This window comes from Mya arenaria, chromosome 3, assembly GCF_026914265.1.
Source record: "Mya arenaria isolate MELC-2E11 chromosome 3, ASM2691426v1".
NCBI lineage: Eukaryota > Metazoa > Mollusca > Bivalvia > Myida > Myidae > Mya > Mya arenaria.
This window is the reverse complement of record NC_069124.1, coordinates 89,147,077-89,219,165: the sequence shown is the minus strand read 5'-3', so window position 1 is coordinate 89,219,165 and position 72,089 is coordinate 89,147,077. Positions and strand designations below refer to the sequence as shown.

General features: G+C 37.9%; 2 protein-coding genes across 6 annotated transcripts; both read right to left on the bottom strand.

Annotated features, from left to right (window-relative positions):
* Positions 1 to 9,544: 9,544 nt before the first annotated feature.
* Positions 9,545 to 10,574, bottom strand: LOC128226398 (uncharacterized). Its single transcript, XM_052936276.1, has 2 exons — positions 10,547 to 10,574; positions 9,545 to 9,936 (listed from the first exon to the last, which is right to left on the bottom strand). The coding sequence occupies exons 1-2, from the start codon at positions 10,572 to 10,574 to the stop codon at positions 9,545 to 9,547; spliced, it is 420 nt and encodes a 139-aa protein (XP_052792236.1).
* Positions 10,575 to 21,474: 10,900 nt separating this feature from the next.
* LOC128227516 (uncharacterized) lies at positions 21,475 to 62,789 on the bottom strand. Of its 5 annotated transcripts, none has more exons than XM_052938145.1 (5): positions 62,715 to 62,789; positions 46,632 to 47,217; positions 26,453 to 26,611; positions 22,150 to 22,207; positions 21,475 to 21,698 (listed from the first exon to the last, which is right to left on the bottom strand). In XM_052938145.1, exons 2-5 carry the CDS (start codon positions 47,187 to 47,189, stop codon positions 21,475 to 21,477), a joined length of 999 nt encoding a protein of 332 aa, XP_052794105.1. In that variant the 5' UTR covers positions 47,190 to 47,217; positions 62,715 to 62,789. The 5 variants fall into 5 exon arrangements, with proteins under 5 accessions (XP_052794105.1, XP_052794103.1, XP_052794104.1 ...); XM_052938143.1 differs by having other exon boundaries at positions 62,614 to 62,724; XM_052938144.1 differs by lacking the exon at positions 62,715 to 62,789 and adding an exon at positions 60,040 to 60,067.
* Between the last annotated feature and the right edge of the window lie 9,300 nt (positions 62,790 to 72,089).

The following is a 72,089-nucleotide window of genomic DNA, read 5'->3' as shown; positions in this document are numbered from 1 at the left end:
ATTAAAAGTAAGTTTATTCAAAGGGGCACATTATGGTTTACTCTTGATAGATATCATCTTTTTTATTTTAATGTATTATAATGTATAAATCATTTGACTTTAATAATCAAAACTAAAACAAATCTAAATTGAGTACAGTTAAAAAATATTAGCCTTTGTAATTATGTTGTTTTTTTCCTCCAAATTATGGCTACGTGGCCACAAAGTTACCAGTTAAAAAGCGCCAAAATATAGCTAAAATGTTTTAAATTTGTTTAACATCTACCAAGTGTTACCTATATAACACCCCTTTAAGAGTAAACTGAAGGCTTAATTCGGGTAAAACAATTCATTAACTTACCCTTATAATCCTCATAAGATTGTATAGGCATAAATATAAGCTTTATCAGTAAAATTCTCCCTGAGTACAAACGACTTCCTTTATTGTATATGTGTTTATCGCAAATTTTAAGTATTAAGAATGATATAAGTATGACTTCGTCTACAAAATTTGTATTCAAATGTATTAGTAGTAAAATTTAAACATATTAACAGATGCTCATAATCATCTTCCTCAGATGCAGGTCACAAACGTTATCAGATTAATGGTGATATCAATTTTCAACATGAATATGCAAGTCTCAGTTTGCTGGTAATCTTTAGTACAATTGTTCAAACTTTGGAACCTTGGAAACTTTATTAAAAAAATTCAAAACCCTGTATGCAATACAGGATAGATAAACAGATAAAATAAACATCAACTGAACAATGGAGAACGGCTTACTTAAATTTAATCTTCAATGATGTTGTACGGAGCTCGTAAGGCGAACGTTACACCATGCGGGCCCCGTGCGGACATCGTAAGTCCCCTGGCCAGTGTGCGTATTATCGTCGGGACTGCGCGACTCCTCTGCAATAGTTCTGCGAACACCGGCTAGCTGTTACGACCCTCTCAGTGTTCCAAATCTGCACGGACATCTTGCGATTCCCATACTGGTGCCCTTGTGAGCTGCTCCCCACTTTTTCTACGAACCCCCCTTGCCCATAATACGTGTTACAATGCAATTTAAATATTACAAAAAAATACAGATATGTAACTAAATAAGAGTTGTGTCGCTTGGTCAACAAAGTTTAGTATTTTCGATAGCTAACATGAGTTTATGAACATAAAAAGCAGCGGATTTTATATTATAGAAATGAACCATGGCACTATATTCAAGATACCAAGAAAATAATGTTCGCGGATGTCATTAAATCTTGAACCCTTATGGTTTAAACGGCTTGTTGCAGACGACATCATAGAATTCGCCAAAGAATCTGATCAAACCGGTGCACCCATTATTCGACCTCTGTTGGATTGACCCAGATAACGAAACGGCCTTGACCTGTGAAGACGAGTTTTTGGTCGGCGACAAAAGGCTTGTTGCTCCCATAGTGACCCAAGGTGCCTGGAAAAGGGATATTTTCTTTTCTAGTGGGGAGTGGATTGAAGTTGGCGCTGGGAATGGAACGATCTATAATGGACCTTCAGTTTGGTACAATTATACCGTGGAAATTGACCATGATATTCATCTTTGATAATAAGTATGTCTTTGTCCAATAATCAATTAATACAAAAGTGATTACTCGGGACCTCGGCTGAATATTTTCACTCAGCCCAGACTCCTCTTTGAGTAAAAAAAATCCGTACCATGCTCGCAAGCGTCAAGATGTCCGTTCGGTCGATTTTCCATTTTTTAAAATGAAAAACCTGCTCGAATGGAGCTCGTAGCGTGTATGTGACCAGGGTTTAAGTTAATGAAAAGATCTCGCATGCGCGTTTGCTATATATAAAGGAATTTTAGAGGCATTTCCCGCTGACCACTAAGAAATTTAGCAATTATTGTCGGTCTTTTAAACGATAAGTCGGCGCCAGGCATGAAAATGACTTAATGTTGAATAGGGTTGTTATTTTGGGCGTGGTCTGTGGCCATCCATGCTTCAGAACATTTCGGCTGTAAATACTTTCAAAGAAGGAAGTAAAATTTGTCTCTTAAGAGACATAATTATACTAGAATACTTTAAATTAAAATATACTGCATATAAGGCAATATATAAGTGCACAGTTCAAAATCGGTTGCCAATAAGTAAAAAATGCATCCAAAATACCACAAGAGATATCTATTACATATAAACAACTTATAGTTTTGCATCATCGAACCATTGGTCAACATTTTATCAGTTAATTTATGTAAAATTTTAAATGATGTAAGTTAAGTTTTAACAATCCTATTTATAAATCTGTCAAATTGTCATTTGAAACGCGCAATTTCCTTCACGATAATTACAACGTCATGATTGGTGAAAATTATACTCACTTGTTATTTAAAGCTGCACTACACAGATTTACCATTTTTACAACTTTTAAATTTTTATGTCTTGGAAAGAGAACATTTTTGCGTAGATATCTGCAAACCAGTGATATAAGACAGCTGACCAAAGATCAGATCGCAGATGTTCAAATTTTCGTTAGAAAATTGATGTTTTATGGCTAAAGGCGTTACTAGCGGTTTAAGAAAAATGCATTAAAAACATCATTTTTTTAAACTTACATATGAAAATCTGCGATCTGCTTTTTTTGTCTTATTTCACTGCGAAGGGTGAATGCGAAAAGGTTCTAAGTGACATTAAATAAAGAAGAAGATATAACATTTTCGCTTTCACCCCTCGACTGGTTTCCATGTATTTTTCGCATAAATTGGCTCGTTCCAGGGCAATACAATAAATGAAATGTTGTCAAAACGTTCAATCTGTGAGAATGCAGCTTTAATGGAACGAGGTTAAATTAGTGACTATCGTAGGAGGGGTTATTAGTAAAATACTTAAAATACTATTGATGGTTTACCGTAATATTTTAAAGCATCGAACTTATAATGCTTCCAATCAAAGAAAGGCAGACTTGAAGTGTTGTTCGTTAAGGTTTAACGTACCTTATTGCAAAAAATTGCAAAAATACTAAATAGCTAACAACTTATCCCTCAATATTTAGTTTTCGGTTAAGCCCATTCCGAACTCCTGTTCGATGAAGTGTCCGATGGAAAATGGCCGAGGAGTTCCGTATGATATAAGCTATTCAATGTCCTGCTAACATGGACCGCAAATGACAGCATATTGTACAGCTAAGCGTTGTTATAATAATAATAATAATAATAATAATTATTATTATTATTATTATTATTATTATTATTATTATTATTATTATTATTATAATTATTATTATTATTATTATTATTATTATTATTATTATTATAAAAATACTATTATTATTATTATAGTAGTAGTAGTAGTAGTAGTAGCAGCAGCAGCAGCAGCAGCAGTAGCAGTAGTAGTAGTAGTAGTAGTAGTAGTAGTAGTAGTAGTAGTAGTAGTAGTAGTAGTAGTTTTATTCTAAAAACAGATTTTAATTAATTAATTATTTTATTTTTGTTATTTTATTACAACTAAATGTCGCTTTAGACATTCAATTTATTCTTTTACCAAATTACACTCGATTTGCCGGATTGCCAGACTGATAATTTACGCTGCCAACTTTACGGACATATGAATTTTTACGTCAGCACTTTAACTATTGATATGAAAACTGTTGCGAGGGACGGTTGCTGTATTGTCTGCATTTTGAATACCATCCAAGTGCACTATTTCATTTGAAGATGTCGAAAATTAATTGATATACGAACGTGCGTTATTTACTTACCAGATTCATATATTATACTTGGCCTATTTAATCCTTTCATTAAATTACGAAACACTGGCGATGCATATAAATAGATATACCAGTAAATATGGAACCTATTAAGTTGGGTAAATACACTAAACAATATTTACACAAGTGTATCCTATACCTACCTATTGTTAGTTCTGCGATATATATTACACTGTGCTTCTATGTACAAGTATATGGTTTTCGCTTGCTTTCCCTCCGCACCACGATTATTTCTTGCGCTGTCCCTCCGCATTACGCCTTTACAATATGGCCATTCATCCGTGTCAGAGCTTATTCCTTGCGATGTCCCTCCGCATTTCGCCTTTACAATATGGCCATTCATCCGCACCACCCTTATTCCTTGCGCTGTCCCTCCGCATTACGCCTTTACAATATGGCCATTCATCCGTGTCAGAGCTTATTCCTTACGCTGTCCCTCCGCATTAAGCCTTTAAAATATGGCCATTCATCCGTGTCAGAGCTTATTCTTGCGCTGTCCCTCCGCATTACGCATTTACAATATGGCCATTCATCCGTGTCAGAGCTTATTCCTTACGCTGTCCCTCCGCATTACGCCTTTACAATATGGCCATTCATCCGTGTCAGAGCTTATTCCTTGCGCTGTCCCTCCGCATTTCGCCTTTACAATATGGCCATTCATCCGCACCACGCTTATTTCTTGCGCTGTCCCTCCGCATTTCGCCATTACAATAAAGCCATTCATCCGTGTCAGAGCTTATTCCTTACGCTGTCCCTCCGCATTACGCCTTTACAATATGGCCATTCATCAGTGTCAGAGCTTATTCCTTGCGCTGTCCCTCCGCATTTCGCCTTTACAATATGGCCATTCATCCGCACCACCCTTATTCCTTGCGCTGTCCCTCCGCATTTCGCCTTTACAATATGGCCATTCATCCGCACCACGCTTATTCCTTGCGCTGTCCCTCCGCATTACGCCTTTACAATATGGTCATTCATCCGCACCACGCTTATTTCTTGCGCTGTCCCTCCGCATTTTGCCTTTACAATATGGCCATTCATCCGCACCACGCTTATTTCTTGCGCTGTCCCTCCGCATTTTGCCTTTACAATATGGCCATTCATCCGCACCACGCTTATTTCTTGCGCTGTCCCTCCGCATTTTGCCTTTACAATATGGCCATTCATCCGCACCACGATTATTTCTTGCGCTGTCCCTCCGCATTACGCCTTTACAATATGGCCATTCTCCGCACCACGATTATTTCTTGCGCTGTCCCTCCGCATTACGCCTTTACAATTTGGCCATTCTCCGCACCACGATTATTTCTTGCGCTGTCCCTCTGTATTACGCCTTTACAATATGGCCATTCATCCGCACCACGCTTATTTCTTGCGCTGTCCCTCCGCATTTTGCCTTTACAATATGGCCATTCATCCGCACCACGATTATTTCTTGCGCTGTCCCTCCGCATTACGCCTTTACAATATGGCCATTCATCCACACCACGCTTATTTCTTGCGCTGTCCCTCCGCATTTTGCCTTTACAATATGGCCATTCATCCGCACCACGCTTATTTCTTGCGCTGTCCCTCCGCATTTTGCCTTTACAATATGGCCATTCATCCGCACCACCATTATTTCTTGCGCTGTCCCTCCGCATTACGCCTTTACAATATGGCCATTCTCCGCACCACGATTATTTCTTGCGCTGTCCCTCCGCATTACGCCTTTACGATATGGCCATTCTCCGCACCACGATTATTTCTTGCGCTGTCCCTCTGTATTACGCCTTTACAATATGGCCATTCATCCGCACCACGCTTATTTCTTGCGCTGTCCCTCCGCATTTTGCCTTTACAATATGGCCATACATCCGCACCACGATTATTTCTTGCGCTGTCCCTCCGCATTACGCCTTTACAATATGGCCATTCATCCGTGTCAGAGCTTATTCCTTGCGCTGTCCCTCCGCATTAAGCCTTTAAAATATGGCCATTCATCCGTGTCAGAGCTTATTCCTTACGCTGTCCCTCCGCATTACGCCTTTACAATATGGCCATTCATCCGTGTCAGGGCTTATTCTTGCGCTGTCCCTCCGCATTACGCCTTAACAATATGGCCATTCATCCGTGTCAGAGGTTATTAATACGTTGTCCCTCCGCATTACGCATTTACAATATGGCCATTCATCCGAGTCAGAGCTTATTAATACGTTGTCCCTCCTTATTTCGCCTTTTCATTGCGCTGTCCATCCGTAGCAATTGTTTTTTTTATTGCGCAGTCCAACTGCATCACCCTTTTTTCATCGCTTTGTCTAGAAGAACCTCGCTTTTCATTACGATATCAATACGCAGCACGCTGCCCATACGCAGCAAGATATTTCATTTCGCTGTCCATCCACAGCACGCTTTTTCATAAAGCTATCTATTCGCAGCACGCTTTTTCATTACGATGTCCATCCGCAGCTCTCTTTTTAATTACGCTGAGCATACGCAGCACGCCCTTCATAATGATGTCCATACGCAGCACGCCTTTATTTACACTGTCCATACGCAGCACGCTTTTATTTACACTGTCCAAACGCAGCACGCTTTTATTTACACTGTCCATACGCAGCACGCTTTTATTTACACTGTCCATACGCAGTTCGCTTTTTCATTACGCTGAGCATACGCAGCACGCTTTTTCATTACGCTGAGCATACGCAGCACGCTTTTTCATTACGCTGAGCATACGCAACTCGCTTTTTCATTATGCTGAGCATACGCAGCACACTTTTTCATTACGCTGTCCATACACAGCAAGTTTTTTCATTACGCTGTCCATACGCAGCACGCTTTTTCATTACGATGTCCATAAGCAGCATGCTTTTTCATTATGCTGTCCATACGCAGCACGCTTATTCATTATGCTGTCCCTCCTCATTTTGCCTTTACAATATGGCCATTCATCCGCACCACGATTATTTCTTGCGCTGTCCCTCCGCATTACGCCTTTACAATATGGCCATTCATCCGTGTCAGAGCTTATTCCTTGCGCTGTCCCTCAGCATACGCAGCACGCTTTTTCATTACGCTGAGCATACGCAGCACGCTTTTTCATTACGCTGAGCATACGCAACTCGCTTTTTCATTACGCTGAACATACGCAGCACACTTTTTCATTACGCTGTCCATACACAGCAAGTTTTTTCATTACGCTGTCCATACGCAGCACGCTTTTTCATAACGCTGTCCATACGCAGCACGCTTTTTTCATTACGCTGTCCTTAAACAGCACGCTTTTTCATTATGCTGTCCATACGCAGTACGCTTTTTCATTATGCTGTCCATACGCAGCACGCTTATTCATTATGCTGTCCATACCCAGCACGCTTTTTCATTATGCTGTCCATACCCAGCACGCTTTTTCATTATGCTGTCCATACCCAGCACGCTTTTTCATTATGCTGTCCATACCCAGCACGCTTTTTCATTATGCTGTCCATACCCAGTACGCTTTTTCATTATGCTGTACATACCCAGCACGCTTTTTTCATTATGCTGTCCATACCCAGTACGCTTTTTCATTATGCTGTCCATACCCAGCACGCTTTTTCATTATGCTGTCCATACACAGAAAGTTTTTTTATTACGCTGTCCATACGCATCACGCTTTTTCATTATGCTGTCCATACGCAGCACGCTTTTTCATTACACTGTCCATCAGCAGCATTTTTTCATTTTGAAAAGGATTTATGTTTTTCATTTAAAATATATACTAAGTAAAAAATGAAGCTTTTAAACATTTTTATTTTTAGCCTCCCCGAACCACTTTCCAATGCGTTAGGCCATCAAGACACAACTACTGCTGCTACTGTTGCTGCATATCAAAGACACTTGCTCAAATAGTTTGACATTCTCGAAATCCACTAAGTCACCCGGACAAAATTTGCCAATTTTCGAGACTTGCAGAAAATTATGTTATAGGGTATAGGCAAACAAAAGTGTTTAGTTTCTGAGGCACTGCCGTCGCTAAATAATCAACCCCAAAGTGCTCAGAAGAAAATAGCTACAAATTGTTGTATGTAAATGAATCGCATATTTGTAATTAAGCAAAATATTTAATCGACTGAGAACCAAAAGTTGTATATTGAAAGAATTACTGTCGCTCTTCATTAAGTATTATTTATTAAACGAACCATTGTTTTTTATTACATGCCTAAAAGATGTGACTCTTATTGTAGTGTTGTAGAAATACATGCCAAATCGTTTGCAAAATGGTGCCCAATTCCTGTGCGCGATTAAGTCCCACGGGGTAAAATTTCATAACTGTAAAAAATAACACAACACAAATTTTATTGTTGGAATCAGTGAAATACGGAAATTTTCACTTTACTGGTAAATCGCTTTTAACTTGTTTATAGTAATACTTTCAAAATCAAAAGGCCGAAAATAGAAGAAAATAATACACCTTATTTGCAGAAAATTATTAGTTACAACAAAATTAATACAGTAACTTAGATCAATTTCGTCTGAAGTTATTAACCAAACTTAAAAAAACAACAACGTTGTACATGTATTTCTCAAAGTATCCTGGCTTCTCCAAACATCAGAACAATACGTCTTAATGGATTCCACTTAGTAAATATTTAAATTATAGGATAAATAAGTATACAGTAGATTTATTTCATTAACAATATCAATCAGTGCAGGATCTAGCGGGGGGCACAACGGCCAATGCCCCCCCCATCCCACTTGGCGGGCGAATAAACCCTAAAAACATATAATTTTAACCTAATATTGATGCTTTAACTGCTTTACCAATTTAAACGCTGACATACACCTTCTGAAGTTGACTAGATGTCCGCCTCTCACCCAAGAGGTTGTGGGTGCGATTCTACTAGGGGCACTTTCTCACCGCCTCTCAAAATAGACATCAGTACTGGTTTCGGCCCAGGAAACGGACAAGAGAGTGATTCTATAAGCTCAGCTAGCGCCACAATCGAGCTAAATAAATAGGTATATTCTAAAGTTAACATGCTTACATGTATGAACAAAAACATATACAGTTTTTATTCATTAATATGTCCACTGGAAATGCATTTAATCTTTGATAGATTCATTTTATTGGCAATATCAGAAAATACATGCTTTTGGCTAAAATTGGCATCAAATTTCTCAAAGGCCACAAAAGGAAAAGAAAAAAAGAACAGAAAAAGAGAGAATAAAATCGACATACAAACATATATGTATTCGATAACTATAAGTTTAAAGCTGCATTCTCACAGATTTACCGTTTTTCCAACTTTTTTATTTTTGTCTTGGAATGATCAAAGTTTTGCGTAAATATCTGCAAACCAGTGATGAAAGACTGTTGACAAAAGATCAGATCACAGATTTTCATGTTCCCATTTCAAGTTTGATGTTTTATGGCTTAAACCGTTACTAACGGTTAAAGAAAAATGCATAAAACATCAATTTTGGAGAGGAAATATGAAACTCTGTGCTGATCTTTTGTCAGCAGTCTTTTATCACTGGTTTTCAGATATTTACGCAAGAAACTGCTCGTTCCAAGACAAAAAATAAAAAAGTTGTCAAAACGTTCAATCTGCGAGAGTGCAGCTTTAAGCTAAATTTACACCTTTTATTTCAATTCATGAGCTCAGTAAGATAAAAGTTGTAAAGGGTTGGGGAGAGGGGGTAGAGGGGGTGGGGTGAAGGTTATAAATTCCTGGTTGAGGTTGAGGGGGTGGGGTGAAGGTTATAAATTCCGGGTTGGGAGAGAGGGGGGAGAGGGGGTGGGGTGAAGGTTATAAATTCCTGGTTGGGGGAGAGGGGGTAGAGGGGGTGGGGTGAAGGTTATAAATTCCTGGTTGGGGGAGAGGGGGTGGGTTGAAGGTTATAAATTCCTGCTTGGGGAGAGAGGGGGAGAGGGGGTGGGGTGAAGGTTATAAATTCTGGTGGGGGGAGAGGGGGGTTGGTGGCTGTGAATTCCTGGTTGGGAGGAGAGGGGGTGGGGTGAAGGTTATGAATTCCTGGTTGGGAGGAGAGGAGGGTATGACGGTTGTGAATTCCTGGTTGGGGGAGAGGGGGAGCGGGGGTGGGGTGAAGGTTATAAATTCCTGGTTGGGGAGAGAGAGGGGGTGGGGTGAAGGTTATACATGCCTGGCTGGGGGAGAGGGGGGTGATGGTAGTGAATTCCTGGTTGGGTGGTGAGGGGGGAGAGTGGGTGGGGTGAAGGTTATAAATTCCTGGTTGGGAGGAGAGGGGGGGGGTGACGGTTGTGAATTCCTCGTTGGGGGGAGAGGGGGAGATGGGGTGGGGTGAAGGTTATAAATTCCTGGTTTGGGGGAGAGGGGGGGTTGACGGTTGTGAATTCCTGGATCCGTCACCGCCATCTTTTACTGCTTGTAGGAACACGCAAGGAGTTTGGCAAATATTGAGGTACTTTCCAAAATTTGCAGCACGCTTTTTCATTACGCTGAGCATACGCAACTCGCTTTTTCATTATGCTGAGCATACGCAGCACACTTTTTCATTACGCTGTCCATACACAGCAAGTTTTTTCATTACGCTGTCCATACGCAGCACGCTTTTTCATAACGCTGTCCATACGCAGCACGCTTTTTCATTACGATGTCCATAAGCAGCATGCTTTTTCATTATGCTGTCCATACGCAGCACGCTTATTCATTATGCTGTCCCTCCTCATTTTGCCTTTACAATATGGCCATTCATCCGCACCACGATTATTTCTTGCGCTGTCCCTCCGCATTACGCCTTTACAATATGGCCATTCATCCGTGTCAGAGCTTATTCCTTGCGCTGTCCCTCAGCATACGCAGCACGCTTTTTCATTACGCTGAGCATACGCAGCACGCTTTTTCATTACGCTGAGCATACGCAACTCGCTTTTTCATTACGCTGAACATACGCAGCACACTTTTTCATTACGCTGTCCATACACAGCAAGTTTTTTCATTACGCTGTCCATACGCAGCACGCTTTTTCATAACGCTGTCCATACGCAGCACGCTTTTTCATTACGCTGTCCTTAAGCAGCACGCTTTTTCATTATGCTGTCCATACGCAGTACGCTTTTTCATTATGCTGTCCATACGCAGCACGCTTATTCATTATGCTGTCCATACCCAGCACGCTTTTTCATTATGCTGTCCATACCCAGCACGCTTTTTCATTATGCTGTCCATACCCAGCACGCTTTTTCATTATGCTGTCCATACCCAGCACGCTTTTTCATTATGCTGTCCATACCCAGTACGCTTTTTCATTATGCTGTACATACCCAGCACGCTTTTTCATTATGCTGTCCATACCCAGTACGCTTTTTCATTATGCTGTCCATACCCAGCACGCTTTTTCATTATGCTGTCCATACACAGAAAGTTTTTTTATTACGCTGTCCATACGCATCACGCTTTTTCATTATGCTGTCCATACGCAGCACGCTTTTTCATTACGCTGTCCATCAGCAGCATTTTTTCATTTTGAAAAGGATTTATGTTTTTCATTTAAAATATATACTAAGTAAAAAATGAAGCTTTTAAACATTTTTATTTTTAGCCTCCCCGAACCACTTTCCAATGCGTTAGGCCATCAAGACACAACTACTGCTGCTACTGTTGTTGCATATCAAAGACACTTGCTCAAATAGTTTGACATTCTCGAAATCCACTAAGTCACCCGGACAAAATTTGCCAATTTTCGAGACTTGCAGAAAATTATGTTATAGGGTATAGGCAAACAAAAGTGTTTAGTTTCTGAGGCACTGCCGTCGCTAAATAATCAACCCCAAAGTGCTCAGAAGAAAATAGCTACAAATTGTTGTATGTAAATGAATCGCATATTTGTAATTAAGCAAAATATTTAATCGACTGAGAACCAAAAGTTGTATATTGAAAGAATTACTGTCGCTCTTCATTAAGTATTATTTATTAAACGAACCATTGTTTTTTATTACATGCCTAAAAGATGTGACTCTTATTGTAGTGTTGTAGAAATACATGCCAAATCGTTTGCAAAATGGTGCCCAATTCCTGTGCGCGATTAAGTCCCACGGGGTAAAATTTCATAACTGTAAAAAATAACACAACACAAATTTTATTGTTGGAATCAGTGAAATACGGAAATTTTCACTTTACTGGTAAATCGCTTTTAACTTGTTTATAGTAATACTTTCAAAATCAAAAGGCCGAAAATAGAAGAAAATAATACACCTTATTTGCAGAAAATTATTAGTTACAACAAAATTAATACAGTAACTTAGATCAATTTCGTCTGAAGTTATTAACCAAACTTAAAAAAACAACAACGTTGTACATGTATTTCTCAAAGTATCCTGGCTTCTCCAAACATCAGAACAATACGTCTTAATGGATTCCACTTAGTAAATATTTAAATTATAGGATAAATAAGTATACAGTAGATTTATTTCATTAACAATATCAATCAGTGCAGGATCTAGCGGGGGGCACAACGGCCAATGCCCCCCCCCCATCCCACTTGGCGGGCGAATAAACCCTAAAAACATATAATTTTAACCTAATATTGATGCTTTAACTGCTTTACCAATTTAAACGCTGACATACACCTTCTGAAGTTGACTAGATGTCCGCCTCTCACCCAAGAGGTTGTGGGTGCGATTCTACTAGGGGCACTTTCTCACCGCCTCTCACCCAAGAGGTTGTGGGTGCGATTCTACTAGGGGCACTTTCTCACCGCCTCTCACCCAAGAGGTTGTGGGTGCGATTCTACTAGGGGCACTTTCTCACCGCCTCTCACCCAAGAGGTTGTGGGTGCGATTCTACTAGGGGCACTTTCTCACCGCCTCTCACCCAAGAGGTTGTGGGTGCGATTCTACTAGGGGCACTTTCTCACCGCCTCTCACCCAAGAGGTTGTGGGTGCGATTCTACTAGGGGCACTTTCTCACCGCCTCTCAAAATGGACATCAGTGCTGGTTTCTGCCCAGGAAACGGACAGGAGAGTGATTCTATAAGCTCAGCTAGCGCCACAATCGAGCTAAATAAATAGGTATATTCTAAAGTTAACATGCTTACATGTATGAACAAAAACATATACAGTTTTTATTCATTAATATGTCCACTGGAAATGCATTTAATCTTTGATAGATTCATTTTATTGGCAATATCAGAAAATACATGCTTTTGGCTAAAATTGGCATCAAATTTCTCAAAGGCCACAAAAGGAAAAGAAAAAAAGAACAGAAAAAGAGAGAATAAAATCGACATACAAACATATATGTATTCGATAACTATAAGTTTAAAGCTGCATTCTCACAGATTTACCGTTTTTCAACTTTTTTATTTTTTGTCTTGGAATGATCAAAGTTTTGCGTAAATATCTGCAAACCAGTGATGAAAGACTGTTGACAAAAGATCAGATCACAGATTTTCATGTTCCCATTTCAAGTTTGATGTTTTATGGCTTAAACCGTTACTAACGGTTAAAGAAAAATGCATAAAACATCAATTTTGGAGAGGAAATATGAAACTCTGTGCTGATCTTTTGTCAGCAGTCTTTTATCACTGGTTTTCAGATATTTACGCAAGAAACTGCTCGTTCCAAGACAAAAAATAAAAAAGTTGTCAAAACGTTCAATCTGCGAGAGTGCAGCTTTAAGCTAAATTTACACCTTTTATTTCAATTCATGAGCTCAGTAAGATAAAAGTTGTAAAGGGTTGGGGAGAGGGGGTAGAGGGGGTGGGGTGAAGGTTATAAATTCCTGGTTGAGGTTGAGGGGGTGGGGTGAAGGTTATAAATTCCGGGTTGGGAGAGAGGGGGAGAGGGGGTGGGGTGAAGGTTATAAATTCCTGGTTGGGGGAGAGGGGGTAGAGGGGGTGGGGTGAAGGTTATAAATTCCTGGTTGGGGGAGAGGGGGTGGGTTGAAGGTTATAAATTCCTGCTTGGGGAGAGAGGGGGGAGAGGGGGTGGGGTGAAGGTTATAAATTCTGGTGGGGGGGAGAGGGGGGTTGGTGGCTGTGAATTCCTGGTTGGGAGGAGAGGGGGTGGGGTGAAGGTTATGAATTCCTGGTTGGGAGGAGAGGGGGGTATGACGGTTGTGAATTCCTGGTTGGGGGAGAGGGGGAGCGGGGGTGGGGTGAAGGTTATAAATTCCTGGTTGGGGAGAGAGAGGGGGTGGGGTGAAGGTTATACATGCCTGGCTGGGGGAGAGGGGGTTGACGGTAGTGAATTCCTGGTTGGGTGGTGAGGGGGGAGATGGGGTGGGGTGAAGGTTATAAATTCCTGGTTTGGGGGAGAGGGGGGGGGTTGACGGTTGTGAATTCCTGGATCCGTCACCGCCATCTATTACTGCTTGTAGGAACACGCAAGGAGTTTGGCAAATATTGAGGTACTTTCCAAAATTTGCATTGGACGCAAACAAACATCTAAAGGTTAAACCCGAGACGCGTCATTCAATTCTCCGCAGCATGTTTGGAGAAATTGTTTAACAAAAGTATTTCACAGGTAAACTGACATTTATTGTAGGTTTGGTGAAGCCGAACGTAAGAATGTCCCGTTGAATCAAGTATTGACTTAATATATTAAGCTGAACATTAAGGCCAACAAAATACGAGTGGTATCAAGATTTGACTTTTAATGGTCAGCCCAAACAAAGTTTAAGTTCTGTTAAATGTGTTTGTATATCCTAGGACTTATTATGTTCGCGTCAGCAAACGCACATTAGTAGCATCGACAAGATCAAAGGGACACGCTCATGTTTTGTAAAATGCACCCTTTTATGACGAAATAACGTGTGGCAAAACATTAGGAGTGTTAAACTAAGAACAAGACAACAAAAGTTGATATTCGCTCAAAAACTTTCTTTGAACGCCAATATTTTAAATAGCGTTAATAGCTTTAAGGTTAAATTAACTCTCAGTTGCTGTACTTGTGGGAAAGCGGTTTTGTTGTCATTCCTCTACTTTTTCCCTGACTGTACCGGCGTTGTTTGTACCCCACTAGAACCAGGTTAGGCAAGCCATCCATCATAAGGATGCAAAGATGTGTTAGTGCATTACGGTACGCCATTCACCATAAGGATGCAAAGATGTGTTAGTGCATTACGGTAAGCCATCCATCATAAGGATGCAAAGATGTGTTAGTGCATTACGGTATGCCATCCATAAGGATGCAAAGATGTGTTAGTGCATTAAGGTATGCCATCCATCATAAGGATGCAAAGATGTGTAAGTGCATTACGGTAAGCCATCCATCATAAGGATGCAAAGATGTGTTAGTGCATTACGGTATGCCATCCATAAGGATGCAAAGATGTGTTAGTGCATTAAGGTAAGCCATCCATCATAAGGATGCAAAGATGTGTTAGTGCATTAAGGTAAGCCATCCACCATAAGGATGCAAAGATGTGTGAGTGCATTACGGTAAGCCATCCATCATAAGGATGCAAAGATGTGTGAGTGCATTAAGGTATGCCATCCATCATAAGGATGCAAAGATGTGTTAGTGCATTAAGGTATGCCATCCATCATAAGGATGCAAAGATGTGTTAGTGCATTAAGGTATGCCATCCATCATAAGGATGCAAAGATGTGTTAGTGCATTAAGGTATGCCATCCATCATAAGGATGCAAAGATGTGTTAGTGCATTAAGGTAAGCCATTCATCATAAGGATGCAAAGATGTGTTAGTGCATTAAGGTAAGCCATCCGTCATAAGGATGCAAAGATGTGTTAGTGCATAAAGGTAAGCCATCCATCATAAGGATGCAAAGATGTGTGAGTGCATTACGGTAAGCCATCCATCATAAGGATGCAAAGATGTGTTAGTGCATTAAGGTATGCCATCCATCATAAGGATGCAAAGATGTGTGAGTGCATTAAGGTATGCCATCCATCATAAGGATGCAAAGATGTGTGAGTGCATTACGGTAAGCCATCCATCATAAGGATGCAAAGATGTGTGAGTGCATTAAGGTATGCCATCCATCATAAGGATGCAAAGATGTGTGAGTGCATTAAGGTACGCCATCCATCATAAGGATGCAAAGATGTGTTAGTGCATTAAGGTTTGCCATCCATCATAAGGATGCAAAGATGTGTTAGTACATTACGGTAAGCCATCCATCATAAGGATGCAAAGATGTGTGAGTGCATTAAGGTACGCCATCCATCATAAGGATGTAAAGATGTGTTAGTGCATTACGGTAAGCCATCCATCATAAGGATGCAAAGATGTGTGAGTCATTAAGGTAAGCCATCCATCATAAGGATGCAAAGATGTGTTAGTGCATTAAGGTATGCCATCCATCATAAGGATGCAAAGATGTGTTAGTGCATTAAGGTTTGCCATCCATCATAAGGATGCAAAGATGTGTTAGTGCATTACGGTAAGCCATCCATCATAAGGATGCAAAGATGTGTGAGTCATTAAGGTAAGCCATCCATCATTAGGATGCAAAGATGTGTTAGTGCATTAAGGTACGCCATCCATCATAAGGATGCAAAGACGTGTTAGTGCATTAAGGTACGCCATCCATCATAAGGATGCAAAGATGTGTTAGTGCATTAAGGTAAGCCATCCATCATAAGGATGCAAATATGTGTGAGTGCATTACGGTACGCCATCCATAAGGATGCAAAGATGTGTTAGTGCATTAAGGTAAGCCATCCATCATAAGGATGCAAAGATGTGTAAGTGCATTACGGTACGCCATCCATAAGGATGCAAAGATGTGTTAGTGCATTAAGGTATGCCATCCATCATCAGGATGCAAAGATGTGTAAGTGCATTACGGTACGCCATCCATAAGGATGCAAAGATGTGTGAGTGCATTAAGGTAAGCCATCCATCATAAGGATGCAAAGATGTGTTAGTGCATTACGGTACGCCATCCATAAGGATGCAAAGATGTGTTAGTGCATTACGGTATGCCATCCATCATAAGGATGCAAAGATGTGTTAGTGCATTACGGTACGCCATCCATCATAAGGATGCAAAGATGTGTTAGTGCATTACGGTAAGCCATTCACCATAAGGATGCAAAGATGTGTAAGTGCATTACGGTACGCCATCCATAAGGATGCAAAGATGTGTTAGTGCATTACGGTATGCCATCCATCATAAGGATGCAAAGATGTGTTAGTGCATTACGGTACGCCATCCATCATAAGGATGCAAAGATGTGTTAGTGCATTAAGGTAAGCCATTCATGACGCAATGGGCGACGCCTCAATGATGACGACACCCCGACGATGACGCAATGGGCGACGCCTCTCTGATGACGACACCTCGATGATGACGCTATGGGCGACGCCTCACTGATGACGACACCTTGACGATGACGCTATGGGCGACGCCCCACCGATGGCGACACCTCGACGATGACGCTATGGGCGATGCCTCACTGATGACGACACCTCGACGATAACGCTATGGGCAAAGCCTCACTGATGACGACCCCTCGACGACTACGCTATGGGCAACGCCTCACTGATGACAACACCTCGACGATGACGCTTTGGGCGACGCCTCACCGATGACGACCCCTCGACGATGTCGCTATGGGCGACGCCTCACCGATGACGTCACCTCACCGAAGATGCAATGGGCGACGCCTCATTGATGACGACACCTCGACAATGACGCAATGGGTGAAGCCTCACCGATGACGACACCTCGACGATGACACAATGGGCGACGCCTCACTGATGACGACACCTCACTGAAGACGCAATGGGCTACGCTTCACTGATAACGACACCTCGACGATGACGACACCTCAACAATGACGCTTTGGACGACGCTTTACTGATGACGACACCTCGACGATGGCGCTTTTGGGCGACGCCTCACCGATGACGACACCTCGACGATGACGCTATGGGCGACGCCTCACCGATGACGACACCTCGACGATGACGCTATTGACCACGCCTCTCTGATAACGACACCTCACGATGACGCAATCTTGTTACCAGTAATTAATTTTATCCATATATGCATTATCTAAGAAGTCGTTAAAGGTGTATCACTCAAGATTAATGTTTTTTTGTTATACATGTGTAAGTATAAATATTAAATACGAGTGTCACTTTAAATTTGTTTTCAATAAAAAAAATCGGTGAATTGCTATAAGTATAGTTTAATAGTGTTATGTTGATGTTTCTTATTTATAAAATGGTCAAATTTAAAGAATAAAATGATATGACTAAACTAGTTTATATTAAATGATAATAATTGACATGGAATATTGTATAAGGTTCTTGAATACCGTTCGCTGTGTCTGCAATTTGTTTGGTTTGACGCCAGGTCAATCGTAACAACTCGGCCATCTTCGGCAAGCTACGAGATAGACCTCGTAAATAGTAATAATGTGATACCTGTGTCCGCCTTCTGGTAGTAAAATGGTCTGGTAGATGACGTGTCCGTCAGTCCCCAAAGGATTCATTCATATAAACGCTATCAGGTGCATTTCTGAGCCTGCTAGAATCGACTCCCGCAATGTGTGTATTTGTATACAAAACCATTTTTTTTCTGAGTTTTGCTTAAATTAGAAATACTTCGCCTTGCATGATTATTTTGATAACGTACTTCTAATGCCAACATCATGAGTGTGTTGTATGTTTTCTACGTACCTTGCTTCAAGAGCAAGTTAACATTTATTGTCCAGCCTTAAATTTGATTTCTAAGGCATAATTATTAGCTAATCATCATCATCATCATCATCATCATCATCATCATCATCACCACCACCACCACCACCACCACCACCACCATCATCATCATCATCATCGACGTCGTCGTCGTTGTTGTAATAGTCGTCGCCATCATCAACGTCGTGGTGGTTGTAGTCGACATCGCCACCACCACCACCATCACCACCACCACAATCATCATTATTATCATCACCATCATCATCATTATTATCACCAACAACACCACCATCATCATCATCATTACCAACAACACCACCATCATCATCATCATTATAACACATTTTCATCCTTATCGTATTAAATACAAATCAAACAATATTTTCAACGTTTAATGATATCTTCTTCAATTATAATCAAATTGTGTGACATGTTAAATAATAGGCCATTGTATATTCAATTATTTAGGTAACTAAATGTGTTTACTGTTTGGGTATTTCTTTTGTAGCAATTGTCCATATATGATATTACTATTTTGGAGATATTATTATATTTACGTGAAATTTATGTAATAGATAATTCAAATTAAAAAGGTCAACGTGTTATTGGTATATTTGTCTATTAAATACGGATTATCATCCCCATCAATCAATTATCCCTAAGCGAAGTATATCAAATGATATCTAATTAAACTAGGAAATGAGTTCATTTGTAAAGGGATTCTTTTTTAAAAAGTCGATCAAGTTTAACCGATTATTGCACGTGTTGATTGCGAACTGTTGTGTTATAATTGAAAAAAAGACAGTTTTCATCCAAGTTCGATAATTATGTTTAATAACACCAGCCTCAACGACATTGCTGTGTACAGTTAAATCTATTTTAGGATGCATGCAAATACACAACATAAATCAAATTAACTGAATACACATAGAAAGTGGTTGATGATAATTAGTTCCGGGAAAAGTAACATATATTTCTATAAATAGAATGACACTTCCCCATTGATTGTTTCACTGTTTTTCATCAAACATGAATTCCCATAATCGATGCTAACCCTAAACTTATTGTTCACATTTTGGTGAATTCGAAATAAAGCTCTTCACTCGTATCGTTAAACTCGAGAACCTTGAATGACGGCGAACTGTTCATATGTTCTCGGATGTCTTTCATCTCACTGGCAGGTTCCACCGTGCAGCCCTGCATGTCGCATGTAATGGTGTGTGGTATGTTCTTCATCGTCTCTATCAGACTCCGCACCGCCTCCGCTGTCATTGTCACAATCCATAGTGTAATATCGGTGATGGAGGCTGGAGGGAGGAGGTGGAGCTCACCTAGATCTGTATCCCATATGTCAAGGCTTTGTAACTGAGGGAGACTTGGTAGTGTATCCACAAGTAACTGGACATTCTTAACGCTCTGTAACTCAACATGTTGTAGTTTACTCCACCTTTGATCGTGTTTAAATAATCTAAATATGTACATTTCAACATTCGATGATACTCTCCATAAGCCACATGTTGTAATATGTGTTGGATCAACCTGCACACGTGTTGTATTGTCTCCCAGTATACACAGATATTCCAGCCTGTGACACTGGGACAGGTCATACTGCCCATCACGGAACATCAGTGTCACTGCTTTGAGGGAGTCGGAGGAGGATGTGATCACCTCCTGCAGCTCTTCCCCATTAATTTGATCATTGCAATCACTGATGTATAGTGACTGAATACGTTCCTTGTTTATCATCATCAGCTTTTTTAACACTACGACATCCTTGTCACTATCCTGGTATCTATCAATATAGAAGTGTGCGAGATAGAGCGGTATGTCACCATAGTTGTTCGCCCTGGCTTCACGGTGTCCGGAGAGAATCGGGGCCTGAAGTAGTCTAGCCTCTCTACTGTAGAATGATGGTCGGTATGGTGGTATAGAACTATTGATCCATGAAGACATTTGTACACCGAGCTCGGGCTTCATTCCACATATGAAAATAAATGTCTGAGAAACATCTCCCAAGATATTTTCCTTATTATCTTGTTCGTACTTGTTTGATAGCTGACTGTAGTCGTTTTCATTTAAACATAAATGAAGAGCCGCTAAAAACTCTTGAAGTGTTTTATGAAAGAATGAAAAGTGAGATGATCTCTTGTTCAATGAGTTGGATTTCTTCTCTGTGAGTAAGCCTGACTTCAATGCAAATTCAACCTGCTTCCTGCTTAACGAAGCGTTGACTGTTTTGTTGCTGAAAACAACAGACGAATCTCTGCACTCTGAATACAAAGTTGTGTATGCTAACTTTGCCAGCGCAAGGTAAACCATGGGATTTTGCACGAAGCATTCGTGTTCCTTTAATACAGATGGCAGTTCAATTTTCGGAATTTTATGCTTCCGTTGCACATAACTAAGTCTACATGATAGCATGTTTATCACGCCAGCATAAATGTCACACTTTGAATCGGTTAACGATTTGCCCTCGAACCACAGGCACACGAGCTGGGTGATGCTGATAGGTGCTGACAATAATCCTTCAAGACGCTTCGCTGACACCATTTCCATGAAAGCCTCTGTTGTCCGTTCATCCATATTTCCCCCATTAAGAATGTTGATGATATTTTCCACGAGTTGCTTTGTGTCTGCTGCTCCTTCTATTTCAAGATATTTGTCGATCTTTGAATCCTGCACTCTAAACTGTGACATTCGCCAGGGGCGCGTTGTCGTGAGGAGTGTGGCCTTGTTGGCCGAATTTCGGAAAGGGGTGACTTTTTCCTCAGTTTTGCAGGTACAGTTTACGTTTTCCGGATGGGTCCATTCGTCGAGGCCGTCAGCTATGATTAAACATGTTTCACTTTCCAGCACCGTCTGTAAGAGCCGGTAGCCATCATCGGCATCCTTCTCGTGGTACATTTTACGTATAAGTTGATCCTTGATCATTTGTGCTAGATCACACGTTTTACCTGAATCTCGTAGGGTGACATGGAACAAAAATGCAAACTCTTTGAAGAATTCTGGGTCGGCATAGCTTGTTTTAATACCGACGTTTTCCTCCGCTGGTAAATACTGGTGAGTCCATTCCAGGGCACACATTACGGAGAATGTGGATTTGCCTTTGCCCGGTTCGCCAACGAGGAAAGCATTACTGAGCAACTGACCGTTTTTTTAAGAAAACATCTGAAAACTTTGCAACTTCTTGACCACTTTCTCCCTTGTCAATTTCGCCGATTTTTCTATGATCTTTCTCCACAATTTTCGGTGCCACGTAGAATTTCCTGAGTTTTGCGTTCTTTTCTCCAAGAATGGGAGATATCGGCATGTCGGCCAACGTGGTTCGGTAATGGTTTGCCAAACGTAGTCGTAATCCTGAAGTAAATGTAAAAAAATATCACATTAAAAAACAAAAGTTAAGATCAGATACGTATGCATTATCACAAGACGCAGTACAGGAGGTAAGTGGCAGCATTATCACAAGAGGCTTTTTGCGGAAGATAAGTAGCAGCATTGTCACAAGACGCTTGTTTCAGACGACAATGAGCAGCAATATCACAAGACGCTTGTTGTAGAAGATAAGTAGCAGCAATGTCAAAAGACGCTTAGTATAGAAAGTAAGGAGCAGGAATATCACAAGACGCTTGTTGCAGAAGATAAGTATTATCACAAGACTCTTGTGATAGAAGATAGGCAGCAGCATTATCACAAGCCTCTTGTGATAGAAGATAGGCAGCAGTATTATCACAAGACTCTTGGCCATAAAAATTAGGGACGGCAACGAGTTTTAGTGCTCGATACGTCATTGATGAAAAGCGTTTCTTACCTTCCTTCAACATCTCTCCTTCGTTCTCAGCGCTTATCTTGAAATCGTCTGTTTGCAGCTGTCAACAAAACAGATCAAGACATTAAGCATCCCATAAATCAAAGGCTATTTTACAAAAATAATATAAACTAATAAAGACAATATTGTAACGAAAAACAATATAACTACATTAGTGTTTTTTATGTACGCTGTCATTGAGGTGACAGGCGTAAATATCTGTTTTTATCTCGTGCTCACGACTTACTGACTTCCAACGACTCACATGTTGTGGCCACGACTTAAAGTAACTCGTTCATGGTTTGTAACATGCATTTTTTTTTAATTATGAAATAAAGTGTGGCAAATCATAAGGAGTGTTAAAAAAAAAAAAGCTGGAACCCTTAAAGATGCACTCTTACTCCAATATAAGATTTACCGCAAGTAATATTATTGTTTAAATATAATGAAAAGAATGGATAAATGTTGAAAACAGTTGTTCTTATGTATATAACAGAGTTTAATTTGAAAGAAAGGTGTAGAAACACGGTATTTCTACCTTATGCGACTATAGTAGATCACCGTAAATATTTTAGCACTTGCCAATCATTAAATATTTTTGCTATTAAATCGACGGTTACAATCCTATTATCAGTTATAAATGGTTTCCATAAATGCACTATTTAGTAAGTAGTTAAAGGTTTATCGCTCAAAATTGATGTTTGTTATACATGTGTATGTATTGATTTTGAATGAGAATGTCACTTTTAGCAGATGATGTTGCTCAACTAGTTTCTTTGAAGACCACATTTTTGTAACGCAATTGAAAATTAATTACGGCTGTGGTGTTGCGTGATTCATTGATTGACATTATCACGTGATGTTATCAATGTATCCAAAACAGGGCAACATATCCACCACTGTTTTTTAAGTCCCGGTGGCCGTGAGGATTAGTCGGCTGTTTCCAACTTTTTTTCTTGACTTTACCAGCGTGGGTTCACACCTCACTAAAACCAAAATACTTTGTTATGCTATAATTTCTGCAATTTCGACATCATAGAGTAAACTAATGATAAAATAAGTGTTTTAGATGCATTACCGGGAAAACTAATGTTTGGTTCAAAACATGAGCGAGTCACTTTAATAAACTCGAGGCCACCACTTCGTATGCAATAGACGCGGGAGAGCTCAGATCGGTTCAGTTTGTGTCATGGGTGGAGTCCCAATGGTACGCAACCTTGGTTTGGCCTTACATCGAATAGATCACCACGCAGAAATATGCACCCCAAACCCCTGCATATACCCATATAGGGACCCCCACCTACACCAAAATCCGGTGATTTTATATGACGAGATGTTTAACCAAGGTTGGGTACCATGTTGTGCCTTGTGTCGGTAAGCTGGTTCAGTTGTGTTCACTATCATGTAAAGTCATACCTGTCTAATATGTTCCACGGAATGTGGTGCTATGGGCCGGTATTCTAGTTCAGTTGTGTTCACTTTCATGTAAAGTCATACCTGTAATATGTTCCACGGAATGTGGTGCTATGGTCCGGTATTCTAGCTCTGTTGTGTCCGCTATCATGTAAAGTCATACCTGTCTAGTATGTTCCACGGCGGGCTGTGCCTGTTGTCGGTACGCTAGTTCAGTTGTGTCCGCTATTAAGTTAAGAAATACCTATTTAATGTGTTCAACGGCTTGTTATGCCTCGGGTCGGTATGCCAGTTCAGTTGTGTCATCAATCATGTAATGTCACACATGTTTAATCTGTTCCAAGGAGTGTGGTGCCTCAGGTCGGTGTATGCTAATTCAGCTGTGCCATCTATCATGTGATGTCACACCTGTTTAATCTGTTCCACGGAGTGTGGTGCCTCAGGTCAGTGTATGCTAGTTCAGTTGTGACGGCCATCATGTAATGTCACACCTGTTTAATCTGTTCCACGGAGTGTGGTGCCTCAGGTCGGTGTATGCTAATTCAGCTGTGCCATCTATCATATGATGTCACACCTGTTTAATCTGTTCCACGGAGTGTGGTGCCTCAAGTCGGTGTATGCTAGTTCAGTTGTGACGGCAATCATGTAATGTCACACCTGTTTAATCTGTTCCACGGAGTGTGGTGCCTCAGGTCGGTGTATGCTAGTTCAGTTGTGACGGCCATCATGTAATGTCACACCTGTTTAATCTGTTCCACGGAGTGTGGTGCCTCAGGTCGGTGTATGCTAGTTGAGTTGTGACGGCAATCATGCAATGTCACACCTGTTTAATTTGTTCCACGGAGTGTGGTGCCTCAGGTCGGTGTATGCTAGTTCAGTTGTGACGGCAATCATGCAATGTCACACCTGTTTAATCTGTTCCACGGAGTGTGGTGCCTCAGGTCGGTGTATGCTAGTTCAGTTGTGACGGCCATCATTTAATGTCACACCTGTTTAATCTGTTCCACGGAGTGTGGTGCCTCAGGTCGGTGTATGCTAGTTGAGTTGTGACGGCCATCATGTAATGTCACACCTGTTTAATCTGTTCCACGGAGTGTGGTGCCTCAGGTCGGTGTATGCTAGTTGAGTTGTGACGGCCATCATGTAATGTAACACCTGTTTAATCTGTTACACGGAGTGTGGTGCCTCAGGTCGGTGTATGCTAGCTGAGTTGTGACGACCATCATGTAATGTCACACCTGTTTAATCTGTTCCACGGCGTGTTGTGCCTGTTGTCGGTGTATGCTAATTCAGTAATGCCCACTACTATGTAAAATCATACCTGTTCAATCTGCTCCATGGCGTGTTGTGCCTCGGGTTGGTTTGCTACCTCAGTTTAGTATTAAAACATGTAAGATTGTACCTTCTTAAGCTGTTTCACGGCGTGTTGTGCCTCGGGTCGGTGTGCTACCTCAGTTTAGTCTTAAAGCATGTAAGTTCGTACCTTCTTAAGTTTTTCCACGGCGTGTTGTGCCTTGTGTCGGTTTGCTCCCTCAATTTGGTCATACAGCATATAAGTTCTTACCTTCTTAGGTTGTTCTACGGCGTGTTGTGCGTACCTTCTTAAGCTGTTCCACGTCGTGTGATGCCTCGGGTCGGTTTGCTACCTCAGTTTAGTAATAAAGCATGTAAGTTTGTACCTTCTTAAGCTGTTCCACGGCGTGTTGTGCCTCGTGTCGGTTTGCTTGTTCAGTTTAGTAATAAAGCATGTAAGTGCGTACCTTCTTAAGCTGTTCCACGGCGTGTTGTGCCTCGTGTCGGTTTGCTAGTTCAGTTTAGTAATAAAGCATGTAAGTGCGTACGTTCTTAAGCTGTTCCACGGCGTGTTGTGCCTCGGGTCGGTGTGCTTCCCCAGTTTAGTAATAAAGCATGTAAGTGCGTACCTTCTTAAGCTGTTCCACGGCGTGTTGTGCCTCGTGTCGGTTTGCTAGTTCAGTTTAGTCATAAAGCATGTAAGTTCACACCTTCTTAAGCTGTTCCACGGCGTGTTGTGCCTCGTGTCGGTTTGCTAGTTCAGTTTAGTCATAAAGCATGTAAGTGCGTACCTTCTTAAGCTGTTCCACGGCGTGTTGTGCCTCGTGTCGGTTTGCTAGTTCAGTTTAGTCATAAAGCATGTAAGTGCGTACCTTCTTAAGCTGTTCCACGGCGTGTTGTGCCTCGTGTCGGTTTGCTAGTTCAGTTTAGTCATACAGCATGTAAGTGCGTACCTTCTTAAGCTGTTCCACGGCGTGTTGTGCCTCGTGTCGGTTTGCTAGTTCAGTTTAGTCATACAGCATGTAAGTGCGTACCTTCTTAAGCTGTTCCACGGCGTGTTGTGCCTCGTGTCGGTTTGCTAGTTCAGTTTAGTCATACAGCATGTAAGTGCGTACCTTCTTAAGCTGTTCCACGGCGTGTTGTGCCTCGTGTCGGTTTGCTAGTTCAGTTTAGTCATACAGCATGTAAGTGCGTACCTTCTTAAGCTGTTCCACGGCGTGTTGTGCCTCGGGTCGGTGTGCTTCCCAAGTTTAGTAATAAAGCATGTTAGTGCGTACCTTCTTAAGCTGTTCCACGGCGTGTTGTGCCTCGGTCGGTTTGCAAGTTCAGTTGAGTCATAAAGCATGTAAGTTCGCACCTTCTTAAGCTGTTCCACGGCGTGATGTGCCTCAGGTGGGTTTGCTAGTTCAGTTGAGTCATAAAGCATGCAAGTTCGTACCTTCTTAAGCTGTTCCACGGCGTGTTGTGCCTCAGGTGGGTTTGCTAGTTCAGTTGAGTCATAAAGCATGTTAGTTCGTACCTTCTTAAGCTGTTCCACGGCGTGTTGTGCCTCAGGTGGGTTTGCTAGTTCAGTTGAGTCATAAAGCATGTAAGTTCGTACCTTCTTAAGCTGTTCCACGGCATGTTGTGCTTCTGGTCGGTTTGCTAGTTCAGTCTTGTCCTCCAGCAGGGTGCGGAGCTTGAACAGGAAGTCCACTAGTTCCGTGTCCTTGACCTTCTGGTCATTGGAGTGGCGTACTCGTCGACCAATGTCCCGAACCTTAAATGTAATGTTTCAAATATGTATTGACAAACAAAGGTACAAAACATATAATATGTAGTAACGTATCTATATATATATATATATATAGAGAGAGAGAGGGATAGATAGATAGATACGTTACTACATATGATATTGTATGATAGTATGCATGATAGAATATATATACATATATGCCCTGTAAGACTTCTTGGTTGTTTGGATAAGAGTAACGAATGTACAAAATAATCAATAAGATAAGAGTATTTGCAATGGTAATGTCAGGCCTAAACAAAATATGTCTGTTTCCTGTAACCCGACCGACCGTAATTGTTTACCGCCGACCGCAACTTTTTTATGCCCCATAATTCAAAAATTCAGATTTTTAGCGATCTCTGGCCTGTGATGACAACGATAATTTAAATAATTTAGTCCTGTCCGAACTCGTCGCATTGTTACAAACGTTTCCGGTTTGATAAGTTGAAACAATGGCAAAACGCTTATTGGCTCTGGCATTAAACTGCAGGGCTTTAAATTGACCCGAGCTCCCGAGTCCCGGGCTTTGACGCACAGAAATCGTAAATGACCCGAAATTGATGCATCATACATTTGTAGTATGCGTCAGTTTTGACCCGGGATATTTCGGTGTGAGAGTAGATATCTTCTGAAAGGAGCCTCAATTCATGATCTGAATGTTTGTTTAACCCGCAAGAGCAATTAACACCCGAAGTGACAAGTGATTATCGATCTGAAATTTGATCGGTAACTGTGTCAATTAGCAGCACTCAAACTCAATGACGTAATATTAACTCCACCTAATATGCAAATTACCGGATACCTTCCGCGTTTTCGCAATGGTTTTGAAAAACAACAATGCAAAGATATATTTTGTTCATTTATTTAAAGTTTTTTTTTAATATCTTGAAAAAATATTCATTATAAGTTTTTAATGAGTTATTAGAAAGATAAACATTTTTCGTAGCACATGGTCTAAAAAGCGCGGGAAACAGGACTCGAAGGGTGAAAGCGAAAAGGTTCTAAGTGACATTAAGTAAAGAAGCAGATAGAACCTTTTCGCTTTCACCCCTCGAGGTGCAGGCTAACTTCATTTTAATGAAAGTGAAAGGAGAACTGCGTAGATCGTTGTCAGTGTTACAGTTAAGTTCTATAACAAAACAGTATTGTATAATGCACCAGTCAATTGTAACCACGCCCCCCCCCCTCCCAGGTCCGGGGGTATACCGGGGATAGCCGGGGGAAAGGGCCGTGTTTTACTTTCCAGGTGCCCCCGCAGGGCCGGGTGACCGCGGTGGTTTTGTCATAGCGCCAAATTTAGCGGAGTTTGGGTCTTATATAGAGTCTCTGGGTGCGGGGGCATTTGGCCGGGGTTTAACCATTAGTTCGTCCCCACAGGGCGGGGATTTTACCCGTGGTTGGCTGGACCAAAAGTCCAAGTCCCGGCTATTCCCCGGACCTGGGGGCCGTGGTTACAATTGACTGGTGCATAATAGTTATGGTTATGCCATTTATGAAAAATACAATGCTGCAATAAGAACGTTGAATGTTTTTGTTTACTTCCGGAAAAAAGATAAACGTGAAAGTGAAACTGAAAGTTAAAGTAAGAATGATGTCGTTGCAAATAAACAATCGCTGGTGCATATTGGAATTTGACAAGGATGCATTGGGTTACATAACAAACATGCATTAACTAAATAATACGTTCGTCAGAGTCAGAACATATTTTTCTAAATTTTGACTCTGGGAATTTTTTAACCACCAGTCCAGAAAAGGAAATAAGACAAGATATTCTATTAAAAGTTAAATTGATTTTTTTTCATTGTGCTTGAGATTTTTACAGAATGAACAGTGGATCTAATATGGAAATTGTTTGTTTTTGAACAGGGTTGTTTCAACCCTGTTCAGTGTAGCCACAAACTCGACACTCACAACAGAAAATTCCTATTAATAGTTACAAATGTCGCCAGCCGATTTACCACCAAAAATATAGTTTGAGAAGGTGCAGACTATATTAATTGCAAGCTATGTTTTAAATAACCGAGGTAGATTTGACAAAGCAAGAAGCAATCATAACGCAATATCTATTTAAATAATTAAATCTGTTGAACTTAGATAAAGATAATATTAAAAAAGTATCCCTGCACCAAAAGATGAATGAACATCGAAACGTAAACGAAGAATTACTATCCACTCTAAGCGCATCATTCAATCACGTGACACAATGATGAAGCCAAGTGAATTTACAGTCGAAGAGAGATAATCCTGTAATGAGATAATGCAGTAAGTTAATCAGATTTCTCTGCCTTGTCTTTGTAAAGAAGAAGCGGGAAATCCAAGCTTGATTGATTGTCGTGCACATTTGAAGTCTACAGAGATATTTGTTTTACTTTGTTTTAGAAAACTTGATTGTAGTATTAATTTGCATTTGTAGTCTTTTGTGTTTGTCTTGGGTTAGCAATGGATTGGAATGATCATTATTTCATTCAGCTGCATTTATTTAGTTTTGTCATGTATTTTTACGACATCAGCAGATTTTGTATTTAAACCGAGAATGGCAGTTCCGTGAGATTCTTTTAGCCTCTTTCCATATATTAATTTATGTGGGTTTGGTTAATGATGATAACATGCATAGATAACAGAAGTCACCATGGGAGTACGAGGGAGTAGGAGTGTTTGATTCCATAAATCAGTAAGTTCCATGTCAATGATTTGTTTTATGATGAACTGTGTTGTTGTTGTTGTTGTTGTTGTTGTTGTAATCGCTTGTATTATATGTGTGTTTTATATGCTTTAGCCATTTAATTTAATCTGCCACTGCACACGATTAAATCGTACCTGGTATAAGATATAAGATGTTAACTTATAAACATGTTATTATTCATTATCTTATGGTTGTTTATATTTATATTTTCATGACGCTCCGATATTATATCTACCTTCGATAATGTTGAATATAGAGATATTGAAGAACACTGACAAACACAGTCTGTGTTTGTTGTTTGAATTTTAACTGCTACATATGGTAACCTGGACATATAGACCCACCCTCGCTTAGGAATTACAAATGTATTCTCATCTTAAAACCTGGAATGACCTAGAAAGCAACAATGGTCTCATTGATCTCAATTATCACACAGTTTCCCTGGTTAAAACATCACGTGATAGCCCACGTGGGAATAACAAACGTGCTAAAGTGCTGACGAGTAACCTGACGATATAGAAATAGAAGAGAGTTGCTGACCATATAGACAATGAAGAAGAAAAAGTTTTGAAATTAAAGATTTTATGCTAACTTTATATGATGTATATATATCTACAATTGTTTGAAATTATTTAATTTTTCATCATTTTAATTAAGAAACCATTTCTCTTTAATCTGTTTCATTTTCGAAGTTGTTTTGTGAATAACAAGGCAAAACATAGGCAAACTCTTTCTAATGAGTAAAGTTTGATTAGTATATATATATATATATATATATATATATATATATATATATATATATATATATATATATATACTCATATGTAACACCATATGATGGAGTTCTGCTCGGATTGGTTACGTTCTCCATCATTGTTTGCCTTCTTACACAGCGACATTAATTTTATTGTCAATAAAATATTAATTTTTCATTTACCATCATGCTTCAATAAACCTGGGGCGGTCCCTATGGTTGTTTTACACGCCGACTCTTAGAGTCACTGTGCAACATATCAGCACCTTATTAATACAAACATGATCGTAAATCATAATGGTGAAAACCCGTTTAAAACCCTGTTCATACAGCGCTATCAGCGCTTTGATTAACTTGTGGAAACTATTTAATGAAGGTACTGTATGTGTACTAGTTTTGCTGTTTCACTGTTTAAAAAAGAAAATGGTATTAATTTTTGATCAGTCAGTCTAAGCTTTTTTGACACTGATTCTAGTCTATTTAAACCTATTCCAGTCCAATCATTTTATAAAGTATTGATTTTTAATATTACCCTTAACGCGTTAAGCACAACTATGTCAGGTATTTTGACCAGTGTAGACCATTCAGGGTCTACACTGTTCGCTGCCGAGTCAGTAGGTAAGGTTTAAGGAATGACGTCACAATTACGTCATATGTACTTCCGTTGTGTATGACGTACTTCCGTTGTGTGGAAAATTCTCAATAAAAAAAAAATGTTCTTATGATTGATAGACATGTTTTCACATGCTCAATACACTGTAAATCAAACATATCATTATTCCTGAAACTTTTATACCTTAAGTATCTATTCTTGCTTGATTTATCATTTAAAGTAGAGATTAAAGCATAAACCGCTGCCCTATAGTTGAAAGGTCATTTTGGAAGAACTGTCATGGCGGACGGTGCAAATTTTAGAGTTTGTTTTTCAAGTGGTGATTTTTCTTAGGAATAACTTGACCCCCCTTTTGTATTGGCTTAAAAGTTAATTTAAAGCTTGTACTTTAAGAATATGTGGTTATCATAGCCTGCATTCGCTCGAAATGCCTTTAAATGTTGTCTAAAAATATAATTTTACATTGAATTATATAGGGAATAACAATGGTGGTGTGTAACCTTAAGTGCCCAAGCAGTGAACAGCGTATACGATGGGTCTACACTGGTCCTGTACAATTCTTACAGCGCTCTAAGAGTTAAATGGTTTAGTTATTGATTCTAGTCATTTATCAATCGAAGTATAGATTTATATATATATATGTTTTGTGGAGATTCTCGCCAGTTCATGTTGTAACAGCGGTTTGATGCTAGTCAGATTTTATAGTCTAGTTATGATTCTTACCATGTCTAGCCAACTGTTTATATTATAATAGTAATTGCCATGTACATTTAATTGTAATACAACTTGATATTATTACACAGTCTACTTTAAAAAAGTTTGTGCAATAATATCATGTTTTATTACTACAAAATGTATGCATTTTTAAAGTTTTGTTTAAAACATTTGCCAAAAATAAATTGTCTAAATGTTATTTGATTCACTTTTTCACTGGGTTATATTTGCAAAGTGTAAATATGAACTGCTTCCCTGGTGAACATACTGAGAATGCTCAAACCCAGGTCTTGCCCTTCAAAAGGATGCATTCTACAACTGAAATACATGTACAATGGCTGTTAAGCTAGCAGTTTAAACTTATTTAAGGCAGAAAGCTTGAATCTATATATCACACTGAATTCGTTTTAAAATAATTCACCTGAAATAAACATGAATATTGGATAATTCTGACATTTAAAAACAAGAGGGCCAAATTGCCCTGAATCGCTCACCTGTCATATATTGCACATTGGTTTGATAAGAAATCTGGATGGTTCAAAGTAGTTAAGGTTTTTTAGAAGTCTGGAATAAGCTAGGACTTATGGAGTATATCAAGTAAGAGGATGATATGTTGAACAGTGATGATAACATGGAGTCTGGTGAATGAACAACAAGAATTAGTTTAATTGCTTTTATTAATGAACTCAGTATTATAACAAGTGTTGGCAGTAACATATCTTTTAAAAATGTGTTAATTATTGTAGCGTAACAAAAAGCAAAAAAAAAACGGTAGAGTAAGTTGCACACATTTTGATATTTTTATGCAGTTATAGAAATATGATGTTTTACATCAGAAATATGATACATGTAACACATATGTTTAATTCTAATGAAGCAATGAGTAGCTATCTGCAACAAAATAATAACAAGAGATGTTTGTCAAACATTATGCCCCCTGAGCGCCAAGTTGCCAGAAATATTTGGACAATTGAATGAAATATGCATGGACTGAAATGACAGCTGATTTGTCATTGGATGCATATGAGGCAGGTCATCTACTGGTCATACCTAATCTTCATGTCAAGTTTGATGACCATAGGTCCGGGAATTGTTGAGTTATCACTCGGACAAGCTTTGGTCTTCCAACAGACCGACCGACATGTGCAAAGCAATTATATAACCCCTCTGCTTCGAAGGGGGGCATAATTAAACTAGATGTTCACTGAAAACTGATACTTCAACTCATGCATTTAGTGACATATAAATTTCTACTGTCTACTATATAAGAAAATAAAATATGGACAATCAGAAAACCTTTTTTCAGCTTACAGTCACACTGACCTTGACCTTTGACCCACTGACCTCAAAATCAATAGGGTTCATCTGCTGGTCATGACCAATAAGCCTACCTAGTATGAGGTCCCTGGGTCAAAGCGTTCTCAAGTTATTGATCGGAAACCGTTTTTCATGTTAAGGTCACACTGACCTTGACCTTTGACCTCAAAATCAATAGGGTTCATCTGCTGGTCATGACCAATACACCTACCAAGTATGAGGTTCCTGGGTCAAAGCGTTCTCAAGTTATTGATCGGAAACCGTTTTTCATGTAAAGGTCACACTGACCTTGACCTTTGACCCACTGACCTCAAAATCAATAGGGTTCATCTGCTGGTCATGACCAATAAGCCTACCTAGTATGAGGTCCCTGGGTCAAAGCGTTCTCAAGTTATTGATCGGAAACCGTTTTTCATGTTAAGGTCACACTGACCTTGACCTTTGACCCACTGACCTCAAAATCAATAGGGTTCATCTGCTGGTCATGACCAATACACCTACCAAGTATGAGGTTCCTGGGTCAAAGCGTTCTCAAGTTATTGATCGGAAACCGTTTTTCATGTAAAGGTCACACTGACCTTGACCTTTGACCCACTGACCTCAAAATCAATAGGGTTCATCTGCTGGTGATGACCAATACACATACCAAGTATGAGGTCCCTCGGTCAAAGCGTTCTCAAGTTATTGATCGGAAACCATTTGGTATTCCGACCGACCGACCGACAGACAGACAGACCGACCGACCGACCGACCGACCGACATGTGCAAAACAATATACCCTACTTTTTTCAAAAGGGGGCATAAAAATGACATTATTTCTTCAAATGCCCTATTTGTATGAAATATTGAATGTTGTAAGTATTAAAAAAGCATAATGAGGAGTTTAAAACAGTCATTACATATCTGATAGATTTACTGGACCACTTATTGCAAAGTTTTATATATGGTTTTACCTATGCCTGTTACCAAAAAGAACATAATGTAAATATTGCATTGCTGAATGAAAGTAGCCACCATTGTTTTAATTTTATGACGCAAAGAAGTTTGGATTTTACATAAGCCTTACTGAACGGTTTGTTGGCATTGAAAGTAAATTTATTTGAATGAAATGACAATGTTGACATTGAAGCAAGGGCAAGTATGATAGTTTTGCTTAGTTTTGTATTGTCAAGCTGAATGGATTTAGACATAAAATAGCATGATTAAAATTGTAATAAGAACTAGATGGATGTCGGCGGAACGCCAACAATGTCGAGCCCGTTGTTTCTTCTAACAGTAAGGTTAAGTAGGGAAGTTTTATTGACCTTGAAGTATGACCTTGACCTGTTTTTGATAGACATTTTGGCATTTGACCTTGAAGCATGGCCTTGACCTACTGATGGTCATGGTTCTTGCACCCGAAACACCACATTCTCATGTTGATCATTTGTGCAAAATTATTTCAAAATATGTTGGTAAATAAGGAAGATATAGCCAGGACACCAGACATTTTGGCATTTGACCTTGAAGAATGACCTTGAGCTTTAACTAATAAACAGGGTTCTTGCACCCAACACACCGTCTTCTCATGTTGATCAGTTGTGCAAATTTATTTTAAAATCTGTAAATGAGGAAATTTTAGCCTGGACATGAGAAATTTTGGCATTTGACCTTGAACTGAGGGACATGGTTCTTGCACGTGACACATCGCCTTCTCGTGTTGATCATTTGTGCAAAGTTATTTCAAAATATATTGGTAAATGAGGGAGATATAGCTGGGACATGAGAAATTTTGGCATTTGACCATGAAGCAGAACCTTGATTTTTAACTAACAGACATGGTTCTTGCTTCCGACATACCGCCTTTTCATGTTGATCATTTGTGCAAAGTTATTTCAAAATATGTTGATAAATGAGGAAGATATAGCCTGGACATGAGAAATTTTGGCATTTGACCTTGAAGTTTGACCTTGACCTTGAACTGACGGACATGTTTCTTTCAGGTGATACATTGTCTTCTCATGTTGATCATTTGTGCAAAGGTATTTAAAAAAAATGTTGGTAAATGAGGAAGAAATAGCCGGGACACAAGAAATTTTGGCATTTTACCTTGAAGTATGTCCTTGACCTTGAAGTGACGGACATGGTTCTTGCACGCGACACATCGCTTTCACGTTGATCATTTGTGCAAAGTTATTTTAAAATTGGTTGGTCAATGAGAGTGATATAGCACAGACACAAAATTGACGGATTTACTGACTTACTTACTTACTAACGAACGGACACCGGACCGCCTTTGTGACAACTATATCGAGCTTCCGCAAGCGGGCTCGACAACAATGAATCAAAGTATACAAGCATTTGGCATTTTGTAACTAAAAATCAAAAGGTACAAGTATTTTGTTCAATGAAAATATGATTTAAAATATACAAACTTTTGCCAGTATTATAAGAGATAAATTTTTAATTAGTATGACATCAAAACTTATATATAGAAATCATTTATATGAATCAAGAATTAAACACTAGAGTTTTAAAAGTTGAAATGACAAAGTTGGCACAGAAGACAGGGCGTGTACACTTGTTCTGTTAAGTCTTTGAATGTGGCCGAGCTAAATAGGGTTTAGAAATACAAACATTTGACATCGCTAAAATTGTACCGGTAACTAGAACAATAATTTAAAATATACAAGCATTTGGCACTATGTAACTATAAATCAAAATATACAAGCATTTGACACTATGTAACTATAAATCAAAATGTACAAGCATTTGACACTATGTAACTATAAATCAAAATATACAAGCATTTGACACTATGTAACTATAAATCAAAATGTGCAAGCGTTTGACACTATGTAACTATAAATCAAAATGTACAAGCATTTGACACTATGTAACTATAAATCAAAATGTGCAAGCGTTTGGCACTATGTATGTAACTATACAGGGCTATTTATCTTGTATATTATAATCTTTTTATCTTGTATATTATAATCTTAAGTTTTGAAGTCGCAGGCCATCAAAACTTTTTTAGAAACCATGTTAAATGTATGAAAGATGATACCTAAGGGATTTTGAAGTCAGATGGTTATACTTGCTAATCTTTCAAAAGGTCATCATTTATTTAGCCCTGGTAATACATGTAAACATAAATGGCTATAAACTATGTATTAAGAAATGTTAAACTCTCCAAAGTTTAGAAGAGTTGTGTATCGAATGTACAGAAACTATAAAAATCACAATAACTATTTCAACAGCATACTTTGGTTTATGTATGTGTAACTGGTGAGAAGTTGACAGTGGTGAATATATTAAGGTATGGTAGTTCGTGGACACCCCTGATTGTTTTAAACTTGTTTAGTGTGAAACATTAGTTATGCAATATGTTTAAAATTTTAATATTTAAAGTTTTCCTGTACCGAATTGAAATTGTTAATAAATATATAAATTCATTTATGCCAAAGTCAATTAACTGATACAGTTAAAAAAATTAATGGTATTTTTTGTACTTGCCATAAAAGTGTAACCCTTTTTGACCCACCAGTGATATTGACCTTATTTTTCATGGGCGAGAAAATTTGTCAATGTATGTTTTAATTTTCAAGAAGAAACTATGAAGAAATGGCAGAGTAATGTTACATTTTCTTAAATAATTTTGAATATTTAACTCTTTAAGTAATCTTTTGTATGACTTGAACAGAATTTATTTGCAGGATTATAAAGCTGTTGCCATGATCATTGTATGTTGATATTTAGAAGGGAAAGTATGAAGAAGTAGCAACTATTATGGCCATCAAAAAGGCCCAATGTTTGACCTTCTATCCCCCTATTGACCTTGACCATAATAATTTTCCATGAACAACAGCTGTGTTCAGACGGGTTTCTGTTAACTGATTGAAGGAGAAGTATAAAGAAATGTCAATGTTATGGGTAATGTTAAGTTTTCGTGCTGATGTTGACCTTTTGACTATTGTGATGACCGATATGGAATTCAAAAGTTGTGATTGGAATTTCCATTTAGCTCTAAGTTAATCTTTAACAGGATGCAGAGGCCGGGTTAAGTGGTAAAGCCCCTTAACACTTTATAGAATAGTCAAGCTAAAAATGCAAAGAAGGTTTTTTATATCATTGACCCATCTTTACACTTAATCTTTCATTCAATGATGAATCATTTTTTTATTAGTTTAACAATGAACTTTCCCGAGACAATTGCGTCTGTGTTTAGTAGGATTTCATCTTCCAGTTGGTGAATTGATAATTGTTCAAGATCACTGAAAGTGTCCTGAAGGACTTGCTTGTTTACAACATATTCCCTGTTGTCACAGGTGATGATGGCCTTCAGTTGATTTTTGACACTTGAAGTTCTGAACTTCCTTTTGCAGTGGGAACATGTGAATGTTGGCAAGTCTTCATTGTACGTCACCTCTTGATGGCATCCAAAACATGTGGATGTACTGGAGGCTTGTACACTTTCAATTTCTTTCTTTCCCTCCAGTATTTCCTCCCCGGCATTTTGTGTTACATTTTCAAGATCATCATGGAGGGTAATGTGAGAGTCTGTGCTAGTCAGGGGTGTAGAAATGGGCCGGGAGCCGGTAAAATAACCCGGTTACTTTAGCATCTCTACCCGGCTAATTTCCCCACATCAACAAAAATAAAATCTGTTATTTTTTGTCATGTCTGTTCTGTTTACATCCGTTTAAAACCTTGATTGTTGATATTGTTTATTTTGCTTTCCGCGCGTTCCGACTACAATACAGCATTAGCTCGATACATGACGTCATTAGTCGCATCCCCCTCTGGGATGTTTTTCAAGTATTAGGTTTGGGTTTCCCAGTGTTCCGAATACAATAACATTAGCTCGATACATGACCTTATTAGTCGCATCCCCTCTGCGGATGTTTTGAAATTAATGATTTGCGAAGCAATGGAGGGTGAAATAAAAAAATAATTCCAGACACAAAAAAGCGTAGTAAGTATGCAACATGAGCGTGTCTGGCCTTCTGTTAGTCCTATTACCATTTACGCAACAGTAAATTTTATATACGCGTGTTAAACTTAACCAGGTGTAAACAAAATGAACAAGCTTGCGGTGATGTCACTGCTAAAAATAATCCATTATTTTGATGAATTTTACATGTACGTTGGCTGAAATTTAGTACGCTAATGTCACAAAGTGTCCAGATATTTCTTTGGTTATTAAAATGGAATAAGTTAGCTGCAGGTGAAATATCTAAAACCACAGAAAATGAAGTTAGATGTTTAATTTTCAGAGATTAATAGTGATTCAGTGGCTGAAAGTATATAATTGGTAGAGAAGAAATTACATATATTATTAGGAGGAAATAGCTAGCAAATGTCAAGGCATGTGGTCTGGAATGTTATAATATTATAATATTATCCTGAATCTGAATTTGACAGTAGTTTGGTTCATTAGTTAGCCCTCACTGGTGGGTGGGGGGATAGTACTCAGTTTCAGTATCATATTATAGTACATTTATGTTAAGGTTCCCTGTTACAAAATAAACATGCACCAGAAGACTAGAATGTTTGGTTAAAAAGGCTTAAATTCATCCCACAAGGGGCGTTGCCCCCTTGACCCTAACAGGGGGAGGACACCCAGACCCCCCGCCTACTTTTAGGATATTCCCTGCTACTTGAATTAATTTCTACACCCCTGCTAGTGGACAGTGTTTTCTCTCCCATGAATTCTCTTACTGTGACGTCTTCCCACCTATTCGTTCGGCCTATTGCTACTTTTTCAATGTCCTCATTCCAGATTGCTAGATGTATTGAATCGGTCTCATCCGCGATTCTGATTGTCATTTTTGTCAACTTTTCGGACACTTTCACTGGAGTTGATACCTGTACAACCTTGGCAACAACATGGACCTGAAATGGAAGTATTGCTTGATGTATTAAATTTCTATTTTTGTAGTTGTATACATGCATAGAGTGGTGTTGGGTTGGATATATGTCTGACTGTTTGGGTAATTTTTTATAACATTTATATGTATGGTATAAGAAGAGATTTTCTTACAGCAAAGAAGGTAGTGTGTTTTCTGTGTTATTAGCATGTTTTACAGTGTTACATCATATCATAAGCAGTCTATTTTCCAGAAGTATAGTCAATACCATGTAGTTTTAATAATTTAATTCATGAATGCAACTGGTAGTTATGCAATGATTTGTTTGAGATGAAATTCAACTGAAATAGTAATTAAACAAGAAATGTCACAGTAAGTGACGAATGCCCCAGAATGTGACATTGACCTATTAATAAGGTCAGTATATGAAAAGGTTACAGTCCGGACACAACCACATACACTTATTTTTTTATATGCAGCATTACATAGCAATCATATGATAAGTGTGACATTGACCTTGGAAATAGGGACATGGGTCTAGTGCGTGACACATCGTCTTTATTATATATGTCAAACACATGTGGCAAGTTATTTTAAAATCGGACCATTGATTTTCAATTCGGGGGCATAAAAATGACAAGAACAATGAAAAATTGAATTGGTGAATCACTGATCACTTTCGATAACAGTTTTGAGCCATTTTGAAGTAATATGATTCGAAAATGCTTTTAAATGACAAAGGGATTAAGAGAAATGGAACAGACATGGTTAGGCAATAAGTCAGGGTTCCCGTTGTCTGTTACACATGGGGGATTCATAAACCCTACTTGGGGAATTTTGTACCTCATATATGGAAATAAAGGAAACACTGTGATAAATGGTGAAATCTTAAGAGTAATTTTCCCCCATATGAGGCGTTCTGGGAACCCTGTATGTCGGGTTACAGTGCTGAACTTGAAATGTTTATAACATAAAATTTACCTTTTCCCACACTGGTGCTTCTTTGACAACATTCAGTGTCATCTTTTTTCCAACATCTTCAGGTGGTTGTGAAGTGAAGTTCAGCTTTCGACTTGGTTTTGTAATTTTGGACTGATAAGTGTATTTCAAGTCAAAGTTTCCAGGTTTCTTGTATGATGGCATTGTAGCCATTTGCTGGAGGCACACTTGTGTTCTACAAAAAAAGGAAAAGGATTAGAGCATGTGTTTGGATGTAAATTTTTGACAGAATGCAGTTTCTGACAATGTGCATTTTTCGTTTTTTCTTTTGATATTCACAAAGAAGTTACTGCAGGTTAAATCGGTAGTTACTGAGCAACTAACCAACAATATACTTTAATACCAAAACATTAGTTTACCTAAATACATGTCTACAAGTTTTTGACAATTTCTGTTTTGTTCCTCTCACGTGCGATATCTGCATGTGCGATAACCATATTGACAAATTTATTAGTAGCAACAGGTGTTTTTGCCCAAAATGTATTGACTCCTAAACTGGTTGTTGGTGAATGTTTGTGTTCGGGTAATTATGTCATGCTGTTTTATTTCAAAATATTTTTTTATTCTTTATACCATAACATCCAAGTGTTTCATCGGTGGGGAATTTTAAAGTTAATTAAAATATAATTTGTCAAATCCACTGAAAAACGATTTGTTGGAAACTGCTTCTACTTCAGTATTCATTTAAACGCTGAGGAAATATAAAGACACCTGTTATTTTGTATGTTGACTGACATTTCATATTTACACTTAACAACTTTTCTAACGCTACCAGTAGCATTTTTGCAATAACTTTAAAACTACTTGTGATAATTGTGTGAAATTTTCAGAACAGTTAAAGAAATATATTAGACAGTGGTTGGTAGAAGACAAACTACAAACATTTCCATATTTTGAAGATTTGTATTTTATTCGATGTAACCCCCACTTTACAAAGTGACAAAATTTATTGATTGATAAAATTACTAATAAAAATAAAGTCCTTTGAATGCTAACAATACAATTAGCAGTAGATTAAATAAACATACATGTAAATTGTTATAACCATCTTTGAATAACATCAATGTAAAGACACGTGTCATTCTGATACATTGAATGAAGCGTAACAACACACAGTCCACCGTGTTTGGCACACTGAACTAAATTGTGAAAGTGTACTTAAATCACCACCTTTAAAGCTTTTTTCAAGCTCGATTACATTAAAGATGAAGTGTTTATGTCATGTACTCTTGGGGTAACGATTATTTAGTACTTTGTATGATTTCCATTACCACATATGCTTGGATGACGCCAGCATCGACTGTGCATGGACAAAATGTAATTTCGACAAGTGGCCTGAGAAACAAGGTTCCCACTCCTCAATTCAAAAGCGAGAGTAAATGCCCTGTGCTGCTGCAACATTATAGTATACCCTGATAATGCTTGTTCTAAATGAAAAATAGCTTTACTATATGCTGACATATAATAATAGTGTTACTTAAGTTGAATGATCATTTTTATTCTTCAAAATCATATATTTTTAAGTTTCAAAAGAGTGTCTGGCTTAGCCAAATGGTGTCGGGGTTGGACGAAATAACTCGCAAATTTTGTTCTTTTTTCCCTACTTATTACTGATTAATACAGAGTGCAGATATCTCAGACTGTTTCGGCGATATATTGATGCGGCTAATGCCGACACCCATTAATATATTGTATTGATGAAGTGAAGTTTGGTGTAAAACGATTTTTTGCGTTAAAAGTGTTTACCCGAATTTACTCTTTCCACTAAGGCCACACCAAATTAATTTCTAGTTCATCGGATTTCCCGCATGAGTTTTTTTCAAAGTAAAAAAAATAATTTTTATTTGAAATTTGCCTCCGCCCGCATCATTAAGAAGATGTCACAATATATTTTTTGGAGCTGGCATTTTTTTCGCCATTTCGAACAACTATCGCCTATATTTGTTACAATTTTAGTGCTTTGCAACCTTAATTCGATTAGTTGTACATCGGTCAACCAAATGTATCCAGAAGCAAGATGGCTGCCCCCATGTGAATCGTTTTTCGTGATCATAAATAGTCTCTTTACATGCATTTTATCGTATTCAACCTACCGAAATGTAAAATAATTGACTAGTTTGACAAGCATACCATAGGTTTACTGTGTAAACGGCTGGGTTTCTTAGCCAATGCATTTGATCGACATTAAAAATACTTAAACTGAGCTTATTAATACAGTTATCATTATAAGAATAAACTGATGTCATTTAAGTTTTCATAGCAATGCATATTTGTGAATAATTTACAAGTTTGCCCACAAGTTGTTTAAGGAAGAAATTGAGTCATCTTTGGCACTGGTGTTTTCATCGCCACTCGCGGAATAATCCAAGAGAACATTTTAGTTATAATGCAAAAACAATTCAAAATACTTCCAATGGAACTGCAAATGCCTCTTGCAAAATACAATATGCACATTTGTAGCAAGTTGCATTATTCCAGAGAACATGTAAAATTTTGCAAAACTTGATATTTTAAGCCACTAAAATTCAGTGCAAATATTCATGAAAACAACTGGCACCAAACAGGTTTACCTAGTATTTATAACTGATGTATGCCCTTTATTAGAATTAGGAGGGAAAAAACATAATGATATGTTAGAAAAAAAACCTTGGTGTTTACTCTCAACACAATGCCAGTCAACTCAGTGTACCTAAATCATCAACAGGAACTTGTCTAATTGGATTTTGATGAATATGGTTGTATGTAATCTAAATACCCTTATGAGGGCCTCTACTGAATATACATGTGGGTCAATGCTTGGTCACGTGATGAGACTAGTAGTGGGTCAAAATTTGCACGAACTTATAGGATACATTGATAAAGAACGTAATGCTATAAAATTAAGAACATTTAAGACTTACTTCGCATTTTCCATGTCTCTGAACGCATGGTGACTTTCTGCTCTCCAAGAAACAAGGGTTTTGTAACCTGTTTCTGTTTGTACTGTCGCTCCAAAGAACTGACTTCCATTTCTGCTCGTTTTAAGAGGCGACACTTTGTGAATATAACCAACAACGTCAGGACAACTCTCTGGTTTCTTGTTTGTTTGCGCCATTGTTTTGATAGCAAAACGTTTGCGGGAAACCGATTTACTCAGTAACTACAGACAACGCGAAAACTTTTTCTTCTTCACAGGACATTGCGACAGGTAAACACTGAAAGTTTACCTGTCGCACCAAATTTTTACCTGTCGCAATGTTACAAACAGTATTCAGTTACATCAGCCTAAACCTTGATTTTAAGCCTCTTTGTTAAATAAGTTTTGTAATTTCCCATTATAACAGGTTTAGATCATTTTGGTTAGATTTGTCTTACAGTACAATAATAAATTACAAAAAAAAAGCCAAACATAATGTAAAAAAATCAATATTCGGATCTTATAAATGTCATAATTTTTTTCTTCCAAAAAAAACTCATCTGGTTCGTCTACCCATGGAACAGCTAGATCTTACTCTTTTTATTCATCTTTAAATTAAAGATACAATACGGTTAAAAAATGTAACGAATTGTACTACTAGTCAAACTCAGGCACAACATTTATGCAAAAACGAAAGTAGAGTTCTTGTTATTGGCAATGTTAAACAGAGCGGAAAGAAAGTCAGCTCGGTATATTAATCATCATATTTAAATTAACATGATTGCCGGGAACCACTACATACGGAATTTTGTAATTTCCGAACATTTCCGTAAAATAAAAGTATAAGAGTACGAGCTGAAATCGGAACCTTACGCCTTTTATCGGCTTTTACGGAAACATGTCGAAACGGGGTTTACAAATAGTGAAACACGGATTAACACGCTGAATAATCATGATATAAAAATAACTCTGAACATTTATTTAGAAACTGAAAGTAAATTTTCCGAAAATTAAACGGTGCTGACTTTAATTTTTCACCGGACATTGTGACCGACCAAAACAAAAGTTTCGTCGGTCAAAATTGAAATATACCGGACATGTCCGACTGTCCGACGGACATTCGCATTGTCTGTAACTATTTTCTATAGTACTACGCTTAAAAAAGTAGGTCCAATGTTGGTCATGAGCAGTGGTCGAAACTAGTATTAGCCCGACAGCAAAAAACTAGTATTTTTTCTCTCGGATTAGTGTAAATTCTCTATATACAAGCCCGACTTAAAAGTGACGAAAATAATTCCTAAAATGGTTTATCACTAGTTACAAGGGAAATCACAGGTTGTTAAAAGGTCATTGGTTGATGAAGGAAGTCACTGGATGCTAAAAAAATCACTGGTTGCTACGTTGTTTAAGTATATTGTTGACTAACAACGCATGAGGGACGACCCATGATGGACGACAGACAAAAGGCGGTCACAAAAGCTCACCTTGTCACAAAGTGACTGGGGAGCTAGAAACCCATGACCCCTGAAACGTGGATAATTTTGAAGCTTAAGTTTGAACAATGTTGGTAGAGGTCTACTAAACAATGCTTCACGCCAAATATCTAAGACCTAAGCCTTGTGGTTTTGGAGAAGAATTGTTTTTAAGGTTTTACTATATACATATAAGGAAAACCAATGACCCCCCGGGGCGGGGTCATTTTTTACCCCAATGCCAAAGTTTGGACAATAAAGGTAGAGGTCCACTTAATGATGTATTATGCCAAATAGCTCTAGTCCTTGTGAATTCGGAGAGAATTTTTTTTAATGCTTCCATTATATACAAATATTGAAAACCTAAGCCTATGAACACGGGGCGTGGCCAATTTTGACCCCAGGGCTAAAGTTTGAACAATCTTAATAGTGGTCCGATAAACGATGCTTCATACCAAATATCTAAGGCCTTCGCCTTTTGGTTTCGGAGAAGAAGATTTTTTAAGTTTTCATCATATACATATATAAGGAAACCCATGACCGCCCGGGTGGGGCCATTTTTTGACCCCAGGGCCAAAGATTGAACAATATTGGTACAGGTCAACTAGATGATATATCATGCCAAATATCTAAGCTCTTGTCACTATTTGATTTTACGTGTGTATCTATATATGTATATTTGTTATTAATTGTTGTATGTGGCCCATTTTGAAAATTGGTATGTGTACTAAATATGTTATCCAGTTTAAATTAAGACGTTACTTGTCTTTGTGAGTTCGGAGAAGATTTTTTAAGTTTTCACTATAACACATATATATATAGAGAAAACCCATCAGCCCCGGGGTGTGGCCAATTTTGACCCCAGGGCCATAATTTGAACAAACTTTGTAGAGGTCCACTAGACGATGAATCATGCCAAATATCTAAGCTCTAAGCCACTAAGTTCAGAGGAGATGATTTTTGAAGTTTTCATTATAAACAAATAGAGAAAACCCATGACCCCCAAGGGGGCGGGGCCAATTTTGACCCCAAGGCCATAATTTGAACAATCTTTGTAGAGGTCCACTAGACGATGAATCATTCCAAATATCTAAGCTCTAGTCCAAGTAAGTTCAGAGGAGAAGATTTTTGAAGTTTTAACTATAAACATATAGAGAATACCCTAACCCCCCGGGGCGGGGCCAATTTTGACCCCAAGGCCATAATTTGAACAATCTTTGTAAAGGTCCACTAGACGATGAATCATGCCAAATATCTAAGCTCTAGTCCAAGTAAGTTCAGAGGAGAAGATTTTTGAAGTTTTAACTAAAAACATATAGAGAATACCCATGACCCCCCGGGGCGGGGCCAATTTTGACCCCAGGGCCATAATTTGAACAAACTTTGTAGAGGTCCACTATACAATGAATCATGCCAAATATCTAAGCTCTAGGCCAAGTAAGTTCAGAGTAGAAGATTTTTGAAGTTTTCACTATAAACATATAGAGAAAACCCATGACCCCCCGGGGCGGGCCAATTTTGACCCCAAGGCCATAATTTGAACAATCTTTGTAAAGGTCCACTAGACGATGAATCATGCCAAATATCTAAGCTCTAGTCCAAGTAAGTTCAGAGGAGAAGATTTTTGAAGTTTTAACTAAAAACATATAGAGAATACCCATGACCCCCCGGGGCGGGGCCAATTTTGACCCCAGGGCCATAATTTGAACAAACTTTGTAGAGGTCCACTAGACAATGAATCATGCCAAATATCTAAGCTCTAGGCCAAGTAAGTTCAGAGTAGAAGATTTTTGAAGTTTTCACTAAAAACATATAGAGAAAACCCATGACCCCCCGGGGCGGGGCCAATTTTGACCCAAGGGCCATAATTTGAACAATCTTGGTAGAGGACCATTTGGTGATCCTACCTACCAAATATCAACGGCCTAAGCCTTGTGGTTTGGGAGAAGAAGAATTTTAAAGTTTTTCCTTTTGGTTGCCATGGCAACCAGAGTTCTGCATGGAATTGAATTCTTTGAACAACTTTGATAGAAGACCACCCAAAGGACATCCCTATGAAGTTTTATTAATATTGGCCCAGCGGTTAAGGAGGAGATGTCTTTTAAGTAAATTGTTGACGGACGACGCACGACGGACAAAAGGCGATCACAAAAGCTCACCTTGTCACAAAGTGACAGGTGAGCTAAAAAAATCCCTACCTACCGACCCATCTTTTTTTCAGCATGTTACAGGAAACGGACATATTTTTTTAGGCCTCATTGTATTTAATAAGTACAAAGAGGAACTTCAAGCAAATACTAAAACATTCTGCATTAATTATGAACATTCATTAAAGCTGAACTCTCACAGATTGTTTAGACAACATTTTTTTATAATTTGTATGGGAATGAGCCAATGTTTGCGTTAATATCTGTAAACCAGTAATATAAGACAGCTGACAAGATCAGATCACTTTTTATTCAAATTCTCGAAAATTGAAGTTTAATGGCTAATAGAGTTAGTAACGCTTTAAGAAAAATGAGTTTTTCGGCAGTTCTTTGTGAGTAATCTTATATGATTGAATGATCAGCAATGTATTAATGCCTTTAGAAATCAGCTGATTCTGGGATACAAAATGAAATAAAGGTCAAAACTGTCAATATGTGAGAGTGCAGCTTTTAAGTCATCTAAATCGCATAATATGATTATAGTATGATTCATATGTTTACCTCTGTTAACAAATTTGGCTGTGTCGCAACGTTAAATGACAGCTTGTTCTGGAAATCCTTACAATTCATCATGACGCTGATCACTCCGTTAAAGTCACTGTCTTTGATGGAGGACACGGTCTTATAGCCATCAGGAGGCAGGAAACACTTGCCGATCTCCCAGTGGCTCGTACACCATTTGTCGGCATTTGTGTTCTTCCATGATGGTCCCGAAAACCTGTGATGTTTGACTATTTCATCATGGACGCCTTTACAAATCCCGTTTGGACACGGAGAATACAGCTTTTGAGGGGAGTTATGAAATTTACAGTTTCTAGTACTGGTGCATATCCCACGAGTAGGGCAATTCAACACGTTCTCGGTGAAACATTGTGCACATGTTGCCCCGCCTGGAAGACCCTTAGATGTTCTGACGTTGTTATAGATGTCCTGGTGAACGCATGTCAGCACATCCTCTACCAGAGGCTGTAGACCCTCCTTGGTTATATTGAGGGCGAAGGCAGCCTTGACCCAGTTCTGTGCTTTCTTATCCTTCAATAATTGGCCATAAGTTGCCATTGTTTTGCCATGAGATTGTATTCATCACCTGGTAAAAGAAACAAGTCACTTGAGTATTGCTAATTAAATAATACAAAAGTCCCCTTAGTGTTCTTAATACAATGAGGACAATTTGAAATTACTAGCATAAATTTAAAAACACACACAATGTTTAAACAGCAGCCACATTTTTGTACAACACAAACTTAAAATATTGTTGGCCTGCATAATATCCCTATTGCCCTCTATCCGCATACAGCATTACATGAAGTTTTAATACTTCATTAATACGGCAAAGATCCAGTTAAAGAGAATGGCATATGCACTACTGTAGCAGCCAATTGTATCATAGATGCAATACAAAGCAGCTTTGATAATCTTTGGATATAATTTTGCTGTTATAAAAGAATCCTATTCAAGTGATGTAAATGGATTCTTTTTGTTGTTATATCAACCACATTTCGTCCGGCGATTTCGACATATCAAGTTTCTAAACACTTTTTAGTTTTTTACAGATCAAGTTTAAGTAACATTTACATTATTTATGTCGCCATGGTAACCACAATTTTGTCGAACAATGAATAAAATGATGTGCATGATATTCGGACAGACATCCCCTACGGTGAAATCGGTAGGGGATTATAATTATGCCTTAATATACAGCATAAAATTATTGAAGTTATAACCTTTGTAATGGTTCACCGTTATTATATTGTTTACCAAAATAAACAATTTAATGAGATGCAGTCGCAGAGCTCTTTGGTTTGGTAAATCCATACTAACAACCCTTAAACCAGCTTAGTATTCGAGACTATATTTTGTCTACTGGTCCAGCCCCTATAACCGCTGACTGATAATTTCCTTAATAAATGTACTGCAGATTTAAAAAATACTGTCATCCCATTGGGCAAAAATATAATTTCAACCACCAATCGCAGATTCGATGAATATATATAAATTTATTTTAACTCGATAATGTGACGAAAGATTAACTTATAGAATCACTCCCGAGTCTGTTTCCTGGGCAGAAACAATTACTATGTCCTTTCTGAGAGGTCATGAGAAAGAACCCCTGATGGGGATCGAACCCACAACCTCTTGAGTGAGAGACGGACACCTATACCACTAGACCACTCTCAAGGGATCGCAGGCTTGACTCCCATGCTGGCCTACCGAGCCTATAGTATCAGGTAATCACCAAAAAAGGTAAATGAAATGATAAAACTATGTTTCATTCACTATATTTCAGTATATGTGTAGATGCATTGTTATAATACAGTATTATTCATTGTATTATTTATAGTTATCCTTCTTACCTGATTTATATGTTTATCGAATAACATTTATGTAAATTTTTGTTCTATAAGACTGTACTGTATGCACAGTGGCTTGATGACAAAGGCTCATTAAAGTCACAATAAATAATTTCAACTAGCCAAAATTATATTTTATACATACTAGAACAATTATATCACCAAAATAATACATTGCCATAAACATAAAACGAGATTTGACAAAGTTCAAAAATACCCTATACTGTAATATGAAACAAGTGAAGAATGTTCGCCCGGCGAAAATGTAAACAAAGACCAATTCTCGTCGAAAATTATAACTTCTTCGTAAGCTACAAACAAAATACCTGGCTCATATATGCAGTGGCCCGTTATATATACGTTAAAACCGGTATTCTTGTCGAGAGTAACAGTATATGACGAAAATGCTTCAAAATGCGAATTATCACAAGCGCTAGACAGACATTGTTCTGTCAAAATGCCGTGGTACCCAGCTCTCCTTCACCGATTAGCGAATGCGGCCGAAGGGCGGGAACCACCGGAACACTCAACGCTTTTCCGATGTTTCCCGTCCTTCGGCCGCTTTCGCTAATCGTATAACAGTATGGTAATCCGGGGATATAAGTACCAACTTAAGTCAGGTTCTGAAGACTTGTAATCTGCAAGATATATTATATACATAAACAATGTACTCAAGACACATACATATATAAATAGAAGATGAGATAAAAGACTGCTAGTGGCCTATATGTATCTGATATACAATATAACACATAACACACAATGACATGTACAAACATGGCATACAATGTAATACAAAAGAACATATAACCACAATGACAAACGGTCAAAGCAAATACAAAAACATTGTACAGCGTATACAACATACAACATTCATACACTGTACTTACCAATATGTGGTATTGAAAACTTCAGTACGCCTCCCCTCACTCACAGTGATTGAAATGGTTAGTTAGTCTCTAAAAAGTAAGTTAAAAGAATAGTAAGTGTACATAGATTATATGATAAGTGAAAAGATCAATTGTTATGTTATTTTATAGAATAATATACCGCTTTTCGGATAACACCTTATCTCGGACAATCGCGAATAAAAGCGCTACACAAAATGACATAAATCATCTCAGCGAGAACACAGACAAATACATGGATAAAACTAGGAATGCATACCTTGAAACAAACCTCAAAAAGACTCGCAAGGATTTTAAAAGTTACTAAAACTAAGACTGCATGAAGCACGTCTTGACTGCAGAAAATCGTGGGAAACAGTGAGCGAAATATCCACGAACCAATCATAAGAAAGGTTACATAAACCTTTGACCAATCCGATTCCTTGAAAGTAAACCATGCTGAACTGATGATTAAAACAGAAGTATTCCAAATGATATCAATAAGTAAAATCGGCAATGCACAGTCCGGTCAGATAATCATCGGTCTGGTCACATACTCCCCCTCCACGTAAAATGACGTCACGTCATTGCGTCACTTTCAATTCAAGTCAAAGGTAAAGTCAGACAATATGCACTAACTACTTCACCTACCGTATATAACAACGTACTTACAAAAAAGTATGTCTATACACACTATAAACATAAGTCTTAAGAAAAAAACTTCAGCGATATACAACTCTCTAGTATGTGACTAAACTATAGTTACCGGACAACACATTAGTGGCAATGATCATTACAATGATTAACAAGCAAATTTAAGACAGTCATACTTTCCTCCCCTGGTCCCAAAACTATGACCACAGAGTTTACACAAAATGTTACAGTAAAAAAATAATATAAAAACAACGATTTCACAATTCCAATTACAGTAAATGTCAATAAAACATGTCACTTCTTGTTCATAATGGCACCAATAAGTTGGTATGCCATTTCACTATCTACATCTCTCAGTACTCCTGACTGCATCAGCGTGTCTAGGGCCTGTAACTTGCGGTCCACCGGCTGGTTACTGTACATCTGGTATTCACCAAATCTATTTGGTGGCTTCCTTACACGGTCTGAGCGTCTTGGTACTGGTGTGGGTCTCTCTTTAGGTTTTCTGTCTTCCTCTGGTACCACCTCGAACTCCGTTCCTCCGGTAGCTTCATCAGCTGTCCGTTCATCTCTGTGTTCTTCGACCTCCTGTACAGTAGGTAAGACATCTATGGTTTCTTCTTGTTGTTTCTCAGCAATAGAATCTTCCAGGACATCCAGATCATCTTCTGAAATAACAAGGTTGAAATTATTAGCAATATCAGTTTCACTAATGACGCTTATCTCCTCATCACCGAGATCTACAACTTCAACCCTTTCACTAACCTCGCTATCATCATGATTGACACAAGTCTCAGGTTCATAGGCGTCCCCATGTTGGAATACAAGTCCTGTATTTCCTGCACCTTCACTTTCTTCGTCAGAATCATATGCACCATCAATCATCTTGTGTGCTTCTTCTATTATGGATGCATCCCTTCCTTCCAATTCTGTTTCATCAACTTCATCCAACTCACTATCTTCATCCTGATGTTCTACCAAGAGTAAGTGGTTTCGATGCAAAGTCCTTTCCTTTTCAGAGCCTTCCGCTCTCACTTTGAAAACTGGAATATCCATTCGTGGTTGATCTATGACTAAGTAGGCTTCTTCTTCAAACCTGTCGGCAATTTTATGCTTGCCGTCAAAAGCCAACTTTTTCACAAGCACTTTATCACCTACTTGTATTCTTACAGGTTTGGTCTTTCTGTCATAATACTTCTTTTGCTTTTCTTTCGACTTCCTAGTATGCTGTTCAACTATTTCATGAGTCTTCACAATTCTTTCTTGAAGATCTTCCAAGTACTCTTCTGCTGTCTTGTTTACTGGCTCTTCTCTTGCCTTTTCAAACATGACGTCAATGGGCAACCTCGGCTTCCTTCCAAAAATCAACTCATATGGTGATACTCGAGTGGCTTCATGAGGGGTGCAATTATATGAATACACCAGGCTACTAACATACCTCTTCCAATCAGCCTTCTGATCTTCTTCCAGGGTACCAAGCATTGCAAGCAAAGTCCGGTTAAACCGCTCTGGACCTGCATTACCCTGGGGATGGTATGGTGTGGTGTGACTCTTTTTCATGCCTGTAATGCGACACAGCTCAGATACTAACTGGCTTTCGAAATTCGCACCCTGGTCCGAGTGTAATCTTGTAGGCATTCCGAAGTGAACCAAAAACTCGTTGTAGAGTGCCTCTGCTGTTGTTTTGGCGGTTTGATTTCGTGTCGGTATGGCCTTTGCAAACTTCGTGTAGTGGTCTGTGACTACAAGAATGTTACTCACGTTACCCTTTGATGGTTCTAATGTGAGATAATCAATGCATAAAAGTTCAAGAGGGTAAGAGGTGTTGATATTAACAAGTGGTGCTTTATCTATCCTTCCTTGCCTTCTAATGCATCTATCACACTTACTGATCCAGTTTTTTACATCTGTTGTCATACCTGGCCAGTAATACCTCTCTCTCATTAAGCGCATCGTTCTCTCCTGCCCTGGATGTCCAGACAAATCATGAATACCAACTAAGATCTCTTTCTGGAACGACTCTGGTATTACTAACTGTTCAATGTCATCGTTGGTTTCATGCACAATCCTAAACAAGATTCCTCTCTTGATCTTCAAGTTTTTAAATTGCTTCTTCATAGTAAGGTCATGGCCGTGCATAAAGTCTTTGGGTAATCTTTGGTCAATGACGGCCTTTCTCCATCTCTCAATGAGAGGGTCTGCGCGCTGCGCCCTTCTAATTTCTCTCATTTCCTTCTGAGCCAGAGGTTGGCCCATATCTTCAGTTGCTTCCAAGATGTTCATCTTCATAGGTAGAGTATCAACATATGGCACTGCAATCATATTACAAATGGCCTTTACAGATGGGTCATTAATTCTCACTCTATCTATGTTGTCCGTGTCGACTATCCTCTCATATGGATACCTGCTCATGCCATCAGCGTCCTGGTTCTTCAACCCTGCTCTGTAATGGATGTCGAACGAGTATTCACCAAGAGCTGCAGCCCATCGCTGTCCAGTAGCATCAAGCTTGGCACTGGTGAGTACGTAAGTCAGTGAAGTGAGACAAGGTAAGGTAATCGCTGAACTTTTCGGTTACCGCCCATTTCAGAGCTAAAAACTCCAGCTTGAATGCACTGTAGTTTCGTTCAGACTTATTTAAGGCTCTGCTTGCATACGATATAACCTTCTTCTTTCCATCTTGTAACTGGTACAACACGGCACCTAATGCTTTACCCGATGCATCTGTGTGTAACTCAAACGGCAAATGAAAGTTTGGGTAGGCCAATATGGGTGGAGAGGACAAAAGCTCCTTCAGATGGTCGAAGACAGCTTGCTCTTTCTCTGTCCATTTCCACTCAGGCTTTGGTGTCTTGGTCCCTTTCTTGGTGGTAGTTGGAGGCAGTAGCTCATTCAATGGTCTGACAATGTCGCTAAAACTCTGAATGAATCGGCGATAGTATCCAGCAAAAGCGAGGAAGGAGCGAAGTTCATCAGAGTTGGATGGAACTGGCCAACCTTTCACTTTCTCAATCTTTGCGGGATCAGTTTCGACTCCATTAGCACTAACCACATGTCCAAGAAAGCTAACGCTTGGTTTAAAGAAATGACATTTCTCCGGTGCTAATTTCAGGTTAGCCGCATGTAGTCTGGTCAGTATGATGTCTAGACGCTCCAGGTGTTGTTCGTAGGAGTCACTGAAGATAATTACATCATCTAGATATATGAGGCAAATACTCATGTTAAGATCACCTAGTATTTCCTGCATAATTCTTTGGTAAACCGCTGGACTATTGGTCAAACCAAATGGCATCTTACAATATTCGTAAAAGCCCATATTACCTACTGTAAACGCAGTTCGCTCTTTGTGCTTCTCTTCAACTTCGACCTGATGGTACCCAGACTTCATGTCCATAGTCGTAAAATACTTTGCGCCATGAAGACTATCGAATATCTCTTCCATTCGAGGCAGTGCGAAGGAATCCTTGATAGTGATGCTGTTGAGTTGTCTGTAATCGACACAGAGTCGCAACTTCCCATTCTTCTTTCGGACAAGTACCACGTTCGAGGTATATGGTGACTTCGATGGTCTGATGACACCAGCCGCTAACAGTTGTTCAATATGGTTGCGTACTTCTTCAATCATTGATGGTGGTATTCGGCGGTGTCTTTGCTTAAATGGAACATCAGTTATTAAATCAATTCTGTGTTTTATAAGATTGCAAATGCCAATGTCAGTTTCACCGGTTGAAAATATTTCCTGATGTTTCCTAAGTAAATTCATTAATTCTTGTTTCTGTCCATCATCTAGTACATTTGATTCATCAATGTTTAAATCATCCAATAGTTTGGTCCTATCTTTTTCAATCTTCTTAAAAACCTCTTTGGCTACTGTAGCTGGTTGTATTTCACACAACACTGCTCTTGGTTGAATGACTATAGGATTTGTAGTGATGTTTGACAATGTTAACCTTACTTCTTTCTTCTTTTCCCCTGTATAATGTATGACAGTAGGAGTAACATCTATGGATGGTGTAGAACAATCATCACACTCTTGGATGATAGCAGTAGTGGGACAATATTCAAGTTCATGGTCAGTGTAGCCTATCACCTCAGTGCTTTGATTCGGATTCAAAATAATCTTTTCAGTAGCAGCGCACTTAACTACAGCGAGGCGATTCTTGTTCTTCTTAAGTTCTCTTTCTCTTACACTCATTGTGCGGAAGCTTAAGTACCATGACGAATGTAAAGGAGCTTTCTGTAAAAATCTTTCGCCAAAATGTGTTGAACAATCCTTCATTAGTTCTTGTAGTATATTCGTTCCTAATATGACAGGAGTTCTAGCTGAATACTTTGTGTCCGGTGTAACTAGAAGTAAGCAAGGTAGTGGTTTGGACTCTGGTAGGCCATCAGTAGTAGTTATTGTTGTTTCAATATATCCTTTGTAAGGTAAATTTTCTCCATCGGCGCATTCGATGTTCAATATATCACCCACTGGTTGTATTTCTATAGAAGGAAAATGTTCATGGTAAAATGATTCTGAAATAAGACTAACAACACTACCCGTATCTAACAATGCAATGGTTGGGTGGTTGGCTATTGTGATGTTTACTTCATTAGTATTTCCAATCAATTTGGGATCAGACAAAAGGGTTCTCGGGTTCGATCCCCCAACTCGGGCACTTAAAAGTTTGGGCAGTCTTTTTTGAAGTGTCCCTTCTCCTTGCAGTATGAACAAACAAACTGGGCCAGTATGGTAGGACAGTCTCTCTGCATATGCCCTTTCTTATTACAAATGAAACAACTTCTTCCATCATTGAACATTACATTTTCTTCAACATTGTTGTAGTAGCCTCTCCCTCTTCCAAGTCCTTGTCCTCCACCACGTCCTTGTCCTCCACGTCCTTGTCCTCCTCGCCATCTTCCCCGGTATCCCCCTCTTGGAACATAGACTTCTTGTTGTTGCTGCTGTTGTTGTTGTGGCTGCTGTTTTTGTCCCTTTTCTATCCTATCAATCCTCTCCGTTAATTGTCTTAAAAGTCTGACTGTTTCGCTGTCTTCTTCTTTTGGGTTGTTTACTGCTGGTCTACATGGCTTCCTCTCTGGGCTAGAGTTCTTCTGGTCTATTTCTATTTTACGGAGTTCTTTCCTGAACCGATCATAGTCATTTATCTTGTCACACTGATATGTTGACATAAGTCTAAGGTCCTTTCGGAGTCCAGAGTGTAAAACCTCTTTCAATACTAATGTGTCGCTTGTTTTAAATCCTCCAAGCTCGACAGCCTTGTAAAACAAATCCTCTAGCCTTGTCGCGTATGTTTCCACTGATTCCCCACTCTTTTGTTCACAGGTGTAAAATCGTTTCATTATGCTCTCCTTCGTTTCAACTATCCCATAGGAATTATCTAGCTTCTCAAGAACTTTATTCAACTTAATTCCTTGACCTAACCTTCTAATCTTATCTGCTGCTGCTCCTTTCGTTGAGCGTCGAATTCCGAACATGATTTGTTCCTCGGAGTAGCTCCTAGCATTTATTATGCACTCAATTTCATATCTAAAACTATCCCAATTAGCTTCTCCCTTTCCTTCTTCACCGTAAAATATGCTCAACTTTGGGTAAGAGTGGTTCGGTGTTGGGTCAGTCTTCACCTCTTTGTCTTTTGTGGATTCATGTTTCACTCCACCTAACAGTTCTATGAGTCTGGCAGCTCTTTCAGGATCCGACACATCTGCCTTCAACTTCAAACTCCTAAGTAAACCAATCATTTGGCTTTCCTCTTTGGATAATCCCCCAGAAGCTTCTACTTCCTCAGGCGCCTCTTCTTTGGCCGCCATGACAATCAAGTATTCACAGTATGTATTGATAAAATTGTTCAATTAATTATTACAACAAATAAGAGTCCTTCACTATATCATTCAACTATTAATTTCAAAAAGTGTAATCACATCTCACACAGGGTAATCAATATGCAATCCAAAGTAATCAATGTGCTCTAATACAATGGAACGAGCAAAATTAAATAAAATCACTTCCTAAAAATAGCAAACACCATGTGGGTGTTCTAAGTATCACACAAACATATCGAAGTAAGTGAATAACAAGACCAGTACTAATTCTCAGTCTTAATGTACCACGTTATTGTGCTAAGTCAGAAATCACAAGTCACCGAATCTGCACAAGTACAAATCACTGTAGGTATTATGAAAATATTTCAAAAATTTATTAATTTTAAGAATCAAAGTTAACCAATTAATTAATTCACAATCAATGAGTCAAATCAATCTTCTATACCGAAAATCAATGTATAATTATTAAAGTTATTTAAGTCAAACAAATATTTCAAAGATTTTTTCTCAATTAATCATGTCACCAAGCATTATAAATAAATAAATTATAAAAAATAAATAAATAAATAATGACAAAATTCCAATCAATGACAAATAAATTCCAATGAAATAGGACTATTTCCAATTTAAATCAAAATCAATCAGAATTAATCATTCAAATCAAATAAGCTGAAACTAAAACGAATGTTATTCAGTGTCAGAAATTCAATCAAACAATAATTAAATGGTAATGCAATTTCTCATCAAATTTACAAAATCAAACTGACTAAACAAAATGTCAAATAAATAAATTATATGTGTACAATTTAAATCAAAATAAAGCTAAGTATTTTATAAGCGATTCTACAGGGTAACAATATGACATATCGTGGAAATAACAATGAATGAAATTTCAATCAAACCGAAAGTAAGCAAATCTTAAAATGCGTCAAGGTTTTTGTCAATTACATTGCCACTAAACTATTAACTGGTAACTAAAAGCAACTTATCAATACAAAATGGTACTAGGTATGCTACAAACTACTATTTCTAACTAAATACTACGATACGAAGAAATAATAGGCAAAATTGTCAAGATAATTTTCGATTACGTCCGTAATATTGTATGGCAAACAAGTGCGAGGTCAATAAGGTCGGTATTGTCGCTAAGCAACTCGTGACGTCACAGGACACCTGTATACAGAACGACCAATAGAATTTGAGATAAGATTCAGCGGGCTAATTACGCATTCATACGTCACAGTGAACCGCCAATGAAAACTCAATATCGCCGAGAAAGCGACATTCACTTGTCAGAATGAACAGAATTTATCAGTGCGATTCAAAATGCACGCTGTCAAAGAATTTCCGTAATCAATTAAACAAAATCAATGATAAATCATGCTTGTTCACATTCCTAATGATTTTAAACTCCAAAAGATGTTTTTGAACCGATGTTTACGACCTGTTAATTAATAAATAACAGACAATCAGAAGAGACAAAACAAGTCAAGTGTCAAAACAAGCGCATGTATATAATGTAGTCCTAGCTTAGATGTTTATTTAGCACAAGATTAAATACACATATGCAAATTAAACTGAAATCGAGATAAAGGAATGTCCGAAAAGCAGAATATTACAAGAAATAAGTAGAAATTCCTAGACACCAAGTAAGTTATCAGAAATGATAGTTTCAATAACTGAAGTTGTTAAATATTCCTTAGCCCATAATGTTAGAGTTAATCATGCAGTGAGATCCCTCTCCTTTTGACAATATCTTTCTACATCTATGTGTTATCCAGAAAATGGCAGTAACAGCTGAATTAAGCTAAGATTACAGTTGTAAATGTAAGATTACAGTAAGTAATGTAAATTAAGATGCACGAAACTGCAATTTTCGGGTAAACAACAAAATATATATGTACTCACGCCCTCAGTAGAATGCTTTATACTTTGAATCCACTCGCAAATTGTGAATAACAGCCACTAGCACAATTGTTAATATAGCAATTATAAAAAAATATTTTAGCACTTGAATAATGTTAAAAGTAATGACAGTGTTCGTGGTCACTGAAACCTCCTGGTCCACTGGTGAATCCTCCTTGTAATGTCTTCTGAAATACGCCTCGATCCCTCCAGCTTACTGGTTGCAAGCAACAAAGTTTGTGTAATAGCTCACTTAAAAAAATATATGCTCTGTTTAATGAAAGCACTGTTACTTAATTAAATGCACATAATCCTCAGTCCTGATATAAATACTGTTGACAGGACTCATGAGCTAGATCAAGCACACTTTTATCACAAGAGTTCTCCCTTGCCTAAAAAAAAACGTCCTCGTTTTTAGGCTTCTCAGCTACGGAATCTGCCCAGGTCTGTCAGAATCCTCGTCTTCAGACTCTTCAACGAATTGCTCTGTACGGGGTCAGCCAGGATCCTTCTTTCCAGGCTCCTCAGTCACTCACTCTGTCCGGGGTCAGCCAGGATCCTTCTTTCCAGGCTCCGTAGTCACTCACTCTGTCTGGGGTCTGTACGGGTTTGGTTTCGTTGGGCGCCAGTTATAACAGTATGGTAATCCGGGGATATAAGTACCAACTTAAGTCAGGTTCTGAAGACTTGTAATCTGCAAGATATATTATATACATAAACAATGTACTCAAGACACATACATATATAAATAGAAGATGAGATAAAAGACTGCTAGTGGCCTATATGTATCTGATATACAATATAACACATAACACACAATGACATGTACAAACATGGCATACAATGTAATACAAAAGAACATATAACCACAATGACAAACGGTCAAAGCAAATACAAAAACATTGTACAGCGTATACAACATACAACATTCATACACTGTACTTACCAATATGTGGTATTGAAAACTTCAGTACGCCTCCCCTCACTCACAGTGATTGAAATGGTTAGTTAGTCTCTAAAAAGTAAGTTAAAAGAATAGTAAGTGTACATAGATTATATGATAAGTGAAAAGATCAATTGTTATGTTATTTTATAGAATAATATACCGCTTTTCGGATAACACCTTATCTCGGACAATCGCGAATAAAAGCGCTACACAAAATGACATAAATCATCTCAGCGAGAACACAGACAAATACATGGATAAAACTAGGAATGCATACCTTGAAACAAACCTCAAAAAGACTCGCAAGGATTTTAAAAGTTACTAAAACTAAGACTGCATGAAGCACGTCTTGACTGCAGAAAATCGTGGGAAACAGTGAGCGAAATATCCACGAACCAATCATAAGAAAGGTTACATAAACCTTTGACCAATCCGATTCCTTGAAAGTAAACCATGCTGAACTGATGATTAAAACAGAAGTATTCCAAATGATATCAATAAGTAAAATCGGCAATGCACAGTCCGGTCAGATAATCATCGGTCTGGTCACAATCGGGTACTACGTCATTTTGACAAAAAGTCAAATCACCCTTTTCATGCCTACAGCCTTTGAACTCTCACAGTCAGTGTTAATATTTAAATAATCATACATCAAATTGATGATTATGTGTTTCTATGATTCACAGCCTATAAATAGGTTTGCACTGGGATACCAATTAAGATGGTTTATCACAAAGGTGAATGAAAGAAATGGTTTCCTAATATAAAAAAAAAAACACAAAAAACATAACATTAAACATAAATTAAACCGAAATGCAATACTTTTGTCATATAGAATGACAATTCGTATAATATATGTACAATGTAACTACATGTATGATAATCAAGCCTTATTTAATATATTCATCACATTTGTGCAACCGTTATGGATGAATGAGTACAGTATTAAAACCAGTAGAATCCATAATTGTGTGCGATATAATCATAAAGTATTTTGTTAACTCTAAGCCGTATTCCCTTTATAAATTACTTATCTATTATTTTCCTCCTCTTTAACCAGTATGTATAATTATCTATACCAAATTGTTTATTTTGAGGTCTTAATGGGGAAATGACTTTCAAGGTTTGAGCAGTATACATACACGTAAAACGAAAGCAGTTAACAGCGTATAAAACAGGTCGAAACAGGATCATGAAAAATAGGTAAAATGAAACATGATTTTCAAATATTAAACTCACTAAATATGGTTTTTCATTTCTTAATGTCTCTGATTACACATATAATGTGATGCAGATCTGAAAAACTGTTGAATTGTGTTTAAAAAAAAATGAAAACTCACATTCACGGCCGCTATCCTAGTAACCGAACGGTCCCTAGACTTACCGAAATACGATTATTTACCGAAAGACGGATAAAATTACCGAAATACGCATGAAAGTTACCGAAAGACGCCTTCTAATGCATTTATTTTATTGTTTTTATATTAATATTATACAAATACATTACCAAACCAAATTTTAGAGAAAAATATTAAAATATAATGATGTAATAGGCAGTTGAAATTTCAGTGTTCGATATCGAATTCCGCGTGCCGACTCGCCAACCGAAAGACAGATAAAAGCTTCCAATATAATCAATTATTCCAATTAATGATAATCTCATAATATTCATATAACTAAAACACACTCATAAAAATGAAAAAGTTCATGAAAATATTTACTTATTGTTCAATTGAATAAAGACAATGTGTCAGTGAAATGGTTGTCTCCCTTCGCCAACCGAAAGACGATTTAACGCAGGTAAAACTAATTTATTAGTTGTTGTATTATGAAAATGATTATGAATTTGGATTCAAATAATAGCATTTATATTCTTATGGAAATGTTAGATCAATTGTATATACAGCATTTGAAAGTATTTTGGAATATACTTGAAACATTGCCTTTGAAATAGGTCGAAAATGTCGCTAAAATCATTTTCTTTAACTAACTTAGATCTACAGTATAGTTAAGGGCTTTCAAATTTTAATTTTTGTTTATATGAAAATTGAAAAAAAGAAGTTTTTAAACAGCGAAGTTCTCATCTTCAGATAAATTAGCTTACTTATGGACAATAATAACCAGACCACACCAAATACACAAAATCAGGCGATGTTTAAAACAACATAATTATCACTCGGTGTATGACACCCCACAAAGTAGCGGCACGTTTTTTGGGGGACAGTTTGGTATTATTGAAAGTGTGTTAATTTGGGTAAACCCTTTTCGGCTCTGTGACACGTGTTGAGCAAATACCATAATAATTACGCATTAAAGGACCGCATTACGTGTACATTTATAATTGCGGGTGATTTTCACACAAATTGACGGCTTCATTTGAAGATTCATAAATAACAATTGCGAGTAAAAAGGTAAGTTATTGCTGTAAGTATCAAAGAAGTCCAAATTAATAGAACTTTACACTCTGAAATCATTAATAATGGATGAGTTTCCTTGTGCTATATGTGCTGGAAATGCAGGCTATTATTTCTTATGCACCATGCTAAACCATAAAAAAATAAAGTATTTTAACTTTAACTGTTTGATTTCAACGATGAAGATATCTACATAGTTAATAATAAATATTGCACATAATAATGAAACATAATTCAATTCGGGCAACATTTTTGCCATGCACATATGCACTTAGATAACAACAACTTCCTTTTCTTCATGGACATATATACGCATGGTGCATTCAAAGGTAATTATTAATATATTCTTATAACTCAATCACAATTTTATTGTTTGTATGTCTGACACATTTGTTTGTAACACAAGGTGAATTTTCAATGTACATTTACCATAGCTTTTGTCATTAACATGTATATGTCTTTGTCAATGATTTAAATACATATTGTAAGTTTTTTTTATTTGTATTTGCAGCGTTCAATATTTCATGTAATTTTATTATGTGTATGACTTATGTTTTATGTAGCCTTCCATGTTCGATGTTAATCAAATGTATATATGTCATGTATGTAGAGAAATGATGAAAAATAAAATAAAAATTTAGTATTAAGTTAACTGTATATATTTGTTCTTACTTCACCTTAAACATATCAATAAATGGTATTTTGGTTGAAAACAGGAGAATACTCTTATTGGCTAAATAAAGGAAATTCTTTTGTCAAAAAACTCATTATTTTTAGATATTATTTTTAAAATTTTGGCTACAATGTGTAAAATCATCAAATATATATGAATTTTAAAAATAAATACAATAGCAAGCGTCTTTCGGTAAATTTCTATCATATTTACTCCAGTTTAACCATATCCATAAATCGTATTTCGGTTGACGACGGGAGATAACTCTATTTGACTAAAAAAGGGAAATTCTTTTGTCAATAAAGTCATTATTTCTAAAAAAAAAATTTAATTTTTGGCTACAATGCGTATAATCATTATATATACAAGATTATTTAAAAATAAATGCATTAGAAGGCGTCTTTCGGTAACTTTCATGCGTATTTCGGTAATTTTATCCGTCTTTCGGTAAATAATCGTATTTCGGTAAGTCTAGGGATCCGTAACCGAATACGTGACGAATATCAAACAAAGCGCATGCGCGAATACACGTGGGTGCCAACCCTAACAACCCGGCCTTCTCCGGCAAGATTCAAAATAGACCACATAAACACTCATAACTGGCCGTCGGTCGCTCTCATTGGGTGGCTGGGTGAGCCGTAGGGTTTACGTCGTTTCTGCCTGGCTTCTCGAAACTTATTGAAAACATTCCGAACACTTCTGACTTTAAAGGTTTGAGCAGTATACATACACGTAAAACGAAAGCAGTTAACATTGTATTAAACAGGTCGAAGCAGGATCATGAAAAATAGGTAAAATGAACCATGATTTTCAAATATTAAACTCACTAAATATGGTTTTTCATTTCTTGATGTCTCTGATTACACATATAATGTGATGCTGATCTGAAAAGTTGTTGAATTGTGTTTAAAAAAATGAAAACTCACACATTCACGGCCGCTATCCTAGTAACCGAATACGTGACGAATATTAAACAAAGCGCATGCGCGAATACACGTGGGCGTCAACCCTAACAACCCGGCCTTCTCCGGAAAGATTCAAAATAGACCACATAAACACTCATAACTGGCCGTCGGTCGCTCTCATTGGGTGGCTGGGTGAGCCGTAGGGTTTACATCGTTTCTGCCTGGCTTCTCGAAACTTATTGAAAACATTCCGAACACTTCGGCCAAGTCGTAACAACTCGGCCTTCTCCGGCAAGCTACGAGATATACATCCTAAATAGTAGTAAGGATACTGTATACGAAATGTGATGAGGTCGCCGGCAATTAACACCATTTTTAATCCGCGTAAAGAAGGCGCGCAGTACTGTCAAAACAACAAGAAATGGATTCGTGTTGTTACATTGCATGTTCTTTTTTCAGAAAAGATATTTATTTAAATATCGAAGTATTTCCGCATTTAAATGTTTAGATGTCCTTGAACTTCTATACCAGGAGCACTCAGTAAATGGATACGACAGTACACTAGTACTTAATGCACCAGTCAGTTGTAACCACGCCACCCCCCCCCCCCCTCAGGTCCGAGGAATAGCGGGGACTTTGACTCTCGACCTAGCCAAGCCCGGGTAAAGTTTTGCCCTGCGGAGACGGCCTGCTGGTAACATCCCCGCCAAATGCTCCCGCACCCAAGGGACTCTAGGTAAGGCACATTCCCCGCTATATTTGGCTGGAAGACAAAACCACCGCATTCACCCGGCACTGCGGGGCCACGTGGAAGGTTAAAACACGGCCCATTTCCCCGACTATCCGCGGTATACCCCCGGACCTGGGGGTGGGGGGGGCGTGGTTACAATTGACTGGTGCATAATCAAAATGAATATATAGTTCATGCATAAAATAATACATCTGGTTTAATGCATGTATTCATTATGGACTAGATATTGATCAGCATTTTCTCCATCCAAGTAAGATTACCCTACGGAATGTGAGTTTTATGTTATACTTTCCTTATTTATTTCAGCCTTTTTCCCATTTAAACAACAAAACTATTCAATCTGTAAAAAACATTGCTTGCACTGTGTAGAACTGTGTGAATTGTGGCGTGGGCCGAGGGTGCTGGCGAGTTAGCCGCCCAGTTAGCTATCAGATGATTGCCTTTCATGCCTCTATGTCAACGTTGTTGAGGGGGAGGCTAGCCACCGGCGCCAAGTTAGCTATCCGTTGATTTCCTTTCATGCCTTTTTATCAAGGTTGTGGAGGAGGAGGGGGCGAACCATCCAGTAAGCTATCAGCTGATTGCCTTTCATGCCTTTATTTCTATGTTGTGGAGGGGGGAGGAGAATAGCCGCCCAGCAAGCGAACCATCCAGTTTGCTATCAGCTGATTGCCTTTCATGCCTTTGTTTCAACGTTGTTGAGGGGGAGGCTAGCCACCGGCGCCAAGTTAGCTATCCGTTGATTTCCTTTCATGCCTTTTTATCAAGGTTGTGGAGGAGGAGGGGGCGAACCATCCAGCAAGCTATCAGTTGATTGCCTTTCATGCCTTTGTTTCAATTTTGTGGAGGGGGAGGAGGATAGCCGCCCAGCAAGCTATCAGTTGATTGCCTTTCATGCCTTTGTTTCAATGTTGTGCAGGGGGAAGGAGAATAGCCGCCCAGCAAGCTATCAGTTGATTGCCTTTCATGCCTCTGTGTCAACGTTGTGGAGGGGGAGGCAAGCCACCGGCGCCAAGTTAGCTATCCGTAGATTGCCTTTCATGCCTTTGTTTCAATGTTGTGGGGGGGGGGGGGGAGAGAGAGAGAGAGAGAGAGAGAGAGAGAGAGAGAGAGAATAGCCGCCCAGCAAGCTATCAGTTGATTGCCTTTCATGCCTTTGTTTCAATGTTGTGGAGGGGGGGGGGGGGGGGGAATAGCCGCCACGCAAGCTATCAGTTGATTGCCTTTCATGCCTTTGTTTCAATGTTGCGGAGGGAGGGGGGGGGGAGGGGAGAATAGCCGCCCAGCAAGCTATCAGTTGATGGCCTTTCATGCCTTTTTATGAGCAAAGTCTTGAATTACATTGTATATTTTCTGAGAAACACATACAAGTATTTATTATATACTTTTCGGTGATTTATTCAAATTTATCGGTGAAATAAAAATGTTATTCATTGTTTCAAACAGTGAAATAACATTTTGATATTTTTCACTGTTTTGAAATTTTAGCCCGCTCTCAATTCCAAATCAAACGTCAGCGCGCACAGGGCTGGGACACAGTTTCAACGACGTCATTCCCGGACGTAAAGTTTGCGTACAATGTTGCGCGAAAAAAAAGTCATTTGATATCCTTTTGATATAAAAATATACGAGGTCTGTTTGTGGACAACATTTAAATATGGTCATGTGTTTTGATAGAGAAAATAAAATGATACAGTAAAAAATACATTTAATTCCGCACTGGTGAGGTCGGGTGTTGCCATACCATGGATTGCTGTTTAGATTCGGGTTTATATAAATAAAGTCAGGTCTCGTCCATTGTTACTATACGTTTCAGGGAAGCGTCACCCTGGCGTAGAAAACGGTCTTAAAGGCACTGAGTTTTTTCTGCTCATCGTTGATGATTTAATAACATGATACCACTGGTCAACGCACTTTACAAACAGCCATCGTATATATATATATATATATATATATATATATATATATATATATATATATATATATATATATATATATATATATATATATATATATATATATATATATATATCTACTTAGGGCATTAAGGAGACCGTATATATTTTACGGCATTTAGGAGACAATTTGTATATTTTTTTGTTTTATACTTTATTTTGCTTTTTTGTTGATAATTTAGTATTGAAATGATCATTTATTATGTGTACAAGATTTAGGCTTCTTAAATTTATTAACAAAAAATATACGTAATTTGCGGTCTGCTTAATAATTTGTAAGTATGTTGCAGGTTTTAAGGGGACAAGTATATATGTCGAAGGGTTTATGGAGACCAGTGTATATATTATATTATTTTTGAGGCATTAAGGGGACCATCCATATTTTATGGCATTAGGGGGACAAATTATATATATCTTACTTTTGACAGTGAAGGCTCCCATAACCTTAAGAGACAACTCTGTAATAGTATTTTTTTTTAGAATTGTGTGTAATAAATCCACAAACGATGACCAGTCGAAACGGGAGGACTGCAAATTTCTTAGGATATTCATCGGAAATCTTTTACAGACCATCTCATTCATTAAATGAAATTCAGCTTCAGTCACTTGGTATGGGTATCATTTGATAAACAAAATATATAATGGCCAGGGGCGGATCCAGGAATTGTCTTTAGAAGGGGGCGTTACTTAGGGGCGTTTGCAGGAGGATTGAGGGTTACTCAATCAAGAAATTTTTAACAATTTGTAGTCCGAAATGATGCATGATGTGCGTATTTTATTATTTTCTTCTCATATATTGACACAAAAAGTAAACTTGGACGATTTAAAGGGAGCGCACGCCGACTGCGCCCCCTTCTCAATCCGCTAGTGAATAGTGACTTAATATTTGATATATTATGGTTAAATTGAACTTTCAGTTGAATTATATAGAAACTGTAAATGCTAAATACAAGTTCTGTGCTTGTAAAAACAATAAAAGTTTCGTCTGCACACGAATGTGTCTGTTAACGCTTGAACAGTTAGCTCATGATTAAAGAACATTGTTCATTGGGTTCATTGTGACCCATGGAAGTTTTTTTTTATTAAAATCCCAACTTCCCCTTAAATTTCACTTGCCTAAAACTTTAACCTAAGTCAATCAGGGGCCATAACTTGTATTAAGGATATGGAGTTATGTAACCTCATTGGCTGATGGTCCTGAACAATTGTGTGAAGTATTAAGTCAATTGAATGAAGGGTATAGAACGCCTTAACAAATAGGCTACGGAGACGGTTTTAATACATGTACTCAATTGCAGATTCAGGGGGGGGGGATTGGTCCCAGCGCGCGCGCCATCCCCCACCCCTTTGAATCGTCCGTTTATAATACGTACTCAGTCAATATCGGGGAAAAATACATTATTACGATAAAAATGCACTATTTCGGACTATAAATTAGGGGAGTCTAACCCCCACCCCGGTCCAACATTTTAAGCCATTCAATTTCTGTTCTGAGGGAGAGGCGGATGTGGAAAGATTAAGCCCATGAGTTTCACGTACCCCTTCTTAAGTCAATTCCTGGATCTGCCACTGATATCTATAATCAGATTTGTTGTTTCATAATGTTTTAGTTCCTTTAAACAGTTTAAACCTTTTATGACATCGAAATAAACAGACGCATGTTCAGTAAAAACATACTCTGTATACAACGTTCTCGTACTCCAGAGAGATGATGCTATGCATTATATTAATCATCATCTGACTGACTTATTTCTCGTAATGCATCTGAAAACACTCACATGTATACTTATTTTACTCCTTGGTTCTGAAATTGCAGAAATAATAGTAACCAGGTTGATTTTCTTTTATACTTCAATTGCATTTTTAAAAAACGATTGAAGTATTAAAAAGTAATCTTGTTAAAGTTGGAAGCAAGCACATGGGGTATAGATAGCACATAGAATAAAAAACGGATCGTTTATCCACTCGCCCACAGGGACTCATACTAAGGTGTTGAATATTTTAACCTTAATGTAAGTTATTGGTTTATCACGTAATTATGTCAATCAACTGATTGTGCAACAGCCTTTTGTTGAATCGTGTTAGTAACACATTTCAAAAATTTGGACTTCAAAGACTATATTTTAGCACATATCAGCATTTATTGAAGGGTTTCAGCCATCAATAGCTTAGCTTTAATACTTCGTTTGATTCGCCATACTTTATTTCGTAATAACAATCTATAAAATCCAAGTAAAAGATGCATTTTCAAAACCCTTAACGCTTCGCTTATATTCACTCAAAAACTCATGTTCGAAAGATTTAAAAAAAGTATGTCAAAATCATATCCTCTTTAGCGGCTGAGTTTCTTAATATATAAATCTCTTATAAATTTGCCAAATAAAATTCAACATGGGTAAACAATTATAACAAATAACGTATTTTATGTATTGCAGCGTATTTATAAAAAGATTGAATCAAATGAACATTTTCAATGTACTTTCTTTCTCGCGGAAAGTGGACATTTCATCTTACTTCAACAAGTGTGGGTATGGTTGATTCTCTTCGTGACTGAAATCAACTTTTTTTAAACACTTGGTGCATTTCAAATCTAGTCCATATAAACAGCTCCTTCAGATTCTTTGACGATTGCATTTCCATGGGAGATCACTCCGTAGGATAAACATACAAGTGTTGTTTGCCACACTGTGGTTTCAATTATGTCAGAGGCGTAGCTACCCCTCTATTCATGTGGATTCATAAATGTGCTGGGGGGTTCGGGGGCATGCCCCCTCAGAAAATTTTGAAAACCATGGTGCAATCTAGTGCATTCTGGGCGTTCCGATGTACATTATTTAGTACTGGAAAATAACCAGTTTTAGATTCATGTAGTCAAGTTCGCATACTGCAACTCTGGTTGATTTTTTTGTCAGAATCATGTGGATTCAGCCGCGTATTCACGTATAGGCGGCTATACGCCTGTATGATGTGCATATGAATGTATAATTTGGTTTAAATGATGTATCCTTGATGTAACACCTCCTTGCTGCTACACCAATAGAAACTTCATGGGATGTTAATAGTAAAAGAACTAGCACTAACGTTCCCATTTTTGTCTGGGTCATTTAAATAATAGAAAACAAATTACAAGATAAACAAATTTGTTTTGACTTCTTTAATGAATTATATAAAAACATTGTACAAAGATATCATGACACTTTTAAACAATAAGTATGGTTGTCAATTAAACAGTATGCTAGCTTTAAAGATTTAGGCAAACCATTGGAATTTTACAGCGGTCTTAAAAGGTGTATTTAAAGCTGCAATCTCACCGATTGATCGTTTTGACTACCGGTACTCTTTTATTGTTCGTCTATAAAAGGAGTATTTTTTTGCAGAAATGTCTAGACCCAATTTTAAGTGATATAAGACTGCTGAAAACAGATCTGATTGCAGTTTATCATATTTATGTTAAATAAAAATGATGTTTTATGGCTAAAAGTATTACGAACAATTTAATGTAAATGAACTTTTCGGCAGTTTTACCAAACATTTTTGATTGGTTCTATTGTGAATTATCTAATATGACTGAATTAAAGGAATGATAACCAAATCAGCCGATTTTGAGACAATTTTGTGTCTAAGCTGACAATCTGTAAGAGTGCAGCTTTAAGTGCTGACCTAAAGCTTCATCTACACATTGTTATATTGTCAATAACTGTTTAAAAGGTCTCATGTACTAAACAAGATAATAATGTTCATACAATATCTAAAATTGATTAAAATAAATAAAGTACCATTATACCTATTTCTTAATAGTGAATTTATTTTTAACTTTCAACTTTTCTATAGCATATGCAACAAAATATACCAAAAATACAAGCCATGAACAATATGATTGTTCAATTTGCATTATCTTTGACCTTTTGGTATGACCATTTTCCAGTTTTGTCTATTTGTAAGTTGTGCCCTGAGGAATAAAGTATGACTGTATGAATCACAAAAAAGCAATAAAAACACTACAAATATGCCCCAACCCCTGTAATTTCTAATACAGTAGTAAAATCAAGCAATAAAAATATTTAGAGCTGCACTCTCACAGATATACTGTTATCACAATTTTTTTGTCTTGGAATGAGCAAGTTTCTGCATAATTATCTTCAAACCAATGATAAAAGATTGCTGACAAAAGATCAGATCGCAGATTTCATATTTCCGTTCGAAAATTAATGTTACTAACGGTCTAAGAAAAGTGCATAAAACATCAATGTTTTAACTTAAATAGAAAAATCTGCGATTTAATTTTTCGCAAAAATTGGATGGTTCCAATCCAAGACATAAAATGAAAAAAGTTGTCATAACGTCCAAAGTGTGAGAGTGCAGCTTTAACGTTTGAAAGTAATTCTGTGTGCCTCGTGCCCCTAAACAGGGTTTAATTATATTATATGCCCAGTGGGCTTGTCCCTGTATATTTGATTGTATGATTGCAGTAATGGATACTGGTCTAATTATCTTCTGACAATTTTTTCAACAATTTTAAAGAAACAGAAAACACATATTAAGCTCATATACAATACATGTACAATTTAATCTCATTCATTAGGTTGAGAAAAATTCCCTAAAAATATTATTGTGTAAACATATACATTATACTACTAACAGGATTATCATACCTCTTTTCAACCAAAAACCCAAGGATATTTCATGGATTTGAAACAGTATCATTTTATTACACTATAAGTATCTTCTATGGCCAAGAGTGCAAGATAGGGTCATCCCGACCCGAGCGTAGGGTGTTTTGCGGAAACGAGGTTTACCGAGTTTCCGCAAAACACCCTGCGCGAGGGTCAGAATGAACCTCGGGATGAACCTATCTTACACGAGCGGCTATGGTTGATGCTTTTTCTCCCACCTGGTGTGAGACCATAGTTATTTTTACTATTTGTTTCATATAGACAGTAACCTGGCTTTTCACTTTAAAACAGTCCCAATTGAAAAACAAGTAACTGGCTGCTGTAGAACAGTCCAAGACACAAAATTTAATTACAAGAAAACATAGGGTTGACCATTGCGTTGTCTCACAAAATTGAGTAGTCATACATGACCCTGAGGTCAAGACGGACTAAGGCTACAAACAACCAATTTACATAGTTCCACAGGCAATGATTTTTCCAATTTATACCCGGAAATCTATGAGTTTTTGCAATACAGTGTCCAATTATGTTAAGCTCTATGCAAAAAGGCCACCTGTTTCTTCTCTTTTATTCAACTTTAATAAAGTATTGATACTTGAACACAAGCACTCTTTTTTTCTGTATTCACATCCGGATCTTAAACACTAAATGAATGAGACAAGTATTAGCACCTGTGGTATCTTCACAAAAAGCAGAAACAGCCATTTCTCTCAAATGTTAAGCCGCAAACCTTTGAAGAGCCATTATTTCCTTATGCATTGGAATTATTTGACCAAGTAAAGTTTTCCTTGTAGCTTTCAATGGTGTCTATAGAACAGCACAACAAAATGACATGCCTACTCTTTTAAAAAAAATTCTAAGCAAAATAAGGTTTTTCCACTTCATCGGTTAGTGTTTTATATAAACAAGAGCTGTCACAGAGACAGCGCGCTCGACTATTCCGCCGCTTTTCAGTGTAAGTATTGAAAAGTTTTAGCGAAACATGCATGGATCACTGTTAGATAAGATTTCAATGCAATACATGGTGTGCTGAGATATTAACATAAATGTGGTAAATTTTAACCACAATTTTTAAGGGTAATAATAAAGGGCCATTATTTGCATAACACAGTTATCTAACTTGATTATTCAATTAGATTGGGTGGTTGAATACCATTGTATAAAGTCTCAATGCAATACATCAAGTAGTTGCTGAGATATTATCCTATGTGTGCTAACATGCAAGACCTTAACCAGAATTTCTAAGTCGCATAATAAAGGGGCAAAAATTATATAATATTAAAGATAGAGTTATCTTACTTGATTAAATAAGAAGGTTAAATAGTTTGAGCCTGTGTGTAAAGTTTCGATGCAATACATGATGTATTTGCTAAAGCATTGACTTAAAAGTGGTTATATGCAAAACCTTAACCAGAATTTCTATGTTGAATAAAAAGGGGCCATTATTTGAATTTTATGCAAACTAGAGTTATCTTACTTGGTTATTTAAGTAGATTGGATGGTTGAGTACCATTTTATAAAGTCTCAGTGCAATTCATCCAGTAGTTGCTGAGATATTAACCTATGTGTGCTTGCACTCAAAACCTTAACCAGAATTTCTAAGTCAAATAATAAAGGCCTATTATTTGCATTAAATGCAAACTAGAGTTATCTAACTTGGTTAATTAAGTAGGTTGGATGGTTCAGTACCATTGTATCAAGTCTCAATGCAATACCTCAAGTAGTTGCTGAGATATTAACCTATGTGTGCTTGCACGCAAAACCTTAACCAGAATTTCTAAGTCAAATAATAAAGGCCTATTTTTGGTATAAATGCAAAGTAGAGTTATCAAACTTGGTTAATTAAGTAGGTTGGATGGTTAAGTACTATTGTATCAAGTCTCAATGCAATACCTCAAGTAGTTGCTGAGATATTAACCTATGTGTACTTGCACGCAAAACCTTGACCAGAATTTCTAAGTCAAATAATAAAGGCATATTATTGGCATTAAATGCAAAGTAGAGTTATCAAACTTGGTT

Excerpts from the sequence above, each read along its gene's own strand:
- LOC128227516 (XM_052938145.1), bottom strand. The coding sequence starts at position 47,189 with ATGGCAACTTATGGCCAATTATTGAAGGATAAGAAAGCACAGAACTGG. Across the intron at positions 26,612-46,631 it reads AGCCAAATTTGTTAACAGAG|GTTCGGGACATTGGTCGACG; the intron begins GTAAACATATGA and ends ATTACATTTAAG. Across the intron at positions 21,699-22,149 it reads AGGAGAGATGTTGAAGGAAG|GATTACGACTACGTTTGGCA; the intron begins GTAAGAAACGCT and ends CATTTACTTCAG.
- LOC128226398 (XM_052936276.1), bottom strand. The coding sequence starts at position 10,574 with ATGAAAAAGCGTGCTGCGTATGCTCAGC. Across the intron at positions 9,937-10,546 it reads GCGTGCTGCGTATGCTCAGC|GAATTTATAACCTTCACCCC; the intron begins GTAATGAAAAAG and ends CCTCCCAACCAG.